The sequence below is a fragment of the Embiotoca jacksoni genome, unplaced genomic scaffold (genome assembly GCF_022577435.1).
Source record: "Embiotoca jacksoni isolate LCO1_2020_lvr unplaced genomic scaffold, fEmbJac1.0.p SCAF_6, whole genome shotgun sequence".
Taxonomy (NCBI): Eukaryota; Metazoa; Chordata; class Actinopteri; family Embiotocidae; genus Embiotoca; species Embiotoca jacksoni.
In genome coordinates this window covers 869,139-941,227 of record NW_027185414.1, presented here as the reverse complement: position 1 = coordinate 941,227, position 72,089 = coordinate 869,139, and the positions used below count along the sequence as shown (strand labels likewise).

The 72,089-nt window shown below is 40.9% G+C and overlaps 1 protein-coding gene and 1 long non-coding RNA gene across 3 annotated transcripts; one reads left to right on the top strand and one right to left on the bottom strand.

The window, feature by feature from the left end:
* Positions 1–14,526: 14,526 nt before the first annotated feature.
* Positions 14,527–31,659, bottom strand: LOC138213078 (uncharacterized). Its single transcript, XR_011179509.1, has 3 exons — positions 31,214–31,659; positions 30,955–31,051; positions 14,527–15,015 (listed from the first exon to the last, which is right to left on the bottom strand). It is a non-coding gene; the product is annotated as an uncharacterized lncRNA (long non-coding RNA).
* tshz3b (teashirt zinc finger homeobox 3b) lies at positions 31,607–69,622 on the top strand. Of its 2 annotated transcripts, none has more exons than XM_069173929.1 (3): positions 31,607–32,029; positions 32,440–32,914; positions 63,644–69,622. In XM_069173929.1, exons 2-3 carry the CDS (start codon positions 32,875–32,877, stop codon positions 67,297–67,299), a joined length of 3,696 nt encoding a protein of 1,231 aa, XP_069030030.1. In that variant the 5' UTR covers positions 31,607–32,029; positions 32,440–32,874; the 3' UTR covers positions 67,300–69,622. The 2 variants fall into 2 exon arrangements, with proteins under 2 accessions (XP_069030030.1, XP_069030029.1); XM_069173928.1 differs by having other exon boundaries at positions 63,641–69,622.
* The last annotated feature ends 2,467 nt before the right edge of the window (positions 69,623–72,089 follow it).

The window sequence follows — 72,089 nt, the reverse complement described above, 5'->3', positions numbered from 1 at the left end:
CTTGAAACACCAAATGGATAAGGCCTCTGTCAGGACAGTTTAGTGTCTGATAGGTTTTCACCATCATGTATACTAATGCAGCACCTATGACCTGCATTAGCTAATCAAGGTAATGATTTTCATCCATGAAAGCTTAAGTGCCTGTTTTCAGTCAGCTTGAAATAAAACATCTATATGCATGAGTCCTGTGTCACTGCTGTTCTGGTAAAAGTCTGGTTCTTCACTGTGTGTATGGGTGACTGAGGTATTGTTGATGAACCGTGATGCCATTTGTTTCTTGATTGAATGCATATGGCTACAGAGTCATTCACCTCTGATAAAAGTTCTGAAAAGTGAGGGCTGGATTTGACCAAACAAGTGTGGAATGTTAATGATGCCATCTATTGTTTACCAAATTTAAAGGCAAAATGAGAGAAAATCATGCACTTGACAATTCACTGTGCTTTTCATTGCAGACACCGTGCTCTTGAGATGTTGTTACGGTGGGCAAATGGTGTTCGGCCCAAGGTGATGCCTTCAGGTTTGTTAGATATAGTCGCACATTGCCTATTACTTCAATAGTATCCTTTTCTAAGCCTTTGAGTTACATTCTTTTTTTGCCAATCCTTTGTTATGGTGGAGATGTCTCCAGTGCACAGAGAACAGTAAACAGAGACTCATGAATGCAATGTTGTGTGTATCTTTAACAACTGTCCTACTTCTGTTTTTAGAAGTAAATTCAAGTAAAATCCTGCAATAATTGGAAACATTTAGAAGGTCAAATAAGTTGCTGTCCTGAGTACTGCAGTTATGTATTGTATCCTGATATCATTATCAGTTGCGGGGCCACACTGTGCTGCACTGTCTGTGTATGCGTGCATGTGTGTGAGTGTGTGCATTTGTGTGTGTGAGAGAGGGGGAAACAGGGAGGAAAAGATGGACCAAATAATTGATATAAGTTAAAAAAAAAAAAAAAAAAAAAAAAAAAAATTGACATCGAACCCACAACCTAAAAACCTCAATAACCGAGATTGCTCAAAGAAGGAGAATGTGTAGAGGGGTGAAATACATACAGTCTCATGACTATTAGTACAACATAGTATAATTAGACCTATTGGAAAATCTAAAACATGCATGTATGCCACTTATTCTGTGGAGCCTATATTTTAAACACGTTTATTTGAAGGAATCAAGATAGTTGATTTATAATTTGATCAAAGAGCAGATTTAAAAACACTTGAGCCGCCTAATCATTCACTACTTTCCCTCTTCAATAAACAAAATCAAGCAGCCGTACACTCCATAATCTAATCATATGTATTCATAGGAACACTCGTGTTTAAAAATGTTGTTCAAATTGTTCTTTACTTTTTTTCTTTTGTTGTGCACATGTCGCACAAAACATAAGAGTGATGCAACCGAAAGATATTCTGCACATACACCTTTGGTCCAAAAAGTGTTCTCACTGTTTCTTTCAATTTTAATGAAAATAAAAAAAAAAAAACTTGAATAAACTGACATCAGCAAAAGCAAATGAGCTTCCAGCTGCTTTTTACATTGTGGATAATGCTGCACAACCACACGAGTGTTGACTGCGACCAACAGTAATACCAGATGTATAGAGAATATTTTTGCACGGCCACATAACTCACTCATAATGGCTGCATGAATGGCCGGTCACTTTAGACTGTTGAGGCTATAGTCTAGTAATATAGCGTGGGTAACACTGGCCTCTCTGAGTGCTGCAGCGCTAGCCGGTGATTTGTAGCTCAGGGAGACTAATGAAGCGGTCGCTCTGCCACCCTGCTTCTTTTGCAAGATCAATTCAGCGTCAGGGCGCGTACGGCGGCCGCGCTTTATGAATGATGGAAACCTCCTTAGGCCATCCATATACCTGAATACCCAGCATCACTATGCACCCCCCTGCTTCCCCCCTCAGGCCCCCATGCTCCAGGAGGCAGGGATTCAGCAATCTTTCTTGTTTGGAGAAAAATACATTACCATCGGCTTCCTCGGCTCTTCGGCCTTTGCCCAGCACACAGGCACACATAGACACTGTATACACTCCTACATAGCTTTGCTTTATGGCTGCTCAAAAGAAAAATAGTTAACAAATGTGTCTTTTCGTATATGTGAAGATCTACACACACACTCCTCTTAACTTTGTCTGGGTTTCATCTTTTTACCACCAATCCCACTGCCAGAGCTGTCATCATTAGTGCAAATGATTTGATCGACTTGACGCGAGGCTTTCTGCCACACTTTGGCCACAATGACATCCTCTATTACAGAAAAGGTATTCAAGAGGCCGAGGAAAAGAGGAGCTTTTAAACTGTTAATGCACAATGCGATAGATGTTTTAGTCAGTAGATGATAATGAAAATGAGCTAAAGCGGTGCGCCAAGGGAGCCAGTCGCTCTCTCCCTCTCTGGCCTTTGATCCCATCCAGTCTGGTTTGAAAGCATCTGCTTCCGTAATGAGGAAAGTTTACCGTAGCTGATGTAGAATCAGGAAATGAATTCAAAAGTTAATGGCGTATTTGTCCTGATGATTAAAAGCTTTGTGCCTCGTTCTTTATGACATTGCTGATCCTCACCATAAAACAGTTTGTATTGAAAAAAGAAAAAAACGATTTATCATAAATTAGAACAATTATTCTAAAATACCCAGGGGGAAATTATTCCTGTTTTAGTTGTGGATGTATTCAGTGTAGTTGCTTCTAATGTGGTGGGATGAGTGAGGCCTGAGGCTGGTGGTGAATGAGCTACTTTCTGTTACAGCGTGTGTCAATAAGGAAAATCTGTCAGGAGTGTTTTTGTATGACAGCATTATAGTGCGGCTCATCTAAGGCCATCTGTGGCGTTGGCAGGATACACTTTGTCAAATATTAAGCTGTCATGATGCCGAGGCCTTCAGCCGAGAGGTTGAAAGGGAAAAGTCAAATGACAATGAATACTTGCCAAAGTTTTCTGGGAGCTGTGAAATTTAAAGGCCTGCCATTTTTACTTCTTGCTTAGATTAAAATATGAAGAAAAAAAGGCAGGGTTGGAGGGAGGGAAACTGAGACAACAGAGCGTGACTAAGACACAGAGGAGGTAGGAACAAGGCAGAGGACAGTGAGCGGGGAGTTTGAAGTCTTTACTGTTAATCTTAACTTTTGAGATTGATCGGTTAAAGCTCCCTGTAAATCAGCACCTGCACGGCGGTCGTCTTCTTTTATAATAATCTGGGTGTCAGCAGTGAAAGAGGGAGAACAAAATAGGTGGCAGTGAGGGAAGGCAGAGTATAGTCATCCAATTGAACTTGATAGCTTCCCTCCCTCCTTCGGCATCTCTCGCCTTCCCTTCATCCTTCTTGTCCTGGCTGAGAGAAGAAGATGAGCAGGAAGAGTGTTTAATGTTTCTTCTGATGCTACAACAGAATGAACTGGGGCCCCACCATATGTACTAAGAAATGAGCTACACACAGATTGTACTGTAATTCAGAATAATCTGTTGTTGGGGAAACTGGATTTCCTGTTTTGTCAATAAGAGAACTGGTTTCTAGTGCTAAACACACACAGTGAATACTTTTTTTATGCATGTGAAAACTAGCTATACAAATTCAGATTTTAAATGGATTCACTTTTGATTAAGGGTTATCACAAAAATAATGCTTTATCTATTATCTTAACTACTTTTAGAATAACTGGGAAAACATTCTGTCTATATAGTGTCATAACATTTTAAAACATGCAGCCCTCGCAGAGCCTCCAAGGTGACGTTTAGATTTCCTCTTTTGTCTCACTAATTCTTTCATTCATTTATTGGGAAAAGTTAAATGTGGTTAGAAGCTGTAAAATAAAATTGACTCATGACTTTGTAATGTTTTAGGAAATAATTAACCTATTTACACATCCAGCAGTGACAGAATAACGTGATTGTGCATTTGAGGTCATATTTCTTGTCTGCTGGCAAATTTAAATCCAATATTCTTTCTCATTTTATTTTTGGTAAACAGCTGCTAAATTTGTCATTTGTAAACTGATGAGAGCAAAACAGTAAAACTGCACTGTAAAACCAAAACAATGAGCTGGAAGACACAAAAGTGTTCATAGACCTCACAAAAATCCAGAATTAGGGGGATAATTCTGAATGAATTGTACTTATTCAATCCATTCTTAATAAATATATGGATTCGTGTAGATTTAGTCATTGTTTGCTGCCTGAACAGCCTACATTTCGATGACCTAACATGTTGTAAACTTGCCAGCATCAGAGCACTTGTGTTCATTTTTCTTTTCCAAATGAAAAATGGTGTGACAAAGTCACAAAATTTAACACAAATGTTTCTTCAAAATGTTTCCAGTTTGACTAAATGTCTGGGTTTTCTGTCCCACGTCTGCATTTTTTTTCCCACTTTGGTCCCAAATTTGGTTTGATCATTACTGTACATCGTATCCCTAAATCCTTTAAGATATTTTACGCCAAGTGATGTCATTTTCGTTATAGACACCTTTTTTTGTATTCGCTGTCTTTAGCCTAATTTTAGCCAGCAATAAATTGAGCAACACTGTGTTGAATCAAACAAATCTTAATTTTATTTCCCTAACACTAACAAAACTACACTGTAAAAAACACCAGCGGACTGGACCACCAACACATGTGCACTCACACACACACACACACACACACACACACACACACACACACACACACACACACACACACACACACACATCTATATACTTTCCTCCAGAGCATCAGGGGATAAGATTGACCAAGAGATACAGTATCTGTGCAGAAGCTGCAGCAGCGGTGAAAGAACTGAAGCCCTCCCCTTGTTTCCCCGGAGTGTTCTACATTTATTTTTCCTTTATATATTATTCAAGTTCAAGTAATTAATTCAGGATATCAAATCAAGATGTAGGAAATCAATCAAGAGCCTTTTTCAATCTGCCTTTCATTACGCAGAATCCCCGGTCCTGGCTGAGCCTGTAGCGGAGCTGGCCTGCACTTCTATAAAGACAGACTGAAACACTTAAGTGGCATCCCGTCTGCTGGAGAAGATGACTGCTTTGCTTTGCAACGCCATGCTGAAGTACTTAGGCTGCATCCGATTGGGTGGTTGGAATTATTTTTGTTTAGTGCTGATATAAAAATGAACCACATGGCAGGCTGAGATCTAATGGTCCAGTCTGATAATGACATTGTTCACCATTTGTAGATAGATAGCTCTGTAAACTGCTTTTTTTTTTTTCAAGGGGTTTTAAAGTGAGGTGTAGGATATCAGTTTGATTGTGCTGAATGGGTGAGTGTGACAGAGGTTTTTTTTTTTATTTCACAAGCAGATCAAATAAATGCAGTGCATGGACACCTTGTTTCAATACATTTTAACAAAAAAAAGCATTTCATGCATGTGTGCAAGATGAAGCAGTTTGTAGCCAAGAGATTAAGTAAGAACAGATGTTATTGGAAAAAAAAAACAATTCCCAGTCACCAGACATGTATTCTTATTATAGTCCACTTTATGCCCTTGGCTCTTCCCCTGTCTGCAGTTACCCCGGCCACGGACTTCGCCCACTCTGTTCCCGCTCGGCTCTGACAATCAATAACCCTAGTCAAATGACACAGAGGGGCGAGATTCATCTCATCCCCTTTTAGGCAGATACTCTCCCATCTTGAAGCAGACACAATAATGTTGTAGTAAAAGTGTCAGTCAAAGAGGAGTGAATGTGAGGGTTGTGGACAGGTAATGAGTTGTGTGTATGTGTGTGTGTGTGTGTGTGTGTGTGTGTGTGTGTGTGTGTGTGTGTGTGTGTGTGTGTGTGTGTGTGTGTGTGTGTGTGTGTGTGTGTGTGTGTGTGTGTGTGTGTGCAGTGCTGGTGGTTGGAGGGGGTAATTTATTGAGGGAAATGTATCTATATTCTCATAGAGCCACTGTGCAGCCGAGATCTCCATCGCAGTGATAATTTGCGGTTGTTAAAGTGACACAGTGTTGGTAGGCTGTTGGAGGCGAGGAATGTGGGGGCCAGACCTGACAATTAGAGCTCTGTATATCACACACACTCTCAAAGGAGGGATGGAAGAGAGAGGGGCAGGAGAGGTCAGGACACACACACACACACACACACACACACACACACACACACACACACACACACACACACACACACACATTTACACACTCAGGGACACATTCAAAAACACAGTTGCCAAGACAGGCATGCAGGGTGGCGGACATACTGTAAAAGCACAAGCATACACATGCGTTAAGCTATGAGGTCAGTGCTGTGCTGTACATGGACACAGACACATTTGCCAGGCAGATAACATGTGGCTCTTATTTGCAAAACAGATCCAAAAATTATTCTCAGGTAAGTCCAAAGTAGAAGTTAATTTCATTTCCTGTTCCTGCTCATTACTAATAGTGACAAAACGTCACAGATTCACATGTGTGTATTGGCATTAGTCTCATCTGAGTGATGTTTTACATCATTACCCATTACTTTGTATGACACTGCATCAGAGTAATATGATATAATTGGGCAACAGAGAGACAAATGCATTGCACACTACATAATAAACGATTCAAGATTCCTACGCAGGTAAACATCTATTTCTATTGGTCGAGCAGTCTCAAAAACCTGCAGATGCTTAATACACTTGCTTTATTTTTCTATTGAGCCTTCTTAGATGCATCATCAGACAACCCGGACAGAGGCAAAAAAAGAAAAGAAGGAAAAAAAGAAAACAGGAGTCGATACGTTTCTTTGATATGAAGGAGAATAATTGTTGTAATTAATGACCTGTGGGGATTAACCAGAACCATGTGATGGACCTCTGAGGCTAATTCTGCGACTGAATCTATCTGCTATCGGGAGCTTCATTCACATTCTTAAAGCAGCATATTAAAAGACTCTATACTTTCCATTGTTGCACATTTTAATGCGTAATACATATCTGTGTGCGTTTGTGTGTGTGTGTTCATTCTTGTGATTTGTGTGGCAGTACAGTTCTCTGTGAATGCTGAATTTATTGGTGAGTTTTCCGCTCACGTCTGGCCCCTTGCTCTTCTGTAGCGCACACAAACCTGTCCAAAGAGTCTGAACTTATTCCATGTAAGATAGCTGGAGCCATTAGCTTCTTGTGACCTTTACCACTCTTTCCCTGCCGTCACATTCACATTCTGCCTCAAATGTTTTTGTGCATGCAAGTGTGTGTGAAAATATGTGCGAAAGTGTGTGTAAAAAAAACAAAAAACAAAAAATCCATTCACGGAATGTTTGAAACATATCAATGGCCACCATAGAAATGTGTGCGTGTGTGCTATTAATGATGTTAAACCTGCAAACAATCTGATTCTTTTTAATGGCTGTTTCGTACAAATGAAAGAAACTGAGTCGCACTTGTGCCGTTGTTCTGTTGCTTTCATGTGAACAGCGAGAACCAGCCAGTTTCAAGAGGCAGGCGTTGCGTTCGGTTTCCTAAGAACAGGATTTGTTAGTTGTTATTTGTAAACACACTATTGAAAGAAGGTACCGCCCTACGGCTCCACAAGGGAGCATTTGTGGTTGAGGGTGCTAGAGAATGAATAAAGAGAGGGGCCGACATTAGCCAGAACAAACTATTCGCAGATACAGCCCTTAACTCCCAACCCCTTGAAATAATAAAAAATGAGTGCTGAAATGTTCTTTTTATCAGTTCTTGGAAAGAAACGGAGCCACAAGATTCCTCAAAAAAGACATTACTCCCATCACTAGCGACTATATCTGTGCAGCTAGTTAAACACAAACACACATGGAGGCATGTCTTTCCGGTGGATTTTCCTTTTCTTTTATTTGTTGTAATTGGAAGATAATTCAGGCAATGTCATGAAGAATCGATAAAGAATTAATGAAAAGAGAGAGGGAGTCATTAAAGGCAATAAAAACAGGAGAGGTAATGATGAAGATGGCATCATTGATAGACGCAGTGGAGACAGGCGCTGCTGCCGCCGTTTCATGTGCGTGTGTCGGACAGAGAGAGACCATGTGAAGAGATGTTCTCACGTCGCAAGATAGTTTGCAATATTTTGCTGTAAATGATTACAGATTAATTTTAAGGCTAAAAAAAAAAAAAGATATTCATTTTATTTCTTAAACCTGCAGCAAAGAGCAAAATGGAGCTACAGAGGGGAAACAAATGATAAAAGTCCATTTGTGAAGGTTTTAAAGTCTGGCTTGACAGTAGCACATTTACACGTTTTAGAATTTGGCAATTTAACAAAACTGTAATAGTGCACTTAGTAATTAATAGAATATACTGTACATAGAGACATTTTTATCATTCTATCTTTCAAGTAAAAGACCGTCCTATTCCACCATTTGAACAGTATGACCAGTGTCACCATCAATCATTCAAAAGGGTAATTATATGACAGTGCTACACTAAAATACCTACAGTCCCTTAATAGGATCTGAGCCATCAAGATCCAACCTTAAGCTTCCTCCCAGCCACTACCACTCATCTGAGTGCCATAAAGCTGCCAGAGGAAACAATACTGCCTCTCTCCTCACCGCTGAGGTTAATGGCAAATGGAGCTATGGCTGCCGGTGATATTGTTGGATAAATGATTATTGATTAGGTAAAGGTTGAGCTAATCATTAGGCTTCATCCATTTTACGGACTCTCTGTGACCTTTCTGCCTGGCCCTCTTGGATCACCAGGATTTCTCCATGCGATGATTTGATCGCAGATGGGCACAGGGGAGGAGAGAGGAGAGAGGGAGGAAGAGGAAAGGAAAGGAAAAGACACCATGGTGAAAGGGAGCCCTGAGAGAGCAATGGCGGACATGATGAGGACATGAGTGTGCTGAATGTGCGTGTATGCTGATATGAGGCTAATATGGAATATGAAGTCACTTTTAAGTACTTCACCTGTCCACCAAATGTGCAGGTTAATTGTGGTCTGCACACTTTATTTGCAAATACATTGAATATCTATTTAGTATGTTATATGTATATATGTTGTGGGTAATGTTAAAGAGGTTGTTTGCAAAATAAGATTCAAGAAAATGTGATAGTTATCAAACATTAATACGTCTTTGAAATGCATACTATTTAAGATAATATCCCATTATTCCGCATCCTGTAATAACCCTGACTTGATTATATGTATGTTTATGATTTTATGTTCATGACATCTAGGTGAACATTGAAATATGGTTTAATTACAGGATTAGTTTCATATTCCTCCAACACATTTGTAACCTTCAAATTAGGAGTTTATCAACATGTCTCCATATTACATAAGGAACATATTATTTTTATTAATGCATTATTTGCTTATGAATGACATAATAAACATTACACATGAATGTATAAAAACAAACAAGAGAATACTTTCTTGTTAAGTTTGATTAAACCCAAGAGTTTATCACAGGGAATTGTTTGTATCACATACTATACGTTGTCTATTGTTAATGTAAATATGTTGTGTAGAAATCAAACTCTAATACTCATATCTGTAAACCCAGGTCGAAATTCAAGTTTACTGTAATAATTTAATAAGCCACTGTAGCTTTTCACTAAACATTCTTAGGTTACAGTGTTATTGTAGTGAACTGAGTGTATAGGCTAAACATTGGACGGGCAGAGTGAAAACACCCAATGTGAAACATCCGCTCTGAAACTTTGACATGGTGACAAGGAAATGCCTTGCTTCTAACAGCTCTATTTATTGAATTGAAGCAAATATTCCTGGCAGCAAGACTTTAACCAAACCCAGACTGGAGCTCACATCTGCACCCAATCACAGGAGAAAACCCCTCTGTTCCTTCTCCATTTCATTTATTCACAAAGCACAGCACTCGGAAACAGAATGTTTATTTGAAGTAATACTTTACCGTGAACTACTGGATGGCAGTACGTTAGCATTTTCATTGCTGCATGCAGAATCTGTTCTGGAGAATAATCCGCTTTTTTTTTTTTTTCTTTCCCTTCCTCTCTGCTAAAATAACCAGAAACTGTTGGCATGGATGTAGAACACATGTAGAGAACCTCTTATTTTCTCCAGCCTGCTTGTGTGTAGGCCAGTCAGCTTTTTCAATTTGATGCTGGTCTTAAACCAGCCAAGCCCTGATTTATTTTTTTACCTCCAGGTAAAGCAGGTTATGTTTTCAGTGTGTTTTTTTCTTTGTCTGTCTTGTCTGTGTGTCGTGCAACTTGTTGGAAGAGTGTAGCATCGGCCAAGAATGAACCATTTAAATTTTGGAACAGATCTGAATCAGGGGGTGGGTCTTCCGATTTTTTTTTTTGCTTGCATTAATTTTGTGAGATCGAGCATTTTGCTTACTAAATTCCATCCATCTTAAAATCTAGCATTTGGTACTAAAGTTCAATAATGGCAAAACATTAACAATCAATGCACAGATGAGAGGATTTAGCAATGCAAAAGTGTATTTTGATATCATTCTAATAATTTGGGAAATATATCCAGACATATAACGGCTGCAGTTGCAGATCTGCATATTATAAAAGAATGGATTATTAGCTTTGGCAGAGGTCTGAGCTCTCTGAGTGCCCTCATAGTTTATTTTGTGATGCCAGTTTAAAAAAAAAAAAAAAAAAAATTATTAAGTCATTATTACATAAATGTGTGATTCTTTTCTGGCCACAAAAATGGGAGCATTTTTTTGTAAATAATGAAACATTTCTGCACACAGGGGAATGGGAGTATCACGTGCGATGATGCATGAACATTACAAATGACATCACACACTTTATCATCAAAACTTCATTTTTTATTGACTTTAAAAAAATGTAAAAAAAGAACTTCAGGAAACAGTAGAATTGTATTAATTTTTCACATGTATTATGGTGTGTACAAGCTAACAGATGCTCCACTTGTTTGGCAGATAGGCTTGATGTCCAGCTTTGTAATATGCAGTATAAATACAACCTCCACACACATCTTTACAGATGTACAGTACGACAATGTACATAAAGAACATACACAAAGGCCTAATCTCACACACACACACACACACACACACACACACACGCACACACATTAACAAGCATGCACGTGCACAAACCTAAAAAAAAGCATTTGCAAAAACAGCAAGCAAAGGAATCAATTAAGGAGAGCTTAAAAAGCAAGGATGTGTGAATAAGCTGAATAAAAGACGCATATACACATGTGAAGTGCTTTTTTTATTGCATCTTTTGTCCTGCATGAAACATGGAATCAAACATTAATGGAAGATCATAGATCATGATTTTATGATATTGATGTCTAAGAGATCTGAGCGACGAAAAGAAAAACAAAAGAGACCGTTTTCTGTCTGCTTTGTTTTACTGGTAGAAGATATTTTAGGACAAACAGAGACGAGTGATTTATAACTACATAACAATGGAATAAAATGCTATGTAAAAATATAAAAACTTTCTCTACTAATTTATGTGGAGGCTTTCTGTCCCTATTCTACATTTTATTTTCTGTTTGTCACTATTTGTTACCCTCTCGTCTGCGTTTGTTCTTTTGGCAATTTTTTGACTCTTTTCTGTTCATATTTGTGTTACTTTTTTCTTGAACTATCTTGGGTCTTCATTGAAAGTGTCTGAGCTCTGATGTAGTAACTCAACTGAGTCTGTAATGTACGCATTGCAACAGACACAAACTCTGTAGGAGCTCTGTGGTGTTAGCAATATGTTCAGCCATTATCGAGACAGAGCACTGCGTATGTGTCAGTATACATAGTAAAAGTTTGGCGGCAACTCTGCAACACCTTGAGTTACCAGTAAAAACATGAATTCTGGCAAACAAACATCAGCTTGAGTTGTGTAACTGGGTATAAAGACTAGTTTTTCATCACGTTCAAAAAGGGTAAAAATGACTTTCAACTTAATCAGAAATTCTGAAACCTCAGTTTTATTGAAGGACACATACAAACTGAATGTGTATCATATTCTACCTTCAGTTACAGAACAATGAGGCAATTAGTAAACTGGTGGAACTATAGACTCCCCACAAATTTAACTAAGATATTAATGACGTCAGAGAGTCTCATGAGGATGACTTTTTATATTTTGTTTTAACCTTTCTAAGTATGTCATTTGACACATCACTTTGTTTCAGATTGAAATATCTCAAACGCTGTTCAATGGATTGTCATTAAACTGTACAGACATTAACGATGCCCGGAGGATGAACCCCTCTGATTTGATGATCACCTGGCTCCTTGATGATGTTTTTTTACAAATATGTTCGGGCTATTTTAATAACAAGGTTTATTTGCATAGTGTTTTCCAAAAGTAATATTCTAAAAGGTCTTTAAAAAAATTGGACCAAAAACCTTGTCAGATATTAACATCCATAGAGTTCGAGAATTTAATGATCCCCGAAAATTATTATCGAGTGCCACCACCAGGGCTAAATCCTTATCCATCCATTATTTATACCCGTTTTATCTTGAACAAGTTCACAGTGGGGCTGGAGCTTATGGCAGCTAACTTTGGGGAAAGGCAAGGTACCCCATGGACAGGTCGCCTGTCCATCACAAGAGGACAGACAGAAACAGAAAAATCATGCTCACAGTCACACGTATGGTCAATTCAGAATCACCCATAAACCTGATATGCATGTTTTTGGATAGTGGGAAGAAACAGGAGTACCCGGAGGGGACATAGGGAGAACATGCAACCCACACACAGAACGCTCGCCTGCACCAGATGAAGCCGATGTTCAAATCCAACTGTGAGGTGACGGTGCTAACCACTGCACCCACCGTGATGCCACACTAACCTCAAGTTTTGAGTTAAATATCCCAACACCTACTGCATGAATTGGCACGGAATATTGTTAAGACACCCACGGTTCCCAGCCACTCACTTCCAAAGACATAGAAGTAAGGGGACGACCCTTACTCTTCCACTAGAGCGGATATGTTCGGGATTAAAATATTTCAAGAAATATTTGGTGGAATTTCATACAATTTGGTACAGACATTCTTGTTCCCTTGAGGATTAATTGTAATCACTGATGATTACCTGACTTTTCCTTAATACCAAATCCAAGTCGAGACTTAGATGTAGTTTGTGTTTAGCGCTACAGAGCAAATGTAACATTGACAGAATTTCCATTTGGTCTGCAGTGGTACTCGGGAGGGTTTAGAAACCCAAACACGTTTTTAACCTTATTAGCTAGTCCAGGTGGAGGTTTCTTTTATTTCAATACTAGCAGACATATCATGAGCATGAACATCAACAAGATGGCTGAGCTTTTGCGCTTTGGAACTGCAGTGTACCAATGACAGTCTCAAAAGCCTGATTTGGAGAGCGAGCATTTCTTACCTAAGGAACAAATCCCGTTTATATTGAGGATGGGGCTTTTCATTTCATCAAACAGCCAGTTGAAGCTGCAGGTGAGTGGTGGATGGTGGGTGGAGATAAAGGTCGGGACTATTTGCATATTCATCGATGATTAATCATTGAAGCTACAGGTGTAAAGTTGAGGCATGGGATTTTTAACTTCTACAATACGTAGTTTTGATGGGCTTTAATCAATGCATGGAGAGGGACTTTAAGGGGTTTATACTCTTAAGTCGCAACATGCTAACACATTAAACAAAGATGATGTAGTAAACTCCATGCCTACAAAACATGAGCATGTTAGCATTAGCATTTAGTGCCATCTCAGAGTCAATTGGATGGCTACATAGACTTTTACTCTTGTTGACAAAAAAAATCTGTCATAACCTAATTCTAAAGTCTCTAAAACATCTAAAACATGATTTCATGATTCTATACCTCCTTTAAGTCGCTGAGCTGCTGATTCCACTTTGACACATTAAGACTTGCTGATGATTCCAAGACAGAGTGACGTGATCTCATACTATAGTGGTATATATTGTATCCCTTCAGGCTACATTTAGGTGAAAACCAATTCACCTGCACTTCTTGTCAGCTGGCCCTTCCTTAGCCAAGACAAGAAATTCTTCAAATTTGTCTCACCGTCTGAATATTGTCTCCCTCATCCTCTGTATTGTATTCTTTTCTCTCCATCATTTATTCCCCTTCCTCACTTCACCTCTTATTCCCCTGCCATATTTCATTTAAATATTTCATCCAGTTGTCTTGCGGCTTCTGCGGCTTGCCAAGTGTCATCTAGATCCAAGTGTCCGACATTAAAGTGGAGCACGGAAGTCAGTTTTAAAGGGATGTGTGTGAGAAAGAGAGAGACAGAAAGAGAAAAGGAAAGGGGTGGGATGAGAAGGAGAAGTAGCTCGGCCAAGGTCTGACACGTCGGGTGGTAATAAGAAGTGAAAAGGTGGAGAAGACAGGGGAGTGATAACTAATGTACTTCCTGTGTACTTCCTCCTCTCCCCTGTCAACCCCTCCTGCTGCCATCCACCCCCTCCCCCTTCCTTCAGCCTAAAAGATATAACTGATGTGTGATGATTCATGTGTGCGCGAGTGTGTGTGAATCTGGGGTAATCTGACGTGTGATGTAAAAAAGTTTTCTGCGTGAATGTGAAGATGTACATTTATGTGTCTCTTGGACAAACTGATGGCTGATGTGGAGAGAGGTGTGTGTGTGTGTGTGTGTGTGTGTGTGTGTGTGTGTGTGTGTGTGTGTGTGTGTGTGTGTGTGTGTATGTGCGTGTGTGTGTGCTTGTGTGTGTGTGTGTGTGTGCGTGTGCGTGTGCGCGCGCGTGTGTGTGTGTGTGTGTGTGTGAGTAAGACTTACTGATCGGTGATGTGAAGGCGGAGTAGTGAGCGATGACATTAACAGATGAGTGAAACTTCTACTTAGCAAAGAGTAATGTGTCTCTTTGTATCTTAGTGTGAGTGTGTGTGTGTGTGTGTGTGTGTGTGTGTGTGTGTGTGTGTGTGTGTGTGTGTGTGTGTGTGTGTGTGCGCGTCTGTGTGTGTGTGTGTGTGTGTGTGTGTGTGTGTGTGTGTGTGTGTGTGTGTGTGTGTGTGTGTTTGTACGGTCTCTCACACCCTAGCAGCTTGACGGTTCCGGTTGAGGTCAAATACGCTGCATCAATGATCTTGCAAATCTCTGCACCGACCTGCCAAACATAGAAGAAGCAGAGATGAGATTGTGACCACGAAACACTGAGTCGTCCTTCTGTCCTTCCAGTAACACCAAGTCTTGTTGTAGTTTAAATCGTAACTGTGAAAACATGACGACAAACACGGTTTGGCTTTTAACACATTTCTCCCTGCATTGTCAGGTAGCCTGACCCCCCCCCCACCCCCCCCCACCCACCCCCCCACCTCCCCCCCACCCCGCCATCTAACATGCAGCGCCTCCCGTTACAACAGCATAAGCCACGGTGTAGTACGTTAGGAGCGGCAGAATCACGTCGGCTGTACGTCTCTATGTTCCTGCAGAATCACCTCATCCCAAATGTGTAAATGAAAGTCGTGCTTCTGTGGCTACTGCGTCGGTTGACGGAGTGAGCTTGGTGTGTTTTATAAATAGAGAAAAGATATGAAAGGAGAGAGAGAGAGAGGGGTTTATTAGGGTAATGATAAAACATGTAGCCGTGTCCACTCAGTTACTAATACAGTATCAAGAATATGACTAGCATCAGCAGTGTAAGATTGTGTGAAATACACAAAACATTTTCACGTGCTTTATTCTGTAAAACTGAGTCTTTTTCCTTCATGGGAACAAAAACACAAATAATACATATACAGCGGCAAATACATTTCAAATCCGCAGCAATTCTTACATGTACATCGCATTTATTTCGGTTACCACTTGGTCAAGTTGAACGAAGACATAATTGATTGATATTTTAAATCAAAACAAAAGTTGAATGCCATGGCGTTACGTTTTGGGGTTCACTGTGTGTCCGTGCATCCATCCCCTTCATGTGAACACAGTATCTCAAGAATATTTTGTGGGAATTTACTCAGATCTGACACAAACGTTGATTTGGACTGAAGAATGAACTGAGTTTGGTGGTCAAAAGTTCAAGGTCACAGTGACTTCACATACACCTCTTTAATATGAACGTGATATCTCAAGAAAGCTTAAAGGGACTTTCTTTAAATTTCACACTAGCACTCACTTGGGCTCCAGAATGAACTGATTGGAGTTTGATTGTCAAAGTCAAACTCAAGAATTCATACGTTAGTGATTAAAAAGTGTCACACAAAGATCTCATCAGATACAATGATAAAGTGATGACATTTGATATCTAAAACTCAAAGGTAAACTTGTACTGTCAAAACAAATATTTTTGGCCATTATTAACATCAGGAACCAAAAGGGGAGATTGTGAATAAGGTTTGTTTGAATTCTTAATTAGTGACATTAATCTTGGGTGTCCACTGACTGACTGTGGTGATTGTATAGAATTGCTGTTCGTTTGGGTTGAAGATAAAGTATCCATGTTTTTGAATTTGCAACTTATTTACAGTAACATCTGTGTTTGAAGCATCATGTACTGTCATGGCAACAACTTTGTGTTCTATTAATATCAAATTTGTTGGTCAAGCATGTGAACACTTTCAAGAATTATTTCTTTCTATCATGATTCAGTATATTCTGTGACTTATGGTTTTCCTGGTCACCAATCATTCCATCAATGTAAACAATCTAGTGAACGTCATATTTTTTTGTTCCTCCAACTGTTATCTTAAGAAGTTCTTACCCCAGGCTGCTGATGCATCATGCCCAATATTACCCAACACTTCTGAGTGTGATAAGATATTTCCAATACATAATGAAAAAAATTCACCCGCCTGCTACTGAAATTACAAAAATGAACTCAATCCCCTCAAATTGCCCCAGTCAGCAGTAGATGATGAATGGATATAATTAAGTGGAACATAGTGAATATTTAAGATAATATGTTCTGTTTTACTTTTATTTATATTATTATTCATTTTATGTATTTATTTTAGAGAAAATAAGACCGGTGAGTTTCATAATCATGAAGAAATATAGTTTGTGTTTTTCATTTGGGAATTTTTTATGCAGGTCATTTTGACTTGAACACCGCACACTGTAAAACAGAAAAACTCTAAAACCAGTTGCTATTGGCTGTGAGAACACTCTGTGAAAACTACATCCATTAGTGTATTTTTAAAATGCATTGACCCTGTAATTCTAAGCATCAGGGTCAACAACCACTGTAAAGGTGTTGACCCTCATGCTGAGTGCAATGCGTCAAGAAATGATAACTGAAATAAAAAATAAGTAGCAAAAGAGGTCCCACATGATATTCTGTTTATCGCAAAAAGCATGTTTCAATTCAACTGTTCACAATTCGAAGGCATGAGATGATGCTTTTCAAGTACATGTTGCTTAGTATGAAGAGGTCACAAGCAAGGTGAGCCGAGAACCACTGTATTAGCCTGTACTGTATCGGCCTTTCATCTTCATCCAGCCACTCCGATGCCTGAAATTCAATTTCAAAATACGATAACCTTCCTTTGTGTCAATGGGATTAGGAGACACAAGTAACACTCACCATCACCATTCTGTGATTTGTTTACACTAGTTTAGGTCGTATTTATTATTTTGAAAAGTTATAATCAGTCTAATCATATCAAGTAAAAACAATGTGTTTAAGAAAGTTATCGGCAACCCTATGTAATGTAGAATATTCAGTAATACAGATCACAGTTTTGATGACGCTTTACATGAGGGGCAGTAAGGTAGTACACGAAAAAAAACTTTCGACAAGTTATTGTCTGACATGTCGGCCATATTTAAGTACTAATAGAATTATACAATGAGAAGGGATCCTCTGCGAAAGTAACTGTGTTCCATTGAACATACACACATACAGTTGGTCTGATTCTATGGTTAATGGTTAACTTCTTTCAAGTCTATTTTCATTTGCCTCACACACACACACACACACACACACACACACACACACACACACACACGGTAACGGACACGTGTGTTCGCGCATGAGGTTTCCGTTCCGCTTGCCAGGCTGCTCACTGACCCCCCACATGTGTGTTTGACCTTTCACCTCTGTGCTTCTCCCGTAGGAGAACGGCCCTGCACGCCGGTGCACCTTTAACCATCCCAAAACACACACATACACTGATCCATCCTTTCAGTGTGCGGATTTAGTTATACGGGGCAACTGCAGTCAGGCTTGTGGTCACCCACGGTAACAGATAAAAGGATATATCACTTCTTCGGTCCCTAAAACCACAAGTGTGGGCTCGTGGACACAAACGCACACACACACACACACACACACACACACACATACACACACATACACACCAGGCACTGAGCTCCTGAGTCCCCAGCTTAGCACTTGATCCTCTCTGGGAGGTTGACAGTTCAGAACGAAAGCCTTTACAATCTCCTTTGGACTACACACACAAACACACACCCTTCGCGGTACACACAGTACATCCCCGTGCGAGACCAAAACCTCGGAGGCCCGATCATGGTGATCTGCTGGTCAGCATCTGTTTACTGTCGAGGACAGTGCTTACGATTTTCACGACCATCAGTCATCACTGGCGCAGATAAAACTCCACATCTCAGCGTTTGAGAAGTAGCAGTCACATTAGAAAAATCATGGCAGAAAACAATCCCCCATGTCACTAAATATCCTAAAGCCAGGACTACTCGCTCTCTGCAGAAGTGGAAAATCATTTGAGCATATTGACCTCTCCTCGCTTCCCCCGAGGTACGGCAGATCGCTGGCCATTTCAGCCCCGGCAGTGAAGCGCTAATTCAGACAGGCATGGAGCAGTTGTGGAGCGGACACGACTCCAACGTGGATGTCATGTCAGCTAACATCTTCTCGGGGCCAAGCGGCACCTGACTGCCAGTCTGTAAGGGAGAAACTGTGGCCGCTGCACCCTGGGGTGCCTGCATTTAACACAGTGTCCCATTTATTGTGAGAGCAGAGGCACGGACAAGCATATGGATATCAGTTCAACGTGGGGTCAGAGTGAGTTTATGTTCGGAGGGAGGTATGGACATGAGAATTACGCACACACGGTTCAGGTGTGTAAAATTCTGAAGTGTATTTTAACTGATGGATATTTCTCTAATGGCTTCATTGTATCGTATTTATTATAGGGAGAATTGTATTACATACCGTAACTCCTACTCAGTTCTGTCTCCTATAAATTGTTAATGTTCATCTAATTTGATTTGCTAAATTTAGACGATGGGTGACAAATAGAAGGATACCCAAAGTTATGTATCTTACCGAAGTGTGTGGCCGACAGCTTCGGCACACCTTGTCATAGATTATTCTACTCTCTGGATCATTGGTAGAACAAACATAATTCTCCCTTAAGACGCCGACTGATTTAATGTTTTAATGATGGTGGTGTTGAGCACTGTCTGCATAGGTCATAGCTTATGATTTACATAAATGTCATACTCATCGTCCGGGCAATGAAGCAGGGTAATCATCTGTTGTTGTTGTTTTGGAGTTGGGTTGTTAATAGTTGAATATTGTGAACTCTCCTTCAGAGAGAACACTTGAGCCAGACTTAGTGCGGTTTTGGATTAACATTGAACAAATCAACTCGTCTTTGAAATTAGCATTAACTTTTTCATCATTTAAACTTGATGAAGCATTTTGAATTGCCTCCAAAAAATGATGTTCCATGATGATAACAGTAAAAATACAAAATAAACTGATAGTGATCATTTTTTTTCCAAATACTCTTGGATGAATGAACACTTTGCATTGGTCATTAACTCTTTGCACATACTTTTAAAATAAATATCTCCTTATTATGCTGATAATAAACAGAATACCACAAATGTACCAATGCAAATTACCTGTATTTGAACAAAAATGTTGCATTCATTGAATTTTACATATTTAAATACTAACCTCAAACCTTTCCACGACCTATGAGTTCAAAACTAAAAACTAAACCTCATATAAAAGACAAACACACACACACACCCTACACACACACACACACATGCATATGTCTTCACACTGAGATGGGTTGACATATGTATGCAGAATAAAACAACACCGTGTCACTTCAGGACCCCTCGTAAGTGAAACAGCGTCAGCATTGTCACAGATAACAAATGTGCAATGTTACCTATCTATTCCTCTCTCTCCACCAAAATTAAACTAATCCATCTCTCCTTCTATTTAGCAGGTATCTTGTACAGGGCAGCAGTGGGTGCAGGAGGCAAGCTTCAGCATAATAGCAAGGAGAATGTCACAATAAGATAAACACCGGGTGCCGCTGAAGTGCCTTTGGGCTGACGTGACTTGAGTATCGGCTCATGATTTGTATCCAGTGTGGAGTGTTCCCCACACACTTACCATACTGTACATCCTCAAATATACTGCATTAGACTCCTGAGTTTCTGCAACCTCATGCTAATCTTCAGCACTGTAAAATACCATTCCAGGCATTGACATCTGCTGTGTTATTCTTGTATGGTTTTCAAATGTAATCTATTGCTAAATTTCTCTTTTTCCGCCCCTGACTCTACTGGCCACTGGTGTTAATGTCGTGCACATTTCCTGTTTGCTACAAACGGATAAGAGACAAAGTGGATTCCATGTAGTTATGTTGTATTCATCTGGTAAGGCCTCGGGTCTTGGGCTGGATTCAGGTCTCAGTTTTGACAATACCAGTCGGGTTACAGGTGGGCTCAATGTTTAAGGGAAACTGTGATTTTTTTTTTTTTTGCAATTTGAATTTTATTTTAATAGTTTAAGACATCTGCTCTGTTGGTTTTGAAAACACGACCAACAAAAGCTTTTGGTGAGATATCAGAGTACAGCCCTTTCTAAAAAGGGGTTCAACAGAGGGTCGAGTATGGTCGCTCAGACAATAAAAAGGGGAAACAAAACCTTGCTTATACTGGTGGATGTAGTTGGTGCTTGCGGAAAAAATTATGAAAATATCTGTTATGCCAATTATTTTGGTAGCGCTGGAACTCGCCCACCTCCTTCTTATGTTACCTAGCCAATACATAGTGAACCACTATAACAGCTAAGTTTCAAATTCATTCAAGTGCTACTGCATGATAAAAAGTTTGACCTGCTTGTTGCTGAGATCGTTTAGCACCACAAACCCATACACTCAATGCAACCTGACCTGACTCAGCTCCTGTTAATACCAGCTCTTGTGAACTACTGCCTGGCATGTTATTGTGATTCTATGGTCGCCTTATTCACCTAAATATTTTTTTCTTCACTGCAGAACAAAGTGGTTATGCTCAGAACGATTCCAGTTGTCGCTCTGACTTTATTGTCAGCAAACGTCCAAATATTTTTTTCTGATGTGTCAAAGGGGATTTGTTTAAAGGAACTGTTCAGTTTTGCTGCTTGGATATAAAATAAATCAGTGTTTGCAGTCGTGGTATTTGGTAAGCTCATACAGTAGCTTATTTATTTAATTAACTACATTAGGAATGTTGTATATGCTAAAGAAAACACTACATAATGGACGATGCCTGTAAGTATATTAAGTATAAAAAAAAAGTAACTTAATAATATTTTTAATGTCTGCCACTGCTGTGCTTAGGCCTACATGTTTGAGGTATATTAGTGTCCTTTGGGTACTAACGGTACCTCATGGTGGTCAAATTCATCAAAAGGGGCTCTTCACCCAAATGAAAAAAAAATAAGCATATAAATAAAACAATACAAGAATGAGAATGTTTTTTGTTCCTGGCCATTTAGATGGACAGATTCAATATGACGTAGGTCTATCAGTCTGTGAAATTTACCCCAAAACAACTGGTGTGAATGGAGTTTGTGGTAAAGCTTAAAGAACAATCCCCATTATCAGAGGGTTCTCAGTGTAAGTTGTAATAGTTTTGTAACACAGTCTATCCAGTCTGATTGTTCACTAATTGGTGGTGAAAAAGTGCTAAAATCCTGTTCTTCTTTACTGCCAAATATTTTATGCACACACACACACACACACACACACACACACACACACATCTTATTAGAGTGGAATTAATTGTATTGAAATAAAAGTAACATTGAACGTTGAATTTGTCAGGAGGAAATTTTGAAATGAAATGTTGTTACTCTATTGGTATAATATTTGCAGACGGGAGGAGCAGCTGATTTTTCTGCAGTAACTATATTTCAAATCCAGAGCTGCCCGTAAGGCTTTGCTTCCTTTAGCTTCATCCCATTTTCTATTTTCATTTGCTTGTAATGACGCTCTCTTTACTTCTCTCCACTGTCTTTCTTTCTCCGTGGAAGTGATTGGTGTGTCCAAACGACAAGGCAGGGATGTCTGGGAGAGGCCCTATCATCATCACATTGAACATAATTAATAAAAGCAGCCTGTTCCAATTTAAAAGGCTGATTAATGTAATAGATACATTACAGCATGGAGTGGACCATCACTCTATCTGTCTAATACCCTACATGAAAGGATAGAGGCAGAGTGTGGCAATAAACCTTTGTAGACAGAATTATTTTGTATTATTTGTATTTGCTGGGGCCTCTCTGTGTGGAGTTTGCATGTTCTCCCTGTGCCTGCGTAGGTTTCCTAGGTTTCCAGGTTTCCTAGCCAAAGATATGCATGGTCAGTTAATTGGTGATTTGAATTGCCCCTAGGTGTGAATGAGTGTGTGAATAGTTGTTTGTTTCTGTCTCGCTCTCTGTGTGTTTGCCCCGTGATGAACTGCCGACCATTCCAGGTTGTACCCTGCCTCTGCCAAAAAGTTGGCTGAAATGGGCTCCAGCCACCCCGTGACCCTATTCAGGATACAGCGGGTATAGATAATTGGATGGATGGATGAATTATTTTTATTTTTATGGCCAAATCTTAAGGTTACAATTACAAATAAAAAACAATGTTCCAGTATCTGTCTGTATGCTGATGATACAGGCATTTACTGCCATGTTGTACACTTTGTAAAAGCCAGCAAGAAATCTCAAATTTGCGTTCAAATCAAATTAAATCAGACAACAGGCATGTTATGTATGACTTTAGATATGTTGTAATAAACTCAAATTGTGCTTTCATTCAGCCCAAACCCAAATTAATGTAATTTGCTAAATGGGCTCTTTGGGAGAGGCAGCACTGTGCCACATGGCACCCAGCCTGTGGATGGCACAGAAACGAAAAAGAAGAAGAAGAAAGCTGGAGGGTTGCAGCTACAAACATTTCTTTCTTTCAATAGATTAACAGGATGACTGAGAATAAAGCAGAAATAAACGCAAAAATGTGCTGAATGAGGAGCCAAATAAACATGAACCAGCTCCATGACGGGAATGATTATGGACATCACTATGAGAGACAGACGAACACATTGTTGGTTTTGATCTTTTCATGGAATTTGTTTATAAGAAAAATATGGAATAATGACAGCTTTATTCTTCCAAATCAACTTTGAAGTCAGCCGAAACTTTTGTTCCTTTTTGATGTCTGATCAAGTGAATTTCATTTTTTGATAAAAGTTCAACTTTGAATTTGGAAAATGAATGCACTTTTAAATACAACTTTCACTTTTCACTTGTGGTCTGTATCATGTACAGTCTTTATATTTTCATATGCAATTTATGGTTGTTTGTATTCTCTTTTTTTCATGATGCTACTTTTTAAGACAGTTCTCAATTGAGCTACACATTTAAAACCAACATTTGACATTAATAGAGGGGCTCATCTGCACCTATTACAAAAAGTATACGTAAAAATAGTACTACATGAACAGTGAATAGTGCTGGGGGTGCCAATAGTTCCAGAGAAATAATTAATCAGCAAGAAATCAATAGTTCTGTTTTGAAATTTTACCTTAAAAACTTGGACTCTGACCGATAGAAAAATCTGAATGTTCCTTCATGCCATGCAATTAAAGACTGTGAAATATTAAATAAAAAAACTAAATAAGTGATCCTCTTACTGTTGCAACATGCTTCAAGTAAATAACAAAAACAACAACAGGTTATGGGTGTTTTCCTTTATGTAAAGAACTCCCTGCGGTTCCAGAAGGAGCCCTGGTGGTCCCTGAACCTGACTTTGAGAAACCACTATTTTCGAGCAGTGTACCCAATGAAGTACAGTAATGGAGTGTAGTGGCCTGAAGTGTAGCTATGAAGTCTTCCCTAATGACTCTAGCACATGTGTGTCTGGCTTTCAGCCCTCTCATTAACGTCACTGGACACTGTATACTTTGTGGCTCTATGTGTGTGTATGGGTGAGAGTAAGAGAGACGCTGCTGTTTGCCAATATAGCCAGGCTTAGAGTGCCCTGGTGATCTCATCTCCTCCTGAGTGCTCACCCTGTGGCTGTGGATGTGTCTGTGTTTACGTGCACACCTACCTACACGACTTATGTATTCTACATGTAGACGTATACACTTCACCCGCAGGATGTCTTTCATTCTCCAGCAACTGGGAGGATGTAAGGTGTTTTCACTGTCTTTTTACAGAAGCTTTCTCTTTCTTCCTTTTTCACTCGGGAGTAAATGTTTAGCAAAGGTTTTTGTTCCATTTTTGTTTCATTTACAGATGTTGCGGCTCTCGTTTATGAACAAGCTCGACCTGTGTGTCTGTTTGTGTGTGCGTGTGTGGTAAACAGGGGAGAGGAGGGGGGGGGGGGGTTGCTCTGTGGAAGAAGGAATTTCCCCCAGCAGTCCCCATCAGTAATAGTGCTTGTAATGAGCTGCAGCTGTCAGCGTGGTTTCCGCACACACATCCACATAAAACACACACACATTCACAGGAAGGAGGAAGCAGTGACTCACTCAGCAGCGCGCCGTCACACTGTACACTGATAAACAGTGTAACTCATCAGACTTTGCATCAGACATTAGACACAAATATTTCCTCAGAAATACCTACTCCTTCTAAAAATATCTGTGAATTTACTTAACAATTTATGACTTGTACAACTAAAAACGCAATTGTGCTTCTCACTTACAGACGCAGTGGAATTAAAAAAAAAAGAAAAAAAAAAAGAAGCTTATCCTTCCTCTCCTGCTGTAAATACAGAATATGTCTCAAAAACAGACTTAAAGGTATGTCTTTAAAAAAAAAAAACACATTTCTTAAAGAATCGTCCTGCAATGTCATATAAGTCAGTTGATTGAACAAGGCGAAGACCATCCTTGACCTTGTTGTAAGAAACTGGAAGACAAATATTGTTCATAGTTGTTTTTGGATATCAAGACACACTTAAACAAATGCATGATTGCAGTCTGATTTACTCATTTCTTCTTCGTCCTGATCCTCCTCATCTAAGAATCCGCATGAAGGAAGCTAATTTCCATTTCCCTGAATTTTTTATGATAATTCTCTGTTTGGGCTCCTGCAGAAACCCTGAGCAAAGAGCTCCAACAGCTCTAAAACCATACTCAAAATTATTTGATGACTTTTGCTAATTTTATAAAAAAATGTTTCAAACCAGGTTCGAACTGATAACATGTTTCAGAATGTCTGAAAGACAGATTCCTTTTGTTCGGGTATCAGGCACTGATTTGGCACTGAGTTTCATGTGCTCTGTATCTGTGACTGATGTCTATAGTACTTTTTTAAACAGATTCCAAATAACGCATGGATAGCCAGTGTAACATAAAACTGATATCTACAGCCATTGCACTGCTATCGGTCAATGCAGCATTTCATCAACCTGATCAAATACCAGTTTGTGTAGGCAGGAAGGATTACCACCATTTCTATCAATTCATTCTAACAAGGTCAGAAGATTTAAAAAAATAAATAAAATCCTTTTGTGGAAATTGTTGTTATTTTTCCACATACACCAGTGGATACTTCACTACCAAACAATGGGGACATGAAGATATTTTGATAACATTTGACTTTATTTCCACACATCTTAAACCGGCCTTTAACTGACATCTAAATTTGTAATCATGTTTGAAGTATTTTAATAAAATTAGTAAATGAAACTGGGCTCAGTGTTTTATTTTTTAATTTTTATGACTAATTGAGACCAATCATGGACTATAATGTGTCTTTTCTTTACACAAAAAAGTTATTCATTCATACCTAAGGGTGGGTCTTTGAACCACTTTTGTCTTTATCACTGTTTAACCAGAATATTCACAGAGATGCCCGTGTATAATGTCCTATAGTTGCATTTTAGGCTGGCTTATTACTATTTTAGGCTTATTACTATTACTATTATTAGGCTAATAGTTACACAGATGACAGATATATATATATATATATATATATATGTAGCTTCAAAACAAGGCCATGCTAATGAAGTATCAGTCGTGTCTACTGGCCAATCCCATAACTTTTTTTTTGCAATAACCCTCCAGGCTTCCCAATAAGTTAGTCTGACTTTTTTCCACCCAACTAAAACTAAAACCGCAACAACTAACCCACAAAATACAGAGACAAATAATAAAAGCAGCTCCTTATATTGGCCCAGCTGAGGCATGGCTTTGTGTTTTGACTGGCCCAGCCCTCTGTGACCTCTGCCAATTTTTATCTCATTTCAGTCTAACTTTGTAGATCAGACTTTAATTTTGAAGCATGGACTACGGGACAGTGATGAATAGGCTACATCAAGGAGGGCTTAAATTACCCCTCTCCCTGGTGGCAACACTGACCACAAGGAGAGGTGTGTGTGTGCGTGTGTGTGTGTGTGTGTGTGTGTGCCTCTGTTGTGTGCGTGTGTATATGAGTGTGTGGTGACCTAGTAACAGCAGACAGAGAAAGAAAGAGGGCTGGTCAGCACTTGCCCTCTCAACCCTGCTAGCTCCGCAGCACACCCAACGAGGGAGGAGGGAGGGAGGACAAGGGGGGGGGGGGGGGGAGGGAGGGAGAGCATCCACTCAATCTTTTTCAGCTCCTCTTGTCAATGCGTTGTCTTGTTTTTAGTGAGAGTGTGTAACTTTTAAGGTTGTTTGAGGAGAGTCTAACCCTGGCCTCCTTTTCTTCTTCCTCTATCCATGCAAATTGGTGTTTTTTTTTTTTCATAGTGAATACCATCACCACTGGGTGTGTTTGGGAAGGCTCGTTTTGGAGGTCATTGGGATGTCGACGAAACCTTAACACTACATTATAAAACAGTCTCTCTCAAATTGAGGGGGGCAAGGCAGGAGGTATCGGCCAACAGCCACAGGCAAGGCCTCAGGCTGAGACGAAGAACATCAAAAACAAGGTGACAAAAAGCAGGTTGTGGAGAGGAAAAAGATCAACTGATAAAAAAGTAGGGATTCAAAGGAGGCTTCTTCTTTCAGCTTTTCTACTATGATCGAGATTTTTTTTTTTCTTCCCAACAAACAATGTGTTTAAAAGTTTAGTTTGACTTAATACCATTTGGTACTGACAGAACGTTTACATTTTCAGAGAATTTGTAGCAAAATGTTTAAAAGTGTTTTAAGGAAAACAGTTTTTAGACTCAATATTATAGTGAATGATTTGATTTGAAGAAGAATATAATTCGAGCAGACTTCCATTGAAACTCCACGCGCAAACTCATTTGGTTAAGCTTCCTCATATTTATCAGCTTTTGTCCTACTTTTTACCCTGAAATGTGCGGCCACGCAGAGCAGATACAAGGATTCTGGTGTTGTGAGTTAGGTTTTGGGGAACATAGCGTTTACTGCATATCAAACCCTCTTTTTTATTTTTAAAAATTTCCTGCGTTTTTACCAAACTGCTGTGCGGACTGTCCCTCTTGGCTCTTTATCCACTCTACTAGAATTCAGTGTGCCGTGAAGGCAATGCGCAACGCCGCCTCTCCAGGCCAAAGTCCCCATTGTGGAAGAAAAAAATCAGAACAAATGAATAAACTACGGTTGCTGTAGAGAGTGGCGGGGTTGAGCGATAAATCATCAACCCTCCCCAACTAAAGCCTAACGTGGACTGTGACAAATCCCCCCTGCTAACAAAATATGGCATTGGAAGTTTGGCATTTACTGCTTATATTACTGTGAAGACGGTGTCTCATAATACAACCATGTGATAAATATGTTGCAGTTCGAAATGCCACCTTAAAGCGCTCTGAATATGTGTGTGTATGGACGCGTGCTTAGATCAAATCTGCGCGTAACTTCAGTCATGTTCGACTCGAGCTTGGCAGCTCGTTAATGAATAACAACAATAATAAAAGGAATTTGGACTCATCCCTCTGTCGTGAGTGACTAACCCTGCTCGATGCCGTGCGTCCGTGGAGACACTTTTGGAGCGGCTTGTGCCCAAAGGCAGCAGCGGCAGGAGGCAGAAGCAAGGTCCCGATTGCCTTCACTTTCCCCATTTTACCATTCACACGCGCACGCACACCAGACACATACCCCCTCCCCTACACACACACACACACACACACACACACACACACACACAAAACGTAAAGCCTTTAGGAGACTGGACCGACGTATGTGCGTGTTTTCACTGATGCGTTCATGCTCTGTTCCGGTGCTGGTGGAATCAGTGGTACAACTGTTCATGATTAACTTCATTTTCATCACTTGCACACACACTTTCCACATGTCCGAAATACAGTGTGTGGCTCAAATATACGATTCTGCCTTTATAAAGTCGACGTCCTGTAATTCCACACAACTCTGATGTGCAGTTTTATTTTGCTGTTTGGTGCATGTTGTTCTCGTAAATATGTTCGCCAGTGCGAATTAAAAATCACAAGTGTGAACCACACAAGAGGAGAGAGCAAAATTAAATTAGTTTTAATATCAGTGAGAACATGACACATCCCCAGACAAGAACGTAGATATATTGTGATGTTTAATCCACCGGCCGAAAGTATGCACAATACCTGCATTTATTTAGTTCTGAGGTAGTGTTCTTGCCCACGTAAACCAATTAAATTGTGGTGATTTGCTCATTTGGTTTATTTTTTAAAAATGTCACTCTCTTCAAAAAGAATTAACAAAATCTGACGCCGAGTTACACCGCAAGTCTCGTAAACTATATACTTCGATTCAAGTTTGATGCGCTGACGACTTTGAGGGGGAATATTAATCGATTTTAAAAATGACGCACAGCTGTACTGATATTGAATTACTTTTTTGAAACACAGTTCAACGTTTTTCTTTGTGCTGTATGTACTTTAAAAAAAGTTTTATGTAAACATCGTCAAGCCTCTCTCTTTCTCTCTCTCTCTCCCTCTCTCACACACACGAACACACACACACACACACACACACACACACACACACACACACACACACACACATATTTAATAATCGTAAATATAATTTTGAAAACTGATTCAAACAGTGATTTTTCAGGTTTAAACAAACAGCATTTATTTGTTTTTATTTCGTTACAACATTTATCATTGATATTGACCAAGTAAAAAATACGCACACCTTATTAATGGTACTGAAAGAGAGGGAATATAAATAAAGCACCCTGATTTAAACAAAAACATAATCTTGTCTGTACGTTGTTTCATTTTAACACCGCTGTTTTTACAAGTCATATTTGTAGACGGTTGGTATCAACATTAGGTCTACTTTGGCGTCATGAGTTTATGGCATTTCGGTGGTTGAAGATAACATAAGTGGTAAAACTCCAAAGCCACCACAGTTTTATGGAGACTATCAAGTGCAAGTTAAAAGTGAAAATAACTGGCAGAAAATTGGACATCGGGTGCACTCTCTCCAAACGCATCAGCCACACAACGAACCGTACGTTTTTTTAAACTCAGTCCACCGACAGAACGGCGTAACGCACTTTATGTTGTGAGATTGAGCAGTTTTAAAGACAACAAATAGCTATTTTCTCCTAAAACATTTTGTATTCAAGTGTTTGGTCTGGACAGATATAAATTCCCCCCCCCCCCCCGCCCTCTTCCCTCGAAGACATAGTGCTGCTAGGTACACGTGCTTATTGGGTCATGTCTGTGTGCGTCCCCATTAAGGAACACATTGTGGCAAGTTTAGAACATTTTCCGCCACGATTTGTGAAAGAGAGTTTCATAAAAAAAATAAAAAAAAGGCGTAATCGAGTGCTTTCTCAGGTGTGATGCAAAACACACACACACACACACACACACACACACACACACACACACACACACAGAGCACACTCACACATACACGGTAGTCCGGTAGTCCTACCTAAAGTGTATCTAGGCTATAGGAGATTAAAAAAAAAAAAAAAAAAAAAAAAAAAAAAAATATATATATATATATATATATATATATATATATATATATATATATATATTATGCAGTTTGCGACATGAAATAATACATAATAAAAAATTTAGACCCGCTTTTACTTTACTTAAAATAAGTTGGAAAGAGCCCTTATTGGTTTTTAACTCATACCATTAGATGGGAATCGTTACTGACCAAAATGCACTTATTTACCTGGACAATTTAGCAGGTAAACACCTTTCGTGTAGGCACATAAGTAGTATATGTAAGTATAAGTATTCACCAACCTGACACAAGTTGTTTCATCTATTCTTGTATACATTTATAATTACTCAAATTCCTTTTATAAAAACGCGTTTCTTTTGTTTGGCTTTAAGAAGGTGTCTGTGTCAGTCAGAGGGAGCGGAGAGCGAGTTGTGTGTGTGCATGAGTGTTATGTTTGAGTGTACATTGTGGAGTGGGAGGGGTGTTGTAGTATCGCAAGGAACGTGCGCACGGCGGTTTGTGTGAGTGTGTGTGTGTGTGTGTGTGTGTGTGTGTGTGTGTGTGTGTGTGTGTGTGTGAGTGTATGTGTGTGTGTGACACTGATGGATGCGCCAATGGTAAGACGGACAGATGCTTGGGCGGATCTAACGGCATGCAGTGGTGGAGCGGCACACACAGTCGCGGCGAGATTAGGGCGAAAACATTGTCGATCTACGGAGAGTCACCAATCACCAATCCTTCCAACGCACCGGTGAACGGAGGAGTAACGGACACACTCCCCGGTTTACTCGAAAAGCGATACGGGCAGAAAGGCTGGGTCGATCTGACTCCCACGGCGGATCCGACGAAGAAAGCTGTTTCTCTGGCTATTGACGAGCGTGAGAGACGAGGCGCAGCAGCACAACATCTGGCTCAGAGGAAGACAGGAGGAGAGAGAGAGAGAGAGAGACAGCCTTTGGCAACTCACCCTTGTTACCCTCTCTTGTTCTTCCGTTGCCTTTACAAGAATCTTGTATCCATTGTTTTCACCGCCACGAAGCCACGCGTCCCACTCGGAGGAATGCCTGAAAAATGCAAGAGAATATTTTTATCCACTTCAACTCTGCTGAGTCAAAAAAACTTTTATTCCTCACTGTAAGGTGTACGACTGTGAGGAAAGGAGCAACTGCGTCTCCAGAAAATATTTGAATAACCTGAATCTCGACTGAGGAAGATTTTCATCTTACCTGTGAAGAAATAAGTTCTTTATTCCATCTCATCCAGCGTCAATAAAAGGGACAGCACTTGGTGAAGATTTTGCGCTTCTCCGGTCACTTGAGGCGCAAGAAGGAAAGCGGAGCTCAGTGTTGGGACACACGTCTGATTCGCTGCGTGGCTGATTTAAATAGCCGCTATCAGGTCACGTAAAGAAATAGAGGGAGAAAAGCACCATCGGTGGCCAAGAAAGTGTTTGGCAGTAGGCGCTTGAGCTCGGCTGAATCGTGCGCTCCAGCCAGCCTGCATGCATTGGGAGCAGCCTGAGCCCGTCACCTCCTCCTCTTCCTCCTCCTCCTCAAGTACATTATTACAACAAGGGAGACCCAATCAAGCACGTATCTCATCGATTCACGCACACGCAGACACACACACACACACACACACACACGCCGTTACACTAACACGTGTGCACGCGCACACGTGCACGCGCATACATACTGACTGAGTGACTTGCCCTCAGCAGATCTTTCAAACCGCTCTTGGACAAAATAACGTAGCCGCGCCAGGCAGGGCAGCGTGTGGGCGACCAGTCCCGACCGTCACCTCCTTCTCCTCTTCCTCCTCCTCCTCTTTGCTCCTCCACTGTCGGTCCAGAGAATTAACAAACTGAAAAAGCTGCATGTGGCTTTTTTGACCACCGACGGGACTTGCCAGCGAATGGATTTTTATGAGATGGTTTTAGGCATGTTTCCGCTGCTATACCTCTTGGCTTTGAATTGTGCGTGATTGCCGGGAAGGAAAAGCGAAAACCTCATGGAAAGCGCGGCGGAGGATCAGCCCGTAAAGTAAGTAGCCTGTGCATTTCCGTTCAGATCCCGCTGTCAGCCTGTGTGTTTATGTAAATGATACTGGAAATGTGTATTTGTTAGGCTACCATTAATCTCCACGTCTGCTCCCCTCTTTTCATTTGGCATTTTACTGGTATTACGCACATTTCCAACCATGGGCACGAGCGTCTGATGAGCCTGCTCGTTTGAAATAAACGAGGCCAGAATTAGACAGTGAATGTCAGAAAGAGAGTGAGAGGGTTACTAAAGACAGCGAGAGAGGGAGAGATATAGAGAGAGGGAGTGAGAGAGAGACGGGGAGAGGTTGAACCGTAAGAGGCGCAGGATTTCAGTTGTGTCAGCTCTTGATGTGTCCCCTTGTTTACGGACTTTTGACTGATGCAATCATTTGGTTTGATCCCTTCAAGCTTGCCTGTTGCAGTCTCCGACACCAAGTAGAGGACCAGACGAAGACACAAAGCGGTTGGTTTTTTTTTTACCCCCTTTCTCTGTTTTTCTACCACGGAGTCCCCTGTTCCAGCTCCCATCGCTCCCATTTCACCCAGCAGGCGAGAGAGCAGTCGAGCCACCGAGAGAGACCAGCCAACCGGGGGAGTACACTGGTTTCCCCCTCTCCTTTTTTTTTAATTATCGTGGCTTCTATTGGCTCTTCCTCCACCGATTTCTTTTTGTTCGAAAACTGCAAATCCTCCTCTCCTTACACCCACCCACCCCGATCTATGTGGGAGCCCTGAGAGCGCACCCAGGGGGGGTAACTGTGTATCAAAGCTCCGCGGATCCCCCAGGCAGCCTCGGATCACCGTGGCCAGAAACAAACTCCCTGCCGGGCCCCCGAAGCCGACATGCCGCGGAGGAAGCAGCAAGCGCCTCGGCGCGCCTCAGGTAGGCTACGCACTGTTTTTGGCTTGCACCCCCCCCCCCCCCCCCCCCCCCTCTCTCTCTCTCTCTCTCTCTCTCCCTCTCTCCCTCTCTCTCTCTGTGTCTCTCTCTCCCTCTCTCTCTCTGGTTGAGACCCCCTTCTCTCCAATTCTGTTACTTTTTTTTTATTGATACTTCTCTCACCCACAAAGCAACATTTATATCACTACAACATCTGTTATGTAGCTGATAACAAGGAAAGGGAAACAATCTGGCTCTCTGCTTACTTTTCCTTGTCCTCTGAGTAGATATGTTGTATTTGTATTTGTATTTTTGTATAATAATTGTCCCTTTTGTAAGGTGCAATATCATCCACTCTACGTCTTTCAGAACACCTCATGCTGCTTTTTTTGAATTCCAAAGAGCCTGAAAACCGTGTTCTTAAAGTTCAAAGTATAAACACTAAGTTAACTGTTTTTCTTCTGCGTAAGAGCTGAAAGGTAGTCAATTAGTTGGTCAGTTCATCTAGACAAAAAAATCTCTGCTATTTTGAGAACTGATTAATTGTTTGAGTTACTTTTTTGTCAAACATCTTCAGTTACCAGCCAAACTTGTATATATATATATATATATATATATATATATATATATATATATATATATATATATATATATTTATTTTTTTTAAATCAATCTAAACTGGATCTCGGTTTGGACCAAAACATCTGAAGATGTGACCTGAGGTTTCAGAAAATGTGATTGGTATTTACCCTACATTTCTGATATTCGACGACAAAAAGATTAAGAAAGGAATCAATACTCAGATTCACTGTAAACAATTAATATGTTTCAATATGCATCTTGCGAAAAGATTTTAGAGTGACCATCCTGTCTGTCCAAAAGGTCACAGGTCAGCCATGCACATGTGTCTTTGAAAAAGGGGCCAGCGTTAGAGTTTGTTTATTCTCTATTCATTCTTCCCTTTTGCCTCAGAGATCTTGCATCTTTTACAAGTTCCTCTAATTCTTTTCACTCGTTTACGGCACCTCCTCCTCTCCCTCCCCCTCAGTTTGTAGATATTGACTGTGGAATTAAGGATCTATACTGGACAGTAGTGGAGCTCGGGGGTCAGCTGTCTATCATGGATGTCTTTGATTCTTGATGTTTTCTTCAGTCTCAGATTGACTTTAAAACCTCCTGATAAATTATAGGATGTCATTTTGCCCGATTTGTTTTGTATGATTGGTATGATTCTATTTACTTTTTTTTTTCTCGGTATTGTTCACATTACATTATTTTAGTTATATAGTGTTTACACCAGTGTTTTTTTACAGATATTTGAAATGTATTTTGATTCACAATATTGTTTGAGAGACGTTATATTTTTTAGGCATATTTTATTACCATCTTGTCAGTTTATTGCTTCACCCTCAAACCTTCTTTCTGTCTGGAACTATTAGTTTTAGACTTCAATATCATAACCTTGGACATTTTTTTAGACACATCTTTGTTTGGTCTGTTGTCTTCTCTCCTCTAGTCCCTTTTAGTTTCTGAGAAAGATTTCCTCTTATGTAAAGATTATTTCATAGCCTGTGGAGGGAGTGTACACATGGATGAGAGCTTTAATGGACAATTGCCATCTTTGATTTGACGCCTGATTGATCACCTGTCATCTGGCCAAGCCTTTGATCTGTTCATTCCCAATACGTGTCAATAAATCACCTCTTGGTCCTGCCTTCCCTCCCCCACTTTCTCCCTCCCTCCGGTAGGATAGCAGGGCCTGCTGAAGTCATGTCTGGACTTGCAAACTTGTAGCCATGAACACCATCCTTCAATTACATCGAGAATGTTCGCGTTCATTTTAAAAAAATTTAGATTTTAAGTGACATACAATATTTATTTTGGGTAGCTTTATATTATTGCAGAAAATGCGGCTTTGAAATATGAATTACCGTTCATATTCATAGTGATTTAGTAATGATTTATGCATGACCTTTAACATATTTTTTTGAGCCATATTCCCTTAGCACAACCTTGCTTGCAATTTTGTTAAACTCTTGAGGATTCTGCAGCTTTTCAGTGTCATACATACAAACAAGAATGCAATACTTTTTATACACACACACTCACACAGAGTGGTATTAAAGATGTAACTATTAGCCTCATCATGAGGCGGAAGACTGGTTTGCTCCGTCAGAAGGGCCCGTCAGAGAGACTTTTGTTTCATATTTGATTTAATTGTCTGCCCTCTGACAGCCACATTCATCAATGGCCCTAATGGTCAATCAGAGGCTGGCACAAAGAGAGAGAGAGAGACAAAGAGAGAGGGGCAATCTTATGTATTCGCAGCCCAGGGCCTTACTTGATCAAAATGTTTTAGCCCTAATGGACACAACGGGTGGGGGCAAAGGAATGGGTGGACGGATAGATGGATGGATGGATGGATGGATGCATAGTGGGATGACTGAAAGCCTTTTTATTCAGCTGCAATGAGGGAGTGAGTGTGCCGGCAGTGAGAGTGGGAAAAAAAAACAAGGCATTTATTTCTTTGATGAGCGGATGAGAACAAACACAATGCAGGCGAAGGAGGAGTTTCATTTTAAACTATCAGCAACTTCCTATGTTTTTTACCATTACACCCCCCCCCCCCCACACACACACACACACACACACACACTCCTTTCTTCCTTCCCTCCAGCTGCAAGTTGTAAGGTTTAGGAGAACTGCATGGCACACAAAGAGTGACGACAAATGGATTGCGCTGTAGTGATGGCAAGAGTTATGGGAGGATGGAAAATGATAGGTCTTGATTAGGAATTTAGGGGTTGGGAGTTTTGTCTTTTTTTTTTTTCCACTGAAAAATCTCTTCCTTTCTTTATATTTTACATCACTTTTAAGTAACTGATTTGGTCAACGAACCAAACAAAGCATTTGAAGGGTCTGTACATTAATGCAGCAGGTTTAAATTAGCATGATTAAATTAGATCAACCATCTAACTTGCTAAGAAGACTAGAAGTCGTAAATATGAAAGTCAGTATGTTTGTTGAAAAGTTTTGTGTTTGTGTTTTACTCAAACAGACCATGTGCAGATCCACTTGAACGTGATGTCACAGTCAACCTTTCCAAACTCTAACATAGTTAAGCCCGGTTACATTCATAAAGAAATTACTGATTTCTTCTGCATCTAGTTCTATCCTTCTCAAGATCCGACACACTCTTCCGCTTTCTTTTCCAAAAAAAACCTCCCCACCTCCCCCACATCACCACACACACGTCCCACCCTGGTGACGGAGCGCACTCAGCCATCTAAAAAGAGGAGTTGTTTTGCCAGCTTCATTAGCGTTCTCCTAATTAGCTGAGCATCTGATGAATCTCTGACAGGCCTAATGATTGGAGATGACAAGCTCCGCACACTGTCACACTCACCAATTAGGTCTGCGGCGAGTTGTAATCAACTTGATCTTACACCATGCTCATTTGCCCCTGCTCCACCCCCTCTTCCTTTTTCCGCTCCACCACAGGTGAGGGTTCGGACCAGGGTGGTGTGTTAGGAGTGTGCAGCGCGGCAGCTGTGTCGGAGGGAAACTTCGTTGTTTGTTTAGGTAGCGTCCTCGCTGCTGTGTCTCAAAAAGTTGGGTCTATGTAAGTCACACATTCTTATACACAGTGTGCCTGCAAACACAGTTTTCTGAGAAAGGGTATTTATTTTTTCAGTGCTTCTGACATCAGAAAAAGACAAAGCTCAGGGAAGCGCTGAGCTTTTGTCCATGGACTTCAAAGTCAGGCTACACCAAACGGATCATTGTTATTGGAGAGGAAGCTTGTACATCAAACATCCAGAATATTTTTGTACATTTTTTTTTTTTTTTTAACAATTCCAAATTCTAAGTCTTACTTGTATATCACAAAAACTACAAATCTGTTGTGTCAAAGCTACATATATTTTTAAATGGAGGATATTTGGAAATGAGTTGTAACTGCATGGTGTTGTTAACATAGCGTTGTGTGCGTGAATATGTATTGTCCTTCTACAAGCCCACTGGAGATTGATAACGTAGACACTGGTCATTATTAGCCAGTCAATGACACTTTCCCAGAGTGGGAGGATTTTTCACCCACGCTGATTTTTCAGAAACACCTATCATCAGCATGGTGTCCAAAAAGGCTAAGCATGATTTATGTAAATATTACCATCGAGACAGATCTGCTTCTGTCCAACAGGAGATAGATGGCAGCTGAGGAGGAAAAGCAGCTGATTTCTGTGATTTTTCTGCCTCGGAGTGTGTGTACATTTGCAAGTGTGTGTGATTGATTGTAGATGAGAGCGAGAGATTAATCATGCTTGATGTGTGTTAACGTTGCACTCGCGGTGGATCTAAGTCGAGATGCAGTGGCCCATTTAAATATACTCACTCACACACACACACACACACACACACACACACACACACACACACACACACACACACACACACAGATTCGCAGGAGGGAGTTGGTACACTCGCACACACTCCACACAGACACGCACATGTTCACCTTGTTCTTTAGGGAATAGCACATGTTCTTAACAGAATGTTTTTTAAAGTGTTAAGGGAGTTATTTTCATGGGAGAGGTGATTGCAATGGAAATGATCTTATTTGATAAAAAATAAAACATGCCTTTAGATTTTCATACAGCTGTTTGCTTCCAAACACTGTTAGTTACACTGTTATACAAAGGCCTCTTTAAGTGTTATCTTAGGCTGATGATATGGTGAGAGATAAAATGGTATAGTTTATTGTTATATCATATCATTCCTTAGTGTGTTACTTGTTAGCTTTGCCGAGTAATTATATCTCATATACTTCTTGAGCCATATTTAGCTTATTTAGAGTTGCAGGGATACATTCTTTTTTTAATGTTTTTTTTTATCACTTTTAAATAAATTACATCATCTTATTCAGCACATACTTTTCAGTGTGAAATTGTTTACCACCTCTGAATTACAGTCTGAGTTACTGTCGTATCCCTCGTCAACATTTTAAAGCTTGTCATCTGGAAATGACCTATAAGTCATGGTAAAATAATTCCATAAGTCGTGCACAAAATGAAAAGCAGGGGTTACTGATCCTTTAAGTAAAAGTGGTGTGCTTCCGTTTTCTAATGAAGTGGATGCATTTGAAGAACAGCGCTTCAAAAGCAACGCTGGAAGTAGAAATATAAAGCCTCAAACTTTAGTCTCTTTGTATCTTTGACGATGAAATGGGTTACTAGTGGCATTTGATTAAAGTTTTCTTAATTTACATTTACAGCATTGTCATGATCACATTCAGAAGTCTAACTGTAAAAAACATAAACTATGTTTGATATGAGTGTCACTGATGAAGGTTTAGAATTTGCGCAGGTTTTAATTCTTGATACCTCTTTATGGGATCAACTGAAAATTCTGGAGGATACAAAATCATAAACAATTCTGCAACATAAACATACCTGCTTTTATCATTCAATACGTTACAGCTAGATTTGTTTAAAATACAAAATGATATGCACATGAAACTATATTAAGAAGGAAAGCCACCCTTCGACTCAACTACTTGAACTGCTCACTGCTTATTGCTCTGTAACCTGCGGTGAGTGAGTCAAAGGAAGACATGGCTTCCTATTATGGGCTCACAAGCAGAGGGGGTTGGGAACCGTGGTTCTATCACATTCAGCATGACTAGATAAAGTTGTGGTTAGCTTGTTCCGCCAGCTGAGTTTTAACTCAGCCAAAAGGATTCCTTCTGCCTCTGTAGAAGCTGCAATAAATGTACCTTCACTGGCTTGTCTCTGACTTCAAATTACCATGTTTGATAAAAGTTTTGCATGTATGCTGAGCTGAAAACACTTTCTGTTCCACTCAGTTTCAGCGTGCCAGTCTTAGCCCTGCTCCCTGCATTACTTTGTGCAGAGTGAGTCTTTCCCAGGCAGCTAACTGACATTGTGATTTGTTATGGCCTTCCTCTGCTTTTCTCAGTGCTCCTGCCCCACTATGCCACAATGAACCGAGATATGGAGGGAGAGAGAGAGAGAAGATATAAAGTGGAAGAACTGTAGCATAGTTAAATATTCTATCATAGGGAAAGACAGAAAGGGAATGAGATTGTAAAAAAGATTATGTGCACGGGCATGAGAAAGTAGGAACGAATGAAAAAGCAAGCCAGTAGACAAACGACAATCACACAGAGAGAGACAAAGCAAGAGGGAGGAAAGGAGGGAGAGGAGCTTGAGCTCCCTCACATCCCCCCCACACCCCTCCATTCCTTGAGGATAAGTGGCTGATGGTTTATAAACAGTGTTTCTTTTCCTCCCTCTCCCAGAATCTTCCGTCATGGCTCCCATTAGGTTGACAGCTGTCAATTAGAGCTCCCTTGGTCTGGCGCACTGCACTTTATTGCAGGCAGTTGATGCTGTCATTTTGCTCCCAGTTTCGCCTTGAGCGTTATCACGAGCGCTCAAACAGTCAATAGCTGATGCATCAGCAGTTATTTCTTAAATTGGCTCACAAGGCTGCATCCTTCCCTCATTTTTTTCTCCCCCCCAATTCTTCTCCCTCTCTTCTCTGTCTATCTGCTCCCTGTTCTCCTCCTCCTCCTCCCCGAAGATTATTTTGTGAGGAGAGAAAAATGGATCGTGCCTGCAGAGGGGTGGGTGCGTAAACTTCTTTGGTTTGAAGTTATGAATAGCAAATAAACATCAGATCCAACTAACATATTTTTGAAGATGGTTGAATAAAGGTGGTTATTTATCATTGGTTTAAAAAGTTGCCAAAATCTAGTATGCATTCTAATAAAAAAAAAAAAAATTAAGAATCCAATAACAAAAAGGAGAAACTCAGAAAGGACAAGATGTTGAAAGGATTTTCTTTGTTTTTCTTTAGGACATGTCAGAGCAATTTCAGTAGCTGTGAACTAAGGATTGTAATTGCAATGCAAATACAACGTAGTACACGCAAAGTTAAAGTGACAGTTAAAAGGGTTACAGTGTGGTAAAGAAAAGTGACTAGAATACACATAAAAACAAGAATTAGAAAACAATATATAAAGAAAAAAAAATCTAAATCATTGTACAGTATATTGGCTCAGTGTGAAGGTGTGTGTTCCCTGTATAAAAATATAAAATGCACATGTTAGGAAAACTTTACATTTTGGCAAATACGCAAATCCACTACAGAATATGCATCATACACGACTGCTTGTATACACAGAGTCAGAATGTTCAAGGCTGCTGATTTCAATAATTAGTTTGTAGTATTAGAATAAAATTCCATTCTGTGTTTCCTCTATTTAAAAAAAAAAAAAATTGTTAAACTATCTAACAGACTTCAAAAATACTTGTAATGATAGAGATCAAACGTTATTGGTCGTAAGCCAACCAACAGCTCCTCGCTGTGAGGTCTGATTGGATGATGGGCCCACACTGTGGCACCCTGGGAAAACAGCGAAAACAGGAAATTTAGTGAATGGAGTGAGATCACTGTGCACACTAACACACACGTACAAACACACACACACACACACACACACACACACACACACACACACACACACACACACACACACACACACACACACACACACTTCCTGTCCTGACACAAGGCAGATACATTTGTACTTACTGTCACAATCTTAAGGGCTGAAGACTAGATCTGCTTTATTACTCCACCGAGGAGGTTATGTTGTCAGTGAGGTTTGTTTGTTTAGTTCTTTGCCTGTTGTCAGCAGCATTACAGAAAAACGGCCCACCCAATTTCCATGAAACTTGGTGGAAGGATGTAGCATGGACCAAGGAAGAACCCATTACATTTTGTAGAGGTTCCAAACTATTTAAAATGTTCTTTACCATTATGCGATGTCATTAAATGCCAAACATTTTAAATCCAGGGCGTAGTATTAAAGTTTGGCAGTGACCAAACAGGGGGCAGTTCTAGAAATACAATAATCTGTATCACAATATATTATTTTTGGGCACCGGTGATCCTCTGCGATAGACATGTACTTCAAACTTAATACAGTCAGCAGTCATGCAGGGGCTCTCAGGGGCAGTGGTAATATGGTAGAACTGTAATCATTAGAATTGTAATAATGAAGCTAAGATGAGAGGCTTCAGCTAGGCACAAGTGCATCAGTCTAATAGTTTTGTAAATATAGATGGACACGCATGGCGGTCTTGGTTACATATTTGCTTTTGAGAGGAGTGGACGACCAAGTGCCCTTCTAGTTAGGAAAACCTGTTTCTGGAGGGGTGTCGTGTTCTGGCCATGAGCTCATCAGAATATCTTTTAATATCAAGCAGGTCTCAGTTATCATCAGACACCGGGTTTAAATTATGGCTTCAATCATTTTAAGAAATGGAGAAACTTTTAGTAGTCCATCAAGCAGCTCGTACTGTTTCCAATAAGACACTGGCTTCTGTTCATGGTTAGTTATATATTTATAGCATGTACAGCACATTCTACTGCCTGTCATGTTCAGGAGACAGGGGGTAATGTGTGTGTAAATGTGTCTGTGTGTAGACGGGCTCATGGAGACTACAGGCCCAGTTGGAGGATGAGTTAGTGTCAAGACAAGGTGTTTTTGTGTGTGTGTGTGTGTGTGTGTGTGTGTGTGTGTGTGTGTGTGTGTGTGTGTGTGTGTGTGTGTGTGTGTGTGTGTGTGTGTGCTCACATCGTTTGAATGTCATCTGGGCTTGGCTCCAGGTCTGGGTTTCTTCTTACCCTCAGTGGGGGTTGTCTTTATGTCTGCAAAATGTGCGTATGTGTGTGTTTGTGCGCACACTCTCACATTCACAACCCTTTGCTTCTCTTTCCCACGGAGGCTTTGGCTGAACCGAGACGAGACTGGCAGCCATCAGTCGTGTGTGTGTATGTGTGTGTGTGTGTGTGTGTGTGTGTGTGTGTGTGTGTGTGTGTGTGTGTGTGTGTGTGTGTGTGCGTGTGTGTGTGTGTGTGAGACGGTGGCTGTGATGAAAGGCAGGGAAGCCAGTGAGGACCCGTCTGAGGCCCTGGTAATCAGGGCCAGCCCGACCTGACATCCTTCTCAGGCTGACAGTGCCTTCCTCTTCTCTCCTCACATGCACACACACACACTAACACACATATATTCACACACACATGGCTGAATGGTCACTCAGTCACTCAGTCCCCCTCCCCCCTCCCCCCACACACTCTATTCCTCCTTCTTGTTTCATGTTCTGATCAGTTTCAGATGCTGGGAATTACTATCACCTTCTAAAACACTGCAGCGGTGTGTGTGTGTGTGTGTGTGTGTGTGTGTGTGTGTGTGTGTGTGTGTGTGTGTGTGTGTCTGTGTGTGTCTGTGTCTGTGTGTGTGTGTGTGTCATCTGAAGCTTTATGAGTTAACCAAGACATGCATGACTTGATATGGTCTGGTCCTACAAGGGTGTGGTAGGAAATGCCTGTGTAAGCCGGGATACTTACTTTGGCGTGTGTGTGTCTGTCTATTTTGTGTTCTCAAAGAGGGTTAAGTGTAAGGAGGCAGGTGAGAGAGAGAGAGAGAGAGAGAGAGAGAGAGAGAGAGAGAGAGAGAGAAAGAGAGAGAGAGAGAGTCGACCATGCTGAAACAGAGAGAAAAAAGTGGGAGAGAGATGAGAGGAGTGGGGAAGAAGGCTGTTTTATTTTATACTGTGAGGGCCTGTTGCTAATTAATGTTTCTTGGTCGGTTTCTGTCGGAGCTGAGTAATGTTTTTGATCTTTATGCCTGATAACTGCATACCTAATGAGATTTCAAAGCTGGTGGAGATGGGAGTTGCTGCTCCCTGCAATTATTGACAGATGCCTTTTCTCCGCCACTGGCTGCCGCGCTATAAATCCTTCCTCAGTAATGAGCTTGAGAAGTGCCACCCTGCCAGTGAGCTAATGAAACCGAGCAAGGGGGGCCGCCTGTGTGTGTGTGTGTGTGTGTGTGTGTGTGTGTGTGTGTGTGTGTGTGTGTGTGTGTGTGTGTGCGTGCGTGCGTGCGTGCGTGCGTGCGTGCGTGTGTGTGCATGCATGCAAAAGAGTGCATCACACTCCTCTGACACATTTTTTTCTCTTTAAATGCACTCTGCAGATGTCAGCCACCTCGCCTGCTAGCGACAAAGAGAGAAAAGAGGCAGGAGAAAGATAGTCAGCGAGAAAAAGAGGGGAGAAGAAATACAAAGCCGAAGCATCGCTCTGTTTCTCTACTTTATGAGAAGTTTCATGGTGGTGCTGGGGGGGGCAACTCAGGTTACATCCCCATGTTAAGGCTATTTGTCTAGGTTTGGCTGTTTTATTTGAAATCCTAGTATCTCTGTTGCCAAACGGGACTGTGATTGATATCGCTGCACCCCCCTCACCGCTTGCCTGCCCACATCCAGCACTGGCTCCTCTCTCCTTTTCCTCTCTTTTTTATTTTTCCTCAATGAACTCTTCTTCTCTGTAACTCAGCCAAGGAATGAACAAGGCTTGAAATAAAAGAAGGATAGAGGCATGGAGAGAAAGGGAGAAGGGAAAGAATAAACAGAGAGGCAAAATCAGGGCAACCTTCTTCTCTGCATCAAACAATTTCACCCAATATCTGGTGTGAGTTTGAGCGCATTAGACTGTGCTCTGATGTGATGTGTGTGTGAGTGGAATGCATGTTTGTTGTGTGCATTCGGAGGTTTCCAGAAAACAGAGGAGGAGAGCAGGGAGTAGACGAGTGCCGTCTCCCTGCCAAACAGTCGATTTCCCCCTCTCATCGTCCGCACCATATATCACAGACCCACCCTTCTCTCCTGACACAATGACGTGTGTCATTTATCAAACAGGGCCTTGCCAGGGCCTCACATGTGTGTGTGGGAGTGCATAGTGGTGTGTGCATGCACATTTCTTGTGTATACAAGCTCGTATGTGTGTTTCGGTGTGTAGGGCATTCTTTCCTTCTGCCACCGAGGTCCTTCGGGGAAGGAGGGAGGGAGTGAGGGATGAAGAGTGAGGAGGAGAGAAAGAGAGGTGATTATTGGTTGAATGAGTGAGTGAGTGAGTGAGTGTGTGCGTATGTGTGAGAATTTGGGGGGAGTAGAGGAAGGAATCGGCTGCACTACTTTCACTAATGTTTTGGCACGGCTACTTTCCACATCCCCTGTGGGTGATCATGACAAAATTGTGTGTGTATTTGTGTGCATGTGTGTCATATTGATAAGCAACTTTAAGTAGTATTTTATATGCAATTACTCACATTTCACATCATAAATAAGTATAGATTGTAAAACAGACCTCCATTAATCTCTGATTCGTGTGCAGGCATGCATTTGTGTTTGTGTGTCAATAACAATCTGTGTATGTCTCTCTCCCATGCTCATGTGTCTTGGGGGTTGCTTGCAGGCGTGTATCAGTCATGATGTCTTATCTAACACACACACACACACACACACACACACACACACACACACACACACACACACACACACACACACACACACAAACTCACAACCGCTCGCAAGTCTCTCCCATGGGTTTGGGTAGTGCAGTCTCTCACTCGCTCTTCACTTTTCCCTGATTCAAAGGGAGGCCTTTTAGAAGATGGATGTTCCTTAAAAAAAGAGCCTGTTGATGGATATGAATCTGGCCCCGCCATTCATCACTGCTATATTATTTAGACTGGATCGCTACAGAGCTGTAACCTGAGCCACAGCTACGAGTGCGTGTGTGTGAGGACATGGCAGGTGAAGGGGGGGGGTGGAGATGTGGCAGGGTGGAGAGTTGGGGTCTCAACAAAGGGAAGGAAAGCAGAATTACAACGACTGAAACTCTGCCACGAATAAAACATTGGGATTACAGGTGTATTCACCCAGCAGAGTCCTAAAAGGTCAAAGTTTGAAGTTGATGATGGATCTCCACAAACACCTGTTCTCTTTGAAGGCTGTGTACCTTCATATACACAATAATATTCAGATGACTTGAGGATGTCGGATTAAAAATGACATTTTACATTGTCCAAAGTAACATAACATACTGCAATATTTTAATCATGGATGCATGTGGGAAACTTCATACATTTTTTACACACCAAAGCCAGTTTGCAGGTCAGGGGAGTGCTCGTGTATACAGTACGCCAAACGTGTTGTGTAACGCTTCTCTGTGTTCCTGGAGAGACTCGGCAAAGACTCAGCTGATGTCACTTGAGTTATCATCCGTTGGAGCTGCAGATTACAAGGCTGAAAATGAAAATGAAGTTAGAAAGAAGTCAGTTTACCAGACTTCTGTGATGCGCTCCTAAACTCTGCTTGAGGCTAGTGAGGGTTCATTATCTGCTACTACGTTCATAACACACCCGAATCTCCGACTGAACCGTCAGCGCTCCAGTTGCATTACAGCAGGTGGAGAGCTTTGACAATGACGAAGAATGCATGTAATGAATTGTATGATATCTCTGGTTCCACAGCACTGGTCCTTTATTTATTTATATATTTGTTACTGTCCTGAGTTACTCCAAGTCATTCATATAAACTGGTGTATTGGCGATGGCAATACGGCTATTTGAACCATTTTCTTTTATTTCTGGTGGACCTATGAATTGAATTCTGATATTTGAAATGGTTATTTTGAAGTATATGTGAAGCTGAATTTTCATTTGTATTTTTTTAACCATGGGCGTGTTTGGTTGCATTTGGGAGTACAGTCTGTTTGGGTCGGTCAGTCTCTCATACCAACCATTCAGACTGTGGCCACTGCTCAAATTCACCTCTAGGAAGCTGCCATGCATTCATTTCATTAGTAGTCTAAAGTAGGCAATGAAGTAACGTGTCTAAAAACATAAGGATCTTATATTGTAGCGGGTTTAGGGTGAATGGCGTTCCCTCCTGACTCTAAAAGTGCTGACCTTGGTAATCACTACTTCTTAGTGTTTGTTGACTGTCTTACTGCTTTGCCTGTATTTTTGAAAGACAGTATGGCAGAAAAGACTGACAGTTAATTTGATTACTTTCCTTTGATTGTGGCCAGTTACAATTATAAATACATAGTTCCTATTGCAGTTTATAATGTTCAAACACAACAGTTACATGGATAAAGATTACACGTCAAAACATGCACTGTTTTCAATTTAAAAATGTAAGTATCGGCTCATTGACTAAGACTGTCATTGTGTGAATTATTGGCTACAATACTCTGTGACTTTACAGTTTTGGCAATGCCATCCTTTCCCTAAACAGCCACCATCTTCGACCCGTGCAGATAGAACACTTCAGAAGCCATCCTTATCTATGGAACTTGACTGTAATAGTTGCGGATTGCTGTGCAGCCTCCACTAGTAACGCACACCACTGTTTTTCATGGAGACGTCATGCAACCACAGAATCTGTAATAGACTAATAGACTACAATTTGAACCAGCTCTGTGTGTGCCTGTTCATTCAGGGTGCGTACGAGACTGTGTATTAGTCCGTGCTGCCTGCATGTTCCTGGATTCAACGGTCATTCACGACCCCCAAATGAAAGTTAAAGAAAGTTAAATTTTTATAAGACAGATGTATTTGTAAATTATGAGCCTGACAGGGTTATTGGTTACAGTAATCCATTATTAATGCATTAGACTGAATGTAACTGCTGCTCTGTTGGTCTCTACAGTTTTTTTGCTAGCAAGCATGATTTTCAGGATTTAGAAAAGGTGGAAGAGGTGGTACTCAGTTTACTTATGTTTTCTAATGGAGTCTAGAGCAGAGATTTTTTTTTCAGAAAGCAATTCTCCATGAATACCCCTCTTGCTTCTTGTTAATAGAATACATTCTACCAGCTGTCACCAGTGGTGATAAGTTTTGCTTTCTCCAAACTACATGCTATCGAACTCCCTTAAAAAAGCGCTGTTGGTCAACCTCTATTACAACATCCATAATTGATAAGGAACCTATGTGTAAGTCCTGCAAACTACTCTCAACAACATACATTAGACTTCTATTTTCTATTTTTTATTTTTACCGTGTTGACAATGCACACTTTGAGCAGTTCTTGGTGAAATGAATCCATGCCAAAACAAAAGGAGGAAATCAACCTAATACAACAAACTTTGTGGGTCCTCTTCAAAACTCCCTCCACATGTAAGTAACTATAGGAACACTTCAATTTTAGGGGTTTTGGTATGCTCCCTCCTTCCCTTCCCTCCTTTCCTCTCCTCCATCTCTCTCACTCTTCCCAGGTTTCTGTAGCGCCAAGGCAGACGTGGTGATTTATTGTGGCCATCCATCTCTCCTACTCATCCATCACTGGCCGGTTGCTAGGCGATCATGGCAGCAGCTGTTTGCTTTTGAGTTCGACAGAGGGGCCGTCAGTCAGCAGCGGCAGGTGAAAAGCATTACCAACGCGCTGTTGTCACGCCGCATAATTAATCAAAGGCGGGAAAGATAATTAAAAAGATATGACCCTTGCTGGTACTTGGTCGTGGGTTTGCCCAGGGAAAGAAGGGGAACATGGGAGGAGGAGAAAATAGGAAAGGTGAGGGGAAGAGGACTCTCTTTTCTTTTCTTTTTTGTCCCTGCTTTGTTGCAGTATCGTGCTGAAATGGTTCTGGTGCCTTTAAGATTCTTACTTGCCTCTAACAATCTTGTATTTGACTCCCTCAAACACTTGGAGAGAGAAGAAGGAGTGGAATGAGTGAGTGCTGATAAAACAAGCACTCCCGTTAGTCAGTGGCACTATAATTAATTAGTAGGAGATGGGCTTAAAAAACAAGAAAAAGGTCTCTAAAAACGGCTTGGCAGAGGGAACGAAAGAGCTCTTCAAACTGGTGTGAATTCATCCATCACTGTACAGTTGCACTTCCGCAGTTATTTGTAGAGGCCAGACTGAGTAACACCCACCTGCTCTGTCAATGTTTCAAATATTGCTTATTTTTTTTAGCATTTTTCTGACAGTTTAGCCAAACAGAAGACAAATGAGAGAAGGTTAGGTGCATGGTCTGCACTTACTTTTTTCTTCCCAGGTGCCAACCAGACCCAGTTTCACTGCGTGAATATATGGGTATGGTCCCCATCCATAGAAAATAATTTGCACTTGTCCCATCCTGCTGGGCAAAGACCTCTGGTTCATTTTAACCAATCAGCATGTGCTAAAAGTGGCCGACACTCTGCCACCGCTGCAACTACATATGTCTCCACTACAGCATATTTAAAAAAAAAAAATTTTTAAATCCCTGCACCTTGATAGGGGATAGAGCGTTTATTCTGTGTTGAGTGCCTAACATTTGGCGTTTTTTCAGATCACTGAGAGTTTAAAAATGTTAATGCAGCACCAGCCATCCAATCACAGTGAAGGAGGGCCAGGACAAACATGGTTAACCACCAACACTTATCGCTGATTGGTCTGCCCTTCAAAGTGGCTGAGCAAACACTAATACAAGCCGAGTTCCCAGACTGTCTTCACACCGAAGAAAACCGCCAGGCTGAGCTTTGTCACCTTAGCAGCCTGAAAGCAGATTACATTGTTTCCCATTCATCCATTCACACACACATTCACACACCAGTGCCAGCAGAACTGCCATGGAAGGTACTCGCCTGCCATCCAGAGTAACTTGGGGTTCAGTGTGTATGTTCAGCCCAAAGACACTTCAGCACGTGGACAGGAGGAGCAGGGAATCCAACCGCCAACCTTACGATTATTGGACAACCAGATCTACCATCTGAGCCACTGCCACTCCCTTTTCACATCAGATCATCTGTTCGCACTTTCTGAAAACAACCTGCTACGCAATCTTTTTTTTTTTTTTAATATGCTAAACCTGGACCAATACCTACTCCTATTAATCCACTAAACAGTGAATTATATCCATGTAGGCCTAACCTTTTTAAACTGTGAATCATTCTGATATTTTGCATCCTTTTTAAGATAAAGACAGACAACGTTCTGATGTCACACTAGTCCTACCTTACAGGTTCTGTAACTCAATGCAACCTCTCATTGAGGGCTTCCTTGATTTGTCCTCTTGATGTGTTACCGAAGTTGAATGACCATCTGCTGAGATAAAGGCCTACCCTACAACCTACACTTGATGTTCCTGATTTTAAAAGGTTCCCCCAACTTTACTGACCTGAGTCAAGTTCATCTACACCCAAATGAAGTGACCCACACATCATACCCTTCATAGTGATAGACTTCTTGTAGTTACCAAATGTAATTTTGAACCAAGCTACATACTGTATATACTCTCTGAAATACAACCCAGAAGTTCAGGTTTCACTTGGTTTTCTAATAGTACCAAAACGTCACAAATTGGTTTCAATAGATCTGGAGTAACTACTTATTTTCTTAATAATTATTTAGCATGACAAATGTGTAGGCGATCAATAAAGCTACAATTGGGATTTATAAAAATGTTTATGATTGGTTAGGAGTTGCATTTGTTACAGTTAGGCATCCTGTCCAGCACTGGCCCATCTCTGAGTTTTATTTCCTTATCATGTCACATTTCACCTGAAAACCTTGTTTCCAAAGACATTCATTTATTTATTTATTTATTTATTTATTTTTTTTCATTTGTGGAAAAGCATTCAAAAATAAGAATATAACATACAAATTGAAGATTATTGATTCAATAACTCTTTTGTGTAATTATTTTGTGTTTCTGGCGTGCATGAGTGTTGTCTGTGTGTATGTAATTCATGTGCACACTTTGCTTGCACGTTCACACATTGCACTTGCATTCATTGCACTGGAAGCCTTCATACATGCCTTTACATCACTGGTGAAGAATCAGACAGGATCTCTAGCCTTCTCCTCTGTGCCATATCTTTGATCTCCCAAGCTGGGTTCCCATGTGTTTTGACGTCCCTCATTTTCTCACTACCATTCATTATCTGAAGTTTATACAGAGCAAGCACACCAGTGGAACCAAATGTTCTGTACGTACAAGCAGCTAGGCTTTGAGACATAACAGCGGCATGGGAGCGAAATACACAGATGGAGAGAAACAGACAGACAGACGACTAACAGGAAGACACAAAGAGATCATTTTGTACAGATATTAGGTTAATTTCAGGATGTCAGAAATAGTCTGGCAGCCATAGCAGATCATTTATTAGAAAATATATGTTTGTAGAATTAGTTATAAGACATTAACTTTAAAACAATAGATGCTGCCTTCATTGAGGGAACTCTCCAGAAATCATAGATTGACAGATACTTATCCAGTAAGCTCAGAAGAGAAAGTGAAAGGAAAACATATAACAATAGAAATACACGGGCCAGGGATGGGAGACACAGAGCAGCAGAGCAGCAGAGATGGATGCAGCAGACAGAGTATCAGTCAGCATTTAACATTTAGCTTTCTACCTTTTCTGTCACTCTTCCAGGAATGATTTAGCCTGAAGCCTTGCCCCAGGTTATATTCAGCCTGACTGAACAACCCCCAAAACGCACACACACACACACACACACACACACACACACACACACACACACACACACACACACACACACACACACACACACACACACACACACACACACATTCTATCTTGTAACCATCACAAAACCCAGCGACATCGAAATGAAAGTCTGTTTTTGTAGAACTAAATGAAAGAATACAGACTATTAAAAGGCGCATTGACAAACATAATCACAACCATTCCACAGATGGGGAATCAGACAGGGGAAGGTGGGGGTTGGAGGTGTGCATGTGAGTGTGTGTATGTGTGCTTTTCATTAGCACTTATAACCCTGTCAATAGACATTTGATTGGTTAACATGTAGCTATTGATTCATTGACCATTATAAGCTTGGGTGTTAAACAGTTCCCCCATACCCAGCCACTGTATTACTGGAATCTATTCTGTAACGTGTTGCTCTTCCATTTGAAGGTCTTTAAAACAGAATACATTTGCAGTGATGTTGTCTCCCCTAACCTCTGAAAGAGGTGAAATCCATAATGAAATATTATCTGGGTCAAGACCTAGCTTTTGAAAGCAAAATGAGTGGGTGTGTCTGAGGAATCGACTACATTCTTAAGATCCCTGAACTGTTATAATCATGATTTAAAAACAAACAAAAAAAACAATAACGTGTGTTAAACAACTCCATTGTCTCATATGGGCTTCATTTCACTTGGCTGCTCTGTATGAACTGTCACCGCATGGCTTAAGCCAAAGCAACCATTACGTATCTGAGTGAAGAATGTCAGTGATTAGGATTGATGGATTCGTCCACTCAGACTTTCATCTTGGGAAACTCAAGCCGTGTCACTCTGCTAAGAAAGCCAAATGAGATATCCATTATTAGAAAAAAACAAAAAAGCTAACAAACACAAATTATTTCTGGATTCATAGTTAAACTCACTGTGAAATTATGAAGCATCTCAAGGTTGTAAGGCTTGATAACTTAAGAGGATGGATAAAGGATGTAAATATTTGTATATTAAAATTAATGAGCATTGAGTATGAGATGGTTCTGTTTGGTAGTGCACAAAGCATAAAATTAAAATACTTCCAGCACTCTTTGAAAGATAAAAGCTATGTCAAACCACACACCCCACCACACACACACACACACACACACACACACACACACACACACACACACACACACACACACACACACACACACACACACACATACAGACACATACAGACACACCAAATTAAGTTCAGCTTTTAAATGAAATGTCTCATTCATCAGCATCTGAAACATCAGATGTAAGCATACAGTGCAAAACTATTTATGGAATTTCTGCACATCGCTTCAATTTCAGTTTGAGTTGTCGTTTGTGCATTTCAAAAAATATTCCTGGTTAATTTTGTCAGCATCTCTCAAGATAAATGTGACCCACTGTTTTCTTCCCAATGCCCGGAGTGACGGGGTATAAGTGCAGTTTTGTGTGCTGTGCGATTTATTTATTTTTTTCTCCCACACATAATGTGATCGAGCCTGTAAAAGTTCATGAAGTAATTTTAGTCAAATACCACCAGGTTGAGAATTTTTGATGAAAAAGCAAAGTCATGATAGGACTTTGATGAGACTTCAATGTTCATTTAAACAATAAATAAAATATCGATAAGAAGTGATTTTTATAAACAAAATAATGGCGACTGTGTCTGCCTAAATGTGTGTGTGTGTGTGTGTGTGTGTGTGTGTGTGTGTGTGTGTGTGTGTGTGTGTGTGTGTGTGTGTGTGTGCGTGTGTGTGTGTGAGAGAAAGAGGGAGAGGGAGAGACAGCTTGTGTCTTCCTGTCAAAGAGGAAACTACATTCGACATAATCCTGACAAGACACAGTGTTTATGGATTCCACAGGCCTGATACAAATGCAGATCACCACACACAGAAACATATACACACACACACACTCATGATGCACATTCATGCAAACCCACATCTTACTGTCAGGGAGTGTCAGCATGCGTGTGTACTGTGTGTGGGGGAGTTATGTTGTAAATCACAGTAATCAATCGTGACCTGTATCAAGGCATTCCAGACACGGTGAACAGTCTGTTTTACATGGGGGCGCAGGGGGGCGCATGTGTGTTTGTCTTTGTGTTTGTGTGTGTGTGTGTGTGTCTGTGTGTGTGTGTGTGTGTGTGTGTGTGTGTGTGTACGGCTGTCATATGATGTCCGGCACCCAGCTGTCACAGATCAGAATTATGTGTCTCCAACACCACAGATACTGTATGTACAGTAACGTGCTGTTGTGTGTACGTGTGTGCATGCGCACGTTTTACAAGTGTGCAACATGGATACTTTTCCTTTTCCTTTGGATGATTAAATGTTAGTAAATATGCAAAAACAAAATACAAAGTTATTTCACTTCAACTGTAGTACTGCAGGACACTGGCAGTTTCTGAACATACTGATTTTAAAGTTACATTCAATAGAGTCATGTGACACGTCAACATAGCAAACTACCTTTCAAAATAATAAAACTATTTGATTTAAAGCTGCTACTTTAGCCCCCTGCAGGATGTCAAAGGAAGTGCACCCTCTGGTTCATATTAGCTATTCTACGGTGAAAACAAGTGTTTCTTTAGCAGTAACAGTTGTTAAATAGTGTTACTGCAGAATACATTAAAATGAAGGCGTATTTGAAAGACAAGCGCATTTTCATTCACCCCTTAATGTGTTTCTGTGCATCTTCAGCTCTTTGAACTCCTCCTGTATGTGCAGCGTGTGTGTTTGAATGTCTAAGTATCCCCATAAGGTTTGGTTGCCAGAACAGCAGTCTGATGCTGCGTAGCTAGACGAGGCATTGTTTGCATTATCGCTCCCCTTGTAGCCAGGGTGACATGTCTTGTGGGTCTTCCTCTGTGTGTGTTTTCACAGATTTGTACACCCACACAGACAAACACACCCACACATCACTGGAACCAGTTTGTCATGACATAAAAGACTACACTAAACTTTTCTGCTGGTTTTCAGCCCTGATTACATAATTAAAAATGTCTCCTTCCTTACATCACGTATCTATGTCTGTGGATGTACCACCCTGCTGGAAATACACACACAAAGACACACAAACCTGATGCTTTGAAACTGATCTTACTCACATACTCAGGCACACGTTGCACTCCATGGCCAAGATGAAAGGTGTTGATGGCTTGCGAGGGCCAAAAATCCACGACACGTCCTCATACTGAAACTATGCTGTAGTTTGATTTCCACTGACTGTCAAAGCGACACCTATGAGCGTTTTAAGCACCCTCTATAGGATCAACAGCACCTCGCACCTAAACAACCGAATAGGCAATTGGACTGTGGGAAAGTGACAGGCATATGGACCTTGGTCGTCATGGTAATAACAATAACACTTGGTTAACCTTGTGAAACAGTCACAGTTTAGTTGGTGCCAGGCACCGAGCCCACTTGGTTAGCTCTGAAAAAGATCATGGTTTGAGGAAAAAAAACATCCTTTTTGTTAAATAAGATACGTTACATACATGATGTCACATGACATTACTTCAAGTACATACACACGTCAGTGACATTATGCATGTGATGTACATAAAATACATTTCTTGAGTAAAAATTATTCCTTCCAGTCTGACACAGGACAGTATTTAGGAGTTCAATGGCATAAATGGAATATAGTATTCATCATTATGTTTTCATTAGTGTGTAAAACTAGCAATCGTTGGGGTTTTGTTTGAATGAGTACTTTATATAACTACAAAGGAAGCAAATCCTCTTCCAAGAATCACACCATGTTGCACTGCCATGTTTCTACAGTAGCCCAGAATGGACGAACCAAACACACTCGGAGGGGGAAGATGATGCGAGGTGTATCCAGTTGGTTGCAATCTGCATCCTCACTGCTCGATGCCACTAAATCCTGCACACTGCTCCGTTAATCGCACATCACTACACAGATGGTGGAAACTTAATTGTTGCGTATTCTGTTTCAGTTCAGTATGCAGCTCTTTTTTTCTCTCTTTAAATCATGCTCTTCTTACAGGCATGAAATGCAGCAGTGTGATTGTTGAGCAAGTGAATGATGAAGATGAAGACATTCAGTACTTAGAGATCTTGTGCTTTTTCTATGTACTGATGCCATATCAGTACTCCTCTGAGTTTTTGCAGTTTTATATATTGATCAGGTTCATAATAATACAAACAAAAAGGAGGATTTGTGGTTGTAATGTTTCAGTGACGTGTTTAGCGCAGAAAGAAAATAATCTGTTGTAAAGTAAGCAGACAAACTGCTGACTGGATTTATTATTTCCACATCTGACGTTTGTCAGTTTAGTCACAATGTTCAGGTGATCTATCATTGTATAACCCTATTTAACCATTATTCTAACCCTTTCAGGTTACGGAAAGGCAAACTGCCCACCCTTTAAAAAAAACTGTGCTCATCCTCCTCTGTTTCTGAGCACATTTGTTCTTAATAAGTATAAAATTATTTCTGCAATTTAAACAGTGGTAAGATAATATCCAACTTTAAGTGTCAAATGTCAATATAAATGACAATACCTGAAATCTCATAAAACATTTTGAAAGCCAGTGAAACCAGGGTGTGTGCGTGTCCACATTAAAACTGTGACTCTAAGCCTCATTAAATGAGCTTCATACATGGCTTGGCGCTGTAAACATGCTAACATTTTTTAATGGCACTTTCCTACATTGGTATTCATGTGAACTGTAGACCGTTAACCCCCACCACCCCACCCTAGCCCACTGATCATCAACAGAGAGGCGCACACACACACACACACACACACACACACACACACACACACACACACACACACACACACACCATTACGTGGCCCGCTGGCTCTCTGTTTTTCCATTAATATCAAGGGATTGAGCGTAACATTAGCAGATAAAGTGGAGACTAAGATGACATATATGCCGTAGATGGAGGAATTAAAGCCTAATATAATCACTCGGCCTTGCATGGGAAAAAACCATCACTCGTCACTACGCCTGACATTTTGATTTCCGATTTTTCTGGCACGGCAAGAAAGCTACGAGGACAGATGGAGACTGATTTCTCTTTTAAGTAAAGAGATGCTTAAGTGATTGTTCAAACGGTTCCCGCACATACTTGTAAACAAAAATGCACGTTTCAGAATAAACATGGATTCACACACAAACTATTGATCCTATACCTCTTAGGAAGTAGATGTGTAGGTGTGTTTGTGGGCGAGTGTGTCTTTAAGCTCTCCGTCCGGCTGGTTATTTTCAGAGCAAGTGGAGAGCACATCAGTTTTTATTAGCTTAATAAATCACCTTTGTTGTCAATCAAGCAGCAGAGAATAATTGGATATGGTTGAAGCCTTGCGTGATGGATTATAAATCATTCAAGATTAAATTAAAAGATAATGCACAAACTTAATGGTTTGTGTTTTGCAGTCTAAATTGCCTTGGAGCAGTGCTGTTTTCCTGCTTTATTGCAAGCCATTTTTCATTCCTCCAAAACCCCTCACATTTCACACCTTTTATTGCTTGGATGGAGCTTTGCCACTGCTCTTTTACATCTGTGTTGTTTGTTTTACAAATTCATTTTTTAGAATTCTCTTTATTCCTTTGTGGAGGAGATACATTCTTTTATAGAGGCAGGATGTCTTCAGTGAGAGAGAGAGAGAGAGTGTGTGTGTGTGTGTGTGTGTGTGTGTGTGTGTGTGTGTGTGTGTGTGTGTGTGTGTGTGTGTGTGTGTGTGTGTGTGTGTGTACAGGTATGTGTAAACGTGTGTGTGGATGATAAGTTGGCACTCGTGCCCCCTCTTGTTTACACACAGATTTGAAGACCCAAATTTGTTTTTGAGTGACATTTGCCTTCAGTCAGTTCTCAGCAGATGCACCTCAGGCCTGCAGCACAGATAATCCCCCACCCCCGCCCCCTCTCAAGAGATGTGGAAAAAAATAAAGAAAAGACGAGGCACCGAGACAGGGAGGAAGCCACAGAAAAAAAAGAGCTATATCATGTATATTATCCTACAGCCAGTGAATTTAAGTGTGTCCGTTTGCGTCGGAACAGAGCGGGCGTTATCATAATCGCCTCCTGCCTACTTGACAGGACCTCAAAGTGATCCTGTCATTTTATTTACACCCAGACCACTGTGTGATTTACTCCGAAACGCACACATATGCACACACACTTACACAAACACTCGCCATTCCTAACTTCCCTAGCGAGCCTGGTCGAGTAGGTTGGATGACATCTTTTGATCAGAGCTGTCCAAAGAGATCAGAGCAGACTGGGAGGTAATAGATACCCAGCAACTAAACAGACTGCACTGAAAAGGGTATGTGAGTGTGTGTTTTTCTGACAGTGTGGATGTGTGTCAGTGTGTGTGGGAATAGAAAACACATTTCAACACTCAGATTTAGCAAATCTTGCTCAAAAGTACAAAACCACTCAAATTACTGCGTAACTTGCTGGCATACAGCATCATTTTCCTTCGTAATGTCTGTGTGAGTCTTAAATGCATTATTTTAGTTCATGCGTTGTACATTATGGTGATTTCCCTGTCGTTGTGTGTGAACACTCGTATATGTCCCTTTGCCAAGTCAGATCTGCCCTGTGGGAGACCCGAAGAAGACCTGTGGCAAAGATCAAGGAATTAAAGAAAAGTAAAAGAAAAAAGACAAGTGAAAGAAAGAACAAGCCTGTCTGAAACTGGAGAAGGCAGAAGGAGGGCAAAATAGAGAGAAAGAGGCAGGGAAGGGGCAGAACATGACAGGTGGAGAGAGGAAGAGACGAAAAACAAATGGGAGATAGTGGAAATGATGGATCCTGCTCTGCCCTGGTTGGCTAACTCGGCACACCCCGCTGTTTTTTCTTTTTGCGCGCGCACACACACACACACACACACACACACACACACACACACACACACTCTCTCTCACTCTCTCACATATTCACACATCCCCTGGGACGAGTGCTCATGACCCGAGGTTGCCCCGTGGGCTTTGAGAGTATGACTGCTCCAAGTGCAAGCTATCTGAATAACAAAGGACAGGCAGAGGATCATTTACTGACAGTGCCCCTCTGATAATATTTGTGTGGTGTGAACAATATTTTGTTTGTTCACACACACAGCAACACACTTTTGGTCAATTTTGGTTCGGTGCTAGAGGTTATGAACACAGACACACACACAATAGCAATACTGTGGTAACACGTGTGCAGATCTTGAACTGGGACAGTAAATCAGTGGGAACGCTGCTACATAACAACTTGAAAATATCTCTGAAAATATGTTTCTCATAAATGGTCTATGTAAAATATTATTATTGTATATCGGTGACTTTTAACATTCAGTATTATAGATTAACAATTTTTGTGCGTGATTTTAACTCAGTGCTGCACGTGCGCGCTGACGTGTTGCATGTGATTTGTAAAGAAAATTGTCTTTTTCAAAATGAATACTGTATGTATACACACACACACACACACACACACACACACACACATACGCACCACACCGATGAGTATGCCAGTAGCTCTCTAACCTCGACATAGTCTTGTATTGGCATTGTAACTATAGCATGTAAATACACTGCCAGGAAGCTCTGCAGCTAAGTGGCATCGGGAGATGATTAGCCTGGCTAACGCAGTTCACACACACACACACACACACACACACACACACACACACACACACACACACATACACACACACACACACACACACACACACACACGCACAAGTGGCTACAACCGCATCTGTATTTCTAAATAATCACAATTTTTCCTTGATGTGGCGCTGCTGCAGCTCGAGACAGACACACTAACTGCTGCCACTCCAAATCTAATCTCCCCTCTCTCATCCACCTTCTCTCTCTTGCACCAGTGCTATTAGTGTGTTGTATAGGCTAATATCAGCTTCTTTGAATGCCGTTTTGGATAGTATCACGATGTTCATTACTACTTACAACCAGCATGGAGCGTCCACATAAAAATATCTCACAGAGCACATTTTGATGTAGCCCTGCAAAAAAATAATATGCATGTAAAATTAATTTAAGAGGGATTCAACAACAACGTCAACAAAAAATAGGACCCAATCACTGTTATTTAAAACATAGAATAATAGCCAGTCTAAATCAAATTGAAACAGGCAAAGGTTTGTGGGAGATTGGTTAGTTAATTAGTGTGATGAAATAGAAATATATATTTTTCTGATGTGTTATGTAATATTACTTAAAAAAAAACCACCAAAAAAACTATCAGATTTTAAAGACATAAAAGCTTGCAGAAGGACTGTAATGTTACCACATGTGCAAGTTTCCTCTGATGGACGGGGTGATGGTTATTTTTGGATGACTCATTATACATCATGTGTGGTGATGTTTTTTACTAATATGGCTTGCCAATGGAAGAGGAATTAGTGTGTCTTATTCCACTGATACCGTAACTATGTTACACAAGTGTAGTTCGTCATGTAGCCGGTTGAAGGAACAGCTCCATTCGTCAGGCATCTGGGTCGATCAAACACCCCCTGGGATCAATGGCACGCCTCGCCAGTCCCAGGGCACTCACTGCAGACAGCCATGCCCCTTTAACCACCATCACAGCACACACACACACACACACACACACACACACACACACACACACACACACACACACACACACACACACACACAGAAGCCATCCAACTAATTTGTCTGTGCATGTCAAATCACAATAATTAAGCATTATCGATCTCAGATTCAATTAACTTCATTAACGTGGTTTGCACCGGTGATTGGGGAGGGATAGAAATGAGAGAGGGAGGTGAGATTATAGGATCTCATCAAGTGGGAAATGGCAGAGGAGGGAATGCATGGTAACCAGAAAGATGTATAGACACACTCACACATAGCGAACATCTCAGAAATTCTGGATGGGGGTTGCTTTGCTCTCTGGCCTTCAGTGTCCTCAGCTTTGTCTCAAGAAAAATGTTGCTCTACATGAGACTGCTGTGGACAGTTTGTCTTTCTTTTTTTAAAGAAACACACACACAAACACACACACACACACACACACACACACACACACACACACACACACACACACACACACACACGGAAACTGCCCAATCTAAGCTGAAGTGTAAACAGACAGCGCTGATGTGCTTGTGTGTCTGATAGGACTGTTAAGTGGTTATATAAGCATGATAAACTGTTTCCTAAGATCATAACATCTGTAGAGCACATAAGCATTTCCTCTCTTTCTGCACAGACAGGATTTCAAAGACGCTGTTCAGCTTCATAATCTTTCTAAGTATTTTTGATATGACTGTAAATCAAAATTTTACATTTGTTTCCAGTTAAGCACTTATTATTATAATTATTTACTGTTTTAGCAGGGATTTGTAATTTTGTTCAGATGTCAAAAATAATTTCAAAGCCCTTCCAGCTTATCCAGAAACAACTGCGCTGTTTGCTTCCTTGCCTCCATTTCAAAACCTGCAATCTCACCCAGCCTGTTCTCCTGAAAATGAGATCAAACCACATCTTCCACCCTGCTGATAATTCATCTGGAACTCTCTCTATCTCCCTCTCTGCTAATTAAAAGAGCACCTGCATACCTGGTGTGTTTGGCCCAGGCTCCCTATACTCCAGTGGTAGTGTGTTTGTGTGCGTGCGTGGATGTGTTTTTCCATATTTATCTCAGTATCCTGGGTCACAGTGTTGTAAACCTCTCAGTCTGGGCCAAAGCCAGGGGCCTTGGGGATCATCTCTGCATGTTCATGTGTGTGTGTGTGTGTGTGTGTGGCCCCCGTCTTGACTTCCTTCCAAGACCTGGCTCCCTCTTCGTCCTCTCCCTATTCCTCCTCCACCTCTTCCCCTCCCTCAATCTTCAATCACTGTACCACATTTATTCACGTATGCTTCCCCCTTTTCCCCTCGGTTTACACTACAATATGTTACTGCAACAATAAATGGGTCTTACAATACTGACTACATGTAGAGTGACCTTTTCCACTTCTTGCACTCCATATACTCAACATTGAACAGTGAACCCATTCAGTGACACGTTTTGAATAAATACATTGAAAGTGGGACAATAAACAGCCACTTTATTGAACCCAATAAAATAAATGCATTACTTATATATATATATATATATATAGCTGTGATGGTAGGTTGACCACACAGGACTATAGGTTCGACGAGTTGGTGAAAACTGCTGTATTGTATGGAAAAAAAAAAGGATTATTGTACTGTAAATTGTCTTTAATCGTTATGTGTGAAAATCTATTAATTTGGTGGTGACGATGCAGGGATGCTTATGTTCATCTAACAGAAACCTATTCTTTGTATCAGTATATCAGTCCTCCAGGATTTCACTGATTTCACTTTGCTGTGGCTTTCCCCTAAAATACTGATGCCAATTTTGTGGTTTTATGTATTTTTTGTGTAAATGTAACAGTGTAATGTAGAATACATCTGGGCCACATCCACTCTAAAAAATGAAATGTTATACTTTTCTTTTCTTTTTTTTAACATAATATTAATTCTGCACATACAGCATGCACAAAAATAAGATGCAACTGGGATAGTTTATAAAACTAATGCTATTTATCTCAAACTGTATGTTTAGACTGACGGAGGGAGGTGTGACGAGTGCGATATCCTATTTCTCATGATAATTCACATTTCCCATAAACCCTATCATTTGCAGTTTAGCTCCATTCCCAGTCAACCAGCCTGTAGTTTCTTTGGATGGTGAGAGGAGGTTAAAGAGCCTTGCGAAGATTGTTTGACTTTGAATGGTTTGTTGCAATTGTAAGACCGTGATTTCCTGGAGGGACTGATTTGACGCTGACACTGTATCCGTCCAAGTGTTTCCATATTTCACCATCCTCTGCCTCAAACTAGTCTAGAAACCAGCTTATGCCTCCATGAAGCCTACACACCAAGGTTTCATTCAACAGAGCGGTCTTGTACTATTCTATTTTCCTCTGTATGTGTCTTATATAGACCACATACAAAGATGGGTTTGCACACACAGGCAAATACACACTGTGTTCCTATCACACAAAGGCAGCTAATTTGAAGTGTACGTTGTATTTTAAAGGTGATTTCATGTCTGTGTTCGGCCTTAATGAAAGCACCGGGCTGCTGTGTTCGACTGTTTCCTCAGCCAGAGCATTGTTCTCTTACACAGCTGTCGTTTTGGCTGATTCAGAACAGATGGCATGTACATGTGGGTCTGCTCGGCTGCACGTATGTACAGGCGGGTGGATGTGTCTGTGAGAAAGGAGGGGGGAGAGAGAGACAGAGAAAGACAAGGAGAGATGAGCAAGCTCTGAATGGAGGGAGAGGATGATGTGTTTGTGTATGTATGTGTGTGTTATAACCACAAATGTAAAAAAAAAAAAAAATTTAAAAATGCATCTGAAAGGGATCGTCCGTGTTTTATAAATCGCTGTACTTAACTATAGTGAAAGACAACTGACATTAATGCATGCATTGTCGATAAGGGTCATGTAGCCCTGCAATTTTTAAATTGCACATAACAGTTTGTTTGAAGTGTTTCAGATGGATCCTTTTTGTTAGACTGAATGCTGGAACAGATTGCATGTTCTACAGAGAAACTCCTGAGCTCGCCTGAAGGCAGAGTTGTTAGAGTACAGCACCAACAGTACAGCTAGTGTGTGTGTGTGTGTGTGTGTGTGTGTGTGTTTGCGCGCCTGCTTGTGTGTGTGATGGGCTCAGGGATATCTGTGTCTCTATGCATCTGTTTATCCCACGGCAGTGTCTTATCATCGCCGTTGGCAACCAGTGGCCTGACAATGACAAAGACTCCTCTCTGTTTTGCTGCTGATGCAGTACGAGCACATACACAAGTTCTCTCACACACACACACATACACACAACTTACCATGCTCAGTGAGAGATGGGAGTTGGCAACAGCTGAAGTGTGTGGTATGATAGGGTTGGCAGGTTGCGCAGGTATTACTTGTGAGAGCTGCGTTTTCACAAAACTCCATGCAGGATGTGGAATTTTGATTTCAACCTAATTACCTTGTGCAGATGTATTTTCTCTTTCTGTTTGGAATAGATGTAATGCATTTGTTTTCTGTTTATTTATTTTTTTAATCTCATCTTTTGAATTGATAGATTATGAATGCATGCCCTTTGTGCCACACCAATTCCACTGACCGACTCACTCTGTGTTTACATACCAGGGTAAATGAGTGATGGCCTGTTGCAGAAAGGTATGCTAGGCACAAGGCCACTGACGTCTACACACATTCTCATCTTCTTCACCAGTGTAGTTGCTAAAACAAGGAAGAGGTTTGTGTATGCTTATGCCTGTGTGTGCTTCACTTGTTATTCAGAAACCCAGCCTTAATCACAAAGTGTGAGCATGAAGCATTTCTCATCTGATGTTGTTTTATCCCTTTGATAGACTTATTAACAAAAGAAAACATTCATAGATGCTCAAAGAGGCGAGATTGTGATTTGTCTTGATACATCTTTTCTCTGTGATTTCCATTGTATTATTCTTAAACTAGAGGGATTTGAATATAAATTGAAAGCCTCAAGCCCTCTCCCTGAAGCTAAACTGTAAATAATAACTCTAAACTTTTTTCTAATCTTTGGTAATTGAAGCAAATGGGTTTTGCGGGTGAGATATGTCGCAGGGAAACATACATATATTTTTTTTATTTACGAGGAGGCGAGGGCTGAGCAGCGTAATGAGTGAAAATGCATGCTTAATTTAAATGGCGAGTGTGTCTGTTAGGGAATGCATTAGAGTCTGCAGAAGAAGCGTAAGACATATTAATTGACAGACAGGAACCGCTGTCTCCGAGGTTGATACAAGTAATTTATTACTTCAGAAACGAATGCCACCGCCAGAATGTGCTTCATTAATTTCAAATTTAGTTTTAATTTCAAGCTGTTGCCCCTTGAGAAGAATAAGGTGGCAAGTTCTGTTTGAAGAGACATTTTTCCCCGTCTCCCTCACTTCGTCTTTCTCTTTCCATCCTCCATATCTCTCTCTCTCTGACTGTCTCTGATTTTCTGCAATACAGAACAAAGACCTGGAGCTGGAGAGAGAGAAAGGGGGGTGTGGTGATTTGATTCCAATTGGAAAACAATGTCAGTGTAAAAGGGGGAAGTTAGAACAGGATTACTATTTATGATAGTTAATACTTTGTGAATGTCTTTGGGTGATTGCTCTGTCTATTCTGTAGACAATGCCAGTAGGCTACTTTGTGTTTGTATCAGTTCACTGGTTATAAAGCATCAAAAATACAGTAAATAACCTTCGCCATTACATATGCTGCCAGTGTCCTTTTAACAAATATTTTTCTCTGTTTTTGTCTTTTTCTTCTTCCTTTCTAAGCAGCATACGTTCCTGAAGATGAGAAGGAAGCAGCCCTGTTGGATGAAGACCTGGAAGGAGAGGACTCAGCTCAGGAAGGGGAGGAACCTGCTGTCAAGCTCCAATGCCAAGACAAGGATTTCCTTCTCAAAGACAGACCGGGATACATAGGCTTCCATGACTCCCCCAACGCTGCTGACTTTTCTGGTCAGGAGCTGGACAGTGAGTCTCACCTGAGTGAATCCAGTGACAGAATGTCTGATTTTGAGAGTTCCTCACTTAAGAATGAGGATGATGTCCTCCTCTCTAAAGACCCCTCAAATGCCCTTTCCCCGTCCTCTTCTGCAGTGTTGGCTGCTGCCAGTGCCGCTGCTGCCGCTGTAGGTGGAGATGAGGCCATATTAGCTGCAACGGGGTCTGTGGCTGACAGCTTGGAGAAAATGAAGGCCATATACACCTCCTTCCTGACAAACTCCTATTGGTCTACACTGAATCTGAACCTAAGTCAACCCCCTGCAGAAAAAGCCCCACGCAGTCATAGCAGCAGCAGTAGCAGCAGCAGTAGCAGTAGCTGTGGAAGTGGAGGCTATGACTGGCATCAGACAGCTATGGCTAAAACCCTTCAGCAGGCCTCACAGAACCATCACAACCGAATAGGTCTAGTTCAACATCCCACAGTGGCTGTATCCACGATGTCTATGGAGCCCAACCTCTTTAGTACTGTCCAGCTGTACCGGCAGAGCTCCAAGCTCTATGGCTCTATATTCACCGGTGCCAGCAAATTCCGTTGTAAGGACTGCAGTGCAGCATACGACACACTAGTGGAGCTCACAGTACACATGAATGAGACAGGGCACTACCGCGATGATAACCACGAGACAGGTGGTGCGGGTGCTAAACGGTGGTCAAAACCTAGAAAGCGGTCCTTGCTAGAGATGGAGGGGAAGGAGGATGCACAAAAGGTTCTGAAGTGCATGTACTGTGGACATTCCTTTGAATCCCTTCAGGACCTAAGTGTCCACATGATCAAGACAAAACACTACCAGAAAGTGCCTCTGAAAGAGCCTGTTACACCGGTGGCAGCTAAGATTATATCCTCGGTTCGAAAGAGAGCCCCTATTGACTTAGAAATCCCTAGCTCACCTGACTCTAATGGAGGCACCACACCGAAGCCCACCTCCCTCAATGACTCTAATGACATGCTCCAGAAGGTCATCAACCCTTACATCACACCTAACAACCGCTATGGACACCAAAACGGTGCCAGCTATGCGTGGCAATTTGAATCCAGGAAGTCACAGATCCTCAAATGTATGGAGTGTGGCAGCTCTCATGACACACTGCAAGAGCTAACCGCTCATATGATGGTGACAGGACACTTTATTAAAGTTACTAACTCTGCTATTAAGAAAGGCAAACCAATTCTCGAGTCATCCACCCAAGCCCCCACATCCAATTCAACACCTGAAGAAAAGGTGCAGTCTGTTCCCCTGGCGGCCACAGCCTTCTCCCCTCCACCTGCCCCAGCACCTCCTCCAATCAGCATCTCCCCCCCAGCAATGGTTGTGGATATTAAAAAGGAGGAGAAAGAGGAGGAATGCACTGTGGAGTCGATTGTCAACAATGGCAACAACATTAGCAAGGAAAAGAAGGCAGGAGGTGAAGAAGAGGCTGAGGAAAAGTTTGATATTTCTTCAAAATACACCTATCTGACTGAAGAGGACCTAGATAAAAGTCCAAAGGGGGGTCTTGACATCCTCAAGTCCTTGGAGAACACAGTGACGTCAGCCATCAACAAAGCTCAGAATGGAGCGCCAAGCTGGGGTGGATATCCCAGTATCCATGCCGCCTATCAGCTCCCAAACATAATGAAGCTGTCACTGGGTAACTCTGGAAAGAGCTCTCCCCTTAAATACATGTTCCCTGGAGGGGAGCTTCTCTCTCCCACCAGTAAGAGCCAGCCACTGATATCACCTCCAAGCCGCCAGACCTCCCCACTGCCGAAAAACAACTTCCATGCAATGGAGGAGCTAGTCAAGAAAGTAACAGAGAAAGTGGCCAAAGTGGAGGAGAAAATGAGAGAGCCCAGTGTTGTTGTGAGGAGTTCTCCTGTGAGACGTACCACACCCTCACCTTGCAACAGTGAAGCAGAGGACTCAGCTCGAGGAGAGTCCCCCAAAGAAAATAGAGCAGGAGGCTGTAAAACTCCAGAGACTGCAAGTGAAGTAGAAAAAATAGTAGGAGATGGAAATGGAGCCAATCACAGAGATTTGAATGGTGATATTTCCATAAAGGAGTCTGTGGAGAATGGCGTAGAGTCCACGACTGTGACCTCCCCGCTGCCTGCCTCTCTGTGTGGCAGTACAGCTATCATCACAGACCATCCACCTCCAGAACAGCCGTTTGTCAACCCTCTAAGCGCACTGCAGTCAGTAATGAACGCCCACCTGGGAAAGGCCGCTAAGCCTGCCCTGCCCTCCCTTGACCCAATGAGCATGCTGTTCAAGATGAGTAACAGCCTAGCAGAGAAAGCAGCAGTGGCTGCTTCCACCCCACCAGCACACACCAAAAAGACCAATAATGACCACTTAGACCGCTACTTCTACCAGCAACATCTAAACAATGACCAACCTATAGATCTCACCAAAGGAAAAAATGCTGACAAAAGCAGCAACAGTGGATCTTTAGGTTCCATGGCTCTCTCTTCCAACACCACCACGCCCTCCTCAATTTCTCCCTCCTCTGCTGTCACAATGACCAAAGCTTCTGCTGCAGTCGCTTCCTTTATGTCCAACTCTCCTTTGAGAGAAAATGCCCTCTCAGATATCTCTGACATGCTGAGGAACCTGACAGAAAGTCAGGCTCTCTCCAAGCCTTCCACACCGACCAGCCAGTCCGAGCGCTCAGACATTGAGGGGGTCACACAGGACGAGACAGAAGATGTTTCACCAGCCCAGAAACGTAAAGGCCGCCAGTCCAACTGGAACCCTCAACACCTCCTCATCCTCCAAGCCCAGTTTGCTTCCAGTCTGAGGCAAACAAATGATGGCAAATACATCATGTCGGACCTGAGCCCACAGGAGAGAATGCACATCTCCCGTTTCACTGGCCTCTCAATGACGACAATATCCCACTGGTTGGCCAATGTCAAGTACCAGCTGAGGAGAACCGGTGGCACCAAGTTCTTGAAAAACTTGGATTCAGGTCACCCAGTGTTCTTCTGCAGCGACTGCGCCTCTCAGATCCGCTCACCGTCCACCTATGTCAGCCACCTGGAATCCCATTTGGGATTTCGTCTGCGTGACCTGGCTAAGCTCTCCGGGGAGCAGCTGCTCAGCCAGATATCGCAGCATCATCATCAACAACGCCACACCAAAGGACTATCTGAAAAACTGTTCTCTAATCTTCACCCATCCAGCCACCCTTTGCCCTCCTCTCTACCCACATCCCTACCTCCTTCCATCCCCGTATCCCTGTCATCGTCCTTAACCACCTCATTGCCCTCGACTGAATCTCTGACACTCTCCCCAGATGATGATGACATTGGGGCAGTGTACCAGTGCAAGCTCTGCAACCGGACTTTTGCGAGCAAGCATGCGGTTAAGCTTCACCTGAGCAAGACTCATGGGAAGTCCCCTGAGGACCATCTCATGTATGTGTGTGAGCTGGAGAAACAGTAGCACTAGCTGGGGACAATGCTGCACTGTTTCATAATGGCTCACTCTTTCTTGCTCTATCTCTCTCTAGCCTTTCACAGACATTTAAAAAAAAAGAAAGGATTATTAAAATGATGGAACTGCACAAAGATACTATACAACTACTGCTCTGAGTTTTGGCACATTGTTTTACATTTTGTGTTGTAGCAGTTTTTATTTTGTTTATGTGTGAGGTAGACTCACTCTGGCCCATCATACTTGATTTTAGTGCTCTCCTTTGACAGGAATAGACTTTTTGTATTCAAAATGGGCAAATGGGGGCTGTTGTTATTGAGAAGCTACAGTATATGAAGGTTTAAAAAAAGAGATTCTAAAATGAAGTGGTGTGTATTTTGAAATTTATGTAAATGAAATTAGGTTCCTTTCTATTTTGGCATCACTGAGGTGTGATAAGCTGCATGCATAAATAAAACAGTTTAGTTAAACATTTTATAACTAAACCTGGTGCACTTTCCATGGTTTTCTGTTCTTTTTTTTAACTCTCCTGATTGCTTTATTTTCTGGTTTTAGTTTTAGTTTTTTGATTTTTTTTTTTTTTTTTTTAATATAACGTTTTTGTGCTGGAGTTAGCATTTAAAATTTAACCCTCTGAGTACGTCAAAGCACTTCTACACCTAAGATCCAAGCACTATTGACTCAAAATTTGAGATTGGGAATTAGATGTGCACTGTGTCTGCATTGCTTGTTTCCCAGACATATAATATGTTGAGTCTAATCCTACACATGAACATGTTTTTAAAAGGAGATTCTCCACTCGGTGAGATGTTTTTTTTTTTTTCAGGCTTCACATTTATCTGGTAGATGTTCCACAGGAATTGACACACAAATTGTAGCTATGTGGTCAAAAAGGAAAAAAAAAAAAGAAAATATTTTACTTTGGTTAATCAGGGACCTATATGAATTCAGGTCTATGTAAAATATGTATATAAAAACATACGAATTAATTCCCATCTAAATTATGCATCATTTCTATATTTTTTAATTTAAAAGGATTATGACTATCTGCTGGTGCACAGTATATGAAGACATAAAAATTGTTTTGCACAATAGTTTTATAAATGTGTTATGTAATCAAAGGATATGAAAAAAGGGACGTAGCAAAAGAAAAACAAACAATGAATCTTTTTATTCCCGACTCGTGCTCAAAGGGTTAAAGGCTCTTTTTATCAGACACTACTCTACATGTGCCCCTGTATGAACATTAAAAAGATATTAAAGGTTGTACAAAAAGATGTTACTTTATGAAGATATTTCACATGTTAACTGTTATTTATAAGCACTCTTGGTTGTTTCATATTGTTGAATGCCTTTTTGATTGGTCCTATTTTTTTGTTGTCTAATTACTCTGCCATGATTCCACACTGCAGCTTTATCTTTTTGAGATATGAAAGGTAACCATGGTTACACTAACCCCTTGAATGACAAGTTCTGCTACATTTTTGGCAGTTAATTTGCTGAAGTAACTGACAGCTGCCAGTGTTGAGAAATAATAAAAAAAAAGATCCTTATGTGTAAAATATCAGCATGTTAACAGCACAGATAATGTTATGCATTCGGTGCCGTTAGTCTTTTTCATTTGGTTCTTTTGTTTTCTGTTGTTGTTGTTCTTGACAATGAACCCCCATTATATGACTTCATATAACCTTGTTTTCTACTGCAGCATTAAAAAAAGGAAACCGTTTTTTTGCAATAATGTGTGTGTGTACATTGTGTGTGTCATGGCTATCAATTATATGTGCGCTGTGCAGTCCCTAATGAGCACATTAAACTGGGAGTGTGTCAACGTCTGTCTGTGACGAGCTGCAGACTAGTTTACAGTGAGTGGCAGCAGCAGGGCCATGTGGGAGAAAAACACACACACACACACACACACACACACACACACACACACACACATATTGAGACATGCAAACAGACACCATCATTGTTGGGCTTCCCTGTAGCCTCTGCTGTTGTCCTAGCGCTTGAGACGTAAGACAACTGCATATTTAAGATGGAGCTTGCAGCATAAGGTTACAGAAACAGTTGTATCTTTCTAAGGGGGCAGTAAATGATGGTGGTCTCTCAAAAAGTATCTCATTAAGCAAAAAAAAAAAAAAAAAAATGTATGGGGTGAATAAAAATATTTAATTTAATACATTTTTAAATTTAAATTGAACTTGCGTACAAATGCATATGTACTTAGACAAGTTGCCATTTGATGGTGTCACATGCCAATGTGAGAATTAATTTCATACATTTACTGTGAAAAAAATAAAAAACTCCAGATAGCAACTGAGCTCCGTATTCACCGTCTGTCTACACGTGGGATGTGAGAGTATAAAGACTCCCACACACTCCCACAAAGTTTTGCTTCCATGTCTCCAGCTCTATAATTACCTGGGACGTCCTTTTTGTGACTACTCTCCACAAGGTAAGAAACCTGGCAGATATATTTTTTCAGGCTTCATGGGAGATGACAACAATGCTGACAAGATGAGCAGGTCGTTTCAAGTGTTTATTTAGTCATATTTTTCTCTGGCTGGAACTGTGATTAAATAGGAATTGTATCGCGACCATTGTTGGTGATGTGTTTTGCACAACAGTATCATATAGATAAAGCAGATGGAATGGGGGAAATTAACCTTATAGGAGAGAGATGTCTGTTAGAGCTTCTTTTTTTTTTGCAGATATACTTAAGAATCAGTGTATGTTCAGGACACATTAGGGAATAAGAATACAAAGCTGTTAGCTGAAAATAGAAATGTTGAAGAACTACCAAATACATTATCAACACGTAAATCTGCTCATACAAACACACACACACACATCCTTTACATAAATATATACAGAGCACCCATTAAATAAAAAAGTGAGATAGTACTTTGTATTCCTAAACTATATTACATTTTTCTGCTCAGTTCTGCAATTTAATATTCCATGCTGTAAAAACACATCCGTGCATGGGCAAGTACACACACACCTCCACGATACACAATCACCTCTGAACTGTACAGTCCAGTAATTCTCTCCTTTTCCTCACATAGACACACAAAAGGCACTTACACACACACACACACACACACACACACACACACACACACACACACACACACACACACCTCTCAACAGCCAGGTAGAAGGACTTCATCTGCGGTGACAAGGTGCCACTGTGTGTGAAAATGTCAGCCTTCAACAGTGCAGCCTGAAGTCTGGCACCGTATTTAAGGCTCTCATTAGCCTCAAAGAAAATATGCGTGAAATTGAAGTGTAAGAAAGTCATTTTCTCTCTTCCTGCCTTCACATCCAGCGAGCACAGCCAAGGGCTTATTAAGGTTCAAAACTAGCATGCAGGAGACAATGGGTACCACCCCTGGACTGTACATGTGTGCACGCGCACACACACACACACACACACACACACACACACACACACTGAAACATTCACAAACGTACAATGTATCTCAGTGTAATCATAATGTAGACTAAATCCCATCAGTTACAAGCCAGTGAGGTAAAATGATGAGTAAATGCTGACTGCCAGACACTGAATATCCAGAAACACAAAAACGTATGTATTTATGTTTTGTTTTTTGTTTTTTTTATTTGAACATTGATTTATTTGAGAACATTTGTCAGTAACTGTGGTAACAGCAAGCGTGCTTTAAAATTACAGGTCCAGACACCAGACACATGTATCATTGGGAGCACTTAGAACATATTGATATTGTGTGAACAATACAACAGAAGTTTACACTGCAAACAAACATTGGGTGAAGATGTTCATATTCCTGTATTCATAGAGAAACCTTAAGAAGACAGTTGTAAATTATGTTCAACTCCAGCTGTGCAGAAACAGGGGTTGACTACATACAGAAGCAAATACCTCATAAGAATACGTTTAATGGCTTCTCCTGAAAAAGTGTTAGCTGTCGGATATGGCCGAGATTTGATGTTATGAAAAAAGTAATTTCTAACTTTAACTTCTGTAGATGGGCCCACGGTTGGAAGATAGCTGAAACAATTAATTGATGAATTAACAACAATTTCATTAATCAGCAAATTAATTTCTTAAGCAAGACGACTATGAGTCTAAAGTCTGCTAGTTAAGTAGGCTAGTGTAAGATATTTTCTAGTTAAAACTTTTCAAATGCATTTTTTTTTTTTTGCACCACCATGACTTTGATATAATTGGATTTTTCAACTATTGTTTTGACCAAAAAAAATAAAATGTCAAAGAAGCCTTCTGCTCGCAGTACGTGCTTCTTAGCAATAGTGACTCTTAACTTGTCTCGGCCCACTATGAGGCTAGTATAACTGCAGTATTGAGCAGAATGTCTCGACAACTGTTGGATGGATTGATATTTAATTTGAGAGAGATGTTAGCGTCCTACTCATGATTAGGTGTATTCACGTTGGTTATCTCTTGCTGTTCTTTTTGCACCATCAAAAATATGCCAAACCCGTCAACCTGCGCTGTGCCTCATGTTTATAATGTCAGCGTGCTAAAGTGCTCAACTAAAAACGTTCACAAGGTAAGCATTAAAACTGCATAACATCATTAAGTTAGCATTGCCGCTGTGAGCATTAAAGCATGGTGGGGTGAACATTTAGCGTAGAGCACTGCTGTGCCTAAATACAGCCTCACAGAACTGCAAGCATGGCTGCAGATTGTTTCATAATTTTTAGGAGAACAACAACAGCAATAAACAGCATAGTAATGGATAATAATGAATTATTTACTTGTGTCCTAAGGTATAATATGAGCTCATAAG

What these genes read in the sequence shown, in the direction of transcription:
- tshz3b (XM_069173928.1), top strand. Translation starts at nt 32,875, where the DNA reads ATGCCGCGGAGGAAGCAGCAAGCGCCTCGGCGCGCCTCAG. An exon ending in AGCGCCTCGGCGCGCCTCAG is followed by an intron (nt 32,915 to 63,640) that starts GTAGGCTACGCA and finishes TTCCTTTCTAAG; the next exon opens with CAGCATACGTTCCTGAAGAT.